General features: G+C 36.1%; 2 protein-coding genes across 2 annotated transcripts; both read left to right on the top strand.

The window, feature by feature from the left end:
• The first annotated feature begins 39,716 nt into the window (after positions 1–39,716).
• LOC141386698 (activity-regulated cytoskeleton associated protein 2-like) lies at positions 39,717–40,456 on the top strand. Its single transcript, XM_073955617.1, has 2 exons — positions 39,717–40,155; positions 40,224–40,456. Exons 1-2 carry the CDS (start codon positions 39,717–39,719, stop codon positions 40,454–40,456), a joined length of 672 nt encoding a protein of 223 aa, XP_073811718.1.
• A 2,687-nt stretch (positions 40,457–43,143) lies between these two features.
• Positions 43,144–44,112, top strand: LOC141386697 (uncharacterized). Its single transcript, XM_073955616.1, has one exon. It carries the CDS (start codon positions 43,144–43,146, stop codon positions 44,110–44,112), a length of 969 nt encoding a protein of 322 aa, XP_073811717.1.
• Positions 44,113–72,089: the final 27,977 nt, after the last annotated feature.

Below are 72,089 nucleotides of genomic sequence, written 5' to 3'. Positions count from 1 at the left end.
AGTTCAAAAATGTTCGGAAAAATTGTTCGTACGGTAACTCTTGAAGGAGTGGCCGAATTGGTCTATACTTTACACATGTTAATATATCTACCAGATATAGATCAGGTTCAAATATGGACTATATTTGTCCACTCCATCCGGTACCTCCCACAAAAATTTTCGGATAGGTTCACTTTAAGACCTGTTATCGAATCACTTTGATTTTTGCTGAAGCAACTTGCATTCGCTGCCTCAATTACGATGGTAAAAGATTTTTTAGTGGCTTCTTGAGCAAACAGCCCGGAGAGTGTAAAAACTCCCTATGGCACCATATGCTGTGGCTGGGGATCCACTTCCATAACGGTCAATGACGATCCATTCCTTTTAGTATCTCCTCCGCAAAACTTTTGATCTTTAATCCTAATTAACATTTTTGTCGGTTCAAACGCCCAACATTTTTAAAACGCCCTAAATACGTATATTGGGAAAAAATTGTTTCAATACACACAGGCTGAGGGTATATCTCTGTCGGCAAAGCCGACTGATACTTTTTTACTTGTTATCTTTTAGTGTTTCAGAGTGTTGTCAATTGAGTTCCGTTATTATTTTTGTCAAATTGATCACTTTAAAATTTGACTTTCGTGCGGCAAAAACCTGTCATTGGTCCCATAGTGCAACAGCTTAAAATGCAGAATGGAAACATTCAAAATGTCTTTTGTCAACTACGAAAACGCTATGGATTTTCAAAATTGGCATCTTGTTATAGTTTTTTTGTGCATAATATGGAAGGTATAATTTAATTTGTCAATCCGTTTGTAACACATCGAAATATTCGTCGGAGACCCTATAAAGTATATATATTTTTGATCAGGATAAAAGTTTCAGTCGATATAACCATGTCCGTCCGTCTGTTGAAATCATGATACAGCTCGCAATTTTTAAGATAGAGCTTTGTAATTTGGTATAGAAGTTTCTATTACTAGGATGTTTGGTAGTCAAAATGGTCTATATCGGTCTACGTTTTTATGTAGCCCCCATAGAACGGTACCTCCCGATTTTCGGTATTTTTAAGATTTTAGCCTCATTATCACACCGAAATGGCTGTAATTTGGCATTTAGTCTCCGTAAGGGGCATACAAGTTTCTACCCGAAATTTGTCGGTAAAGGTCCACGCCTTCATATAGCCCCCATAGAACGGTACCTACCGATTTTCGGTATTTTGAAGATTTTAGCCTCATTATCACAACGAAATAGCTAAAATTTGGTATTTAGTCTTCGTTATGGGTATACAATTTTCTACCTGAAATTTGTCGGTATAGGTCTACTCTTTCATATAGCCCCCATAGAACGGTACCTACCGATTTTCGGTATTTTGTAGATTTTAGCCTCATTATCACAACGAAATGCCTAAAATTTGGTATTTAGTCTTCGTTATGGGTATACAACTTTCCACCTGAAATTTGTCGGTATAGGTTTACGCTTTCATATAGCCCCATTAGAACAATACCTTCCGATTTTCGGTATTTTGAGAATTTCACCCCCACATCGAACTGGCTGAAAATTGGTATTTAGTCTTCGTTAGGTGTAAAAAACTTTCCACCTGAAATTTGCCGGTGGAAAGTACCTCCCGATTTTCGATATTTTGAAGGTTGTGACCTAAAAAACCCACCGAAATGGCTGAAATTTGGTGTTTAGTCTTCGTAGGGGGTATAAAACTTTCCACCTGAAATTTGTCGATATAGATCCACGTCCTCAGATAGCACCTATAGAACAGGACCCCCCGATTTTCGGTATTTTGAAGGATGTAGCCTCAATTTCCCCCCGAAATGGCTAAAATTTGGTATTTAGTGTTCGTTGGGGGTTGGAAACTTTCCGCCTGAAATTTGTCGGTATAGATCCAAGCCTTTATATAACCCCCATAGAGCCGTTACTCCCGATATTCGGTATTTTGAAGGTTTTCGCTAGAATACCGCACTGAAATAGCTGAAATTTGGTAGTTATTATTCATTGGATGTATACAGCTTTCCATCTGAAATTCGTCGTTATAGGTCCACGCCTTCACATAGCCCCCATAGAATGGTACCTCCCGATTTTCGACATTTTGAAGGTAGTGCCCTCAATATTCCACCGAAACGGCTGAAATTTAGTCTTCGTTGGTGGTATACAATTTTCCACCTTAAATTTTCCGTTATTGCACCATGTCTTCATATAGCCCTCTTCAAACAGTCCCTCCCAATTTTCTGCAATTTAAAGATTTTGGCTCCAACATCCCGACGAAATGGCTGAAATTTGGTATTTGGTCTTAGTTGGGGGTATACAATTTTCCACCAGAAATTTATGGTTATACTGTCGCTATAGAACGGTAACCCCGAAATACCCGAAATAACTGAAATTTGGTATTTAGTATTTGCTAGAGGTGCAACTCATTGTACAGGTACAAAACACCCCTTGTAAAAATCATACAGGGTTGTACCAAAACGTGTACCTAGTTTAGGTATAGCCCTCATTTAAGATTTTTGGAAGATCTTAAGCTAGGGTCACACTAGGCAAATATTTGCTCCAGCGACAGGGAGTGTGTGTTTACTGAGAGCTATTGGGCATAAATTTCAATGCATTATTTACGCTCATTTGCTCTCAGTAAGCGCACACTGCCGGTCGCTAGAGCAAATATTTGCCCAATGTAACCCTAGCTATAGTCACATTTTTCTGTCTATTTGGTTGTAGAATTTTTGAATTTTGTGTTCCGAAAAGATAGAAAACTTACTCTCAAAAAACAATTCAAATCTAAGAACGGAGATTGCTGCAATTTGATATTGTGTGTTGCCAGGCGTTCAAAAACTCAATTCGAAAATTGTAAATATTAGTCCATGTTTTGGAAATAACTACTATGACGCCCCATATGAGCTCTTTTGGAGGGAGAGTAGAAAGAGGAAGAACTTAGTACTTTTATAAACGAAAGGAAACAATACACTTCGTGGCGGAGTGTATAAAAAATTCGGCCCTTGTTATTATTCAGTCTTGTCACGGATATATGTATATTTAATTATTTTTCCCGCTGTAACGACATTTCTTCTTTTCTGCGTTCCAATGACCAATTGGGTAATTGGGTCATAACAAGATTCTAACTTTTCTGTTCATGCATTAGAAAATATGTATATTGTTTTTATTTTTGTAGATTTGTTTTCAATTTAATTTTATAGAATAGTATGTTGAAAATATTTGCCATTCTTAAAAGAAAATTTGTTTTTGTTTGTTTAATTTCTTTAAATACCGTTAATTTAATAATAGTATAATGACAATAAAAATTGCACTTTTTATTAATTGCAAAAAAAAAACAAACCAAATTGAAAGATGAAAATAACAAAAATAAATACAACAACAGATATGCGCTTGTTAATTTTTTTAAGGAAATAATTTTTATATTGATAGAACAAAAGTTAAAATTGATAATAAAAAAGTTGCAACATAGCTAAAAAAATTCAAATGTTAACAATTTTATATTCATTGTAGTGGTAATAAGATGTAAACATTTAACAGGCCATTTAAAAAAAAAAAAAAAACAAACACAATAATTGAAATACATACATACGTACATACCTAAAAAAAAGCTTCTGATAGAATTCTGTGCAAATAATTGAATCCATTTAAATGGAACATTCTTTGAAAAAGCAAATCGTGAAACATTTTCGGTCGGATTCTTTCTACTTATACATTTCTGGTGCCCAAGGTGTTGCTTTGTGTAGCGCTGACGGCTTAGTTCTCCTGGGTTTCTCGGTTCCGTGTTGTGTTAGATCGATTTTAATATGCTACACTGCTACTAGATACCAAGGGATAATAAATTCGATTTCTTTTAACTTGAGCTGGTGAGTATCACTGTATATGACATGTCGAAATTTGGTGCTGCAAACTGTTGGTATCCAATAGCAGCGAAGACGACGAAGATACCACAGTCCCAATCCCAGAAGATGGTATTGAATGTATACCGCCCAGCCAAGATGAGGTAAAGACAGCAATAAATCGGCTTACCAGCCGAGCTGTTCAAAACCGGAGGCGACACGCTGATAAGGTGTATTCATCAGCTAGTTAGCACCATCTGGCAGGAAGAACGAGTACCCGACGATTGGAACTTGAGTATTCTGTGCCCCGTCCACAAGAAGGGAGATAAGACTGTATGCTCTAACTATAGGGACATAAGTCCACTCCCTACTGCCTACAAGATCGTGTCAGGGATATTGTGCGAACGACTAAAACCTATGGTCAACGAGATAATTGGACCATACCAATGCGGCTTTAGACCTGGCAAAGTCCACCGTTGACCAGATATTTACCCTGCGGCAAATCCTGGAGAAGACCCAAGAGATGCAGATCGACACCTACCACCTTTTTGTCGATTATAAAGCAGCCTTCGACAGCCCGCTGCGTTCAAAGGTATTCCAAGCCATGTCTGGATTTGGTATCCCTACAAAGCTCATCCGGCTTTGTAAAATGACTTTAACTGACACGAGGTCCTCAGTTAAAATAGGAAAGAACCTCTCCGAAGAGTTTGATACCTAAAGAGGTTTCAGACAAGGAGACAGCCTTTCGTGTGATCTCTTCACCGTCCTGCTGGAAAAGGTTATACGAGAGGCAAACGTCAAAAGAAGTGGCACAATCTACACCAATAGTCACATGTTACTTGCTTATGCTGATGATATAGACATCATGGGCCGATCAGTAAAAGAAGTAACTGATACCTTTATGAAAGTCGAAGGAGTATCTGCTAAAGTGGGTCTGGCGGTAAACGGTGAGAAGACCAAGTTGATGGTGTCGACGCGCAATGCGTCCATTGACTTCGGACCAACTGTTGAAGCTGGTTCCTATAATTTTGAGTTAGTAAAAGATTTCGTATACCTCGGCACCGTCTTAAACACAACAAACGACATCAGTTGTGAAATAAAAAGAAGAATTGTATTGGCCAAGAATTTAAGAATTGTATTGTTCAAAAACAAAACCACAACTCGTCAAAGAAAAATAACGCTTTACAAAACAATGATACTACCCTTGCTGATGTATGGTTCCGAAGCCAATAGTCACATGTTACTTGCTTATGCTGATGATATAGACATCATGGGCCGATCAGTAAAAGAAGTAACTGATACCTTTATGAAAGTCGAAGGAGAATCTGCTAAAGTGGGTCTGGAGGTAAACGGTGAGAAGACCAAGTTGATGGTGTCGACGCGCAATGCGTCCATTGACTTCGGACCGACTGTGAAACTTGGTAGTAATAATATTCAGGTAGTAAAAGACTTCGTCTACCTCGGCACCTCCGTAAACACAACAAACGACATCAGTTGTGAAATAAAAAGAAGAAATGTATTGGCCAACAGATGCTACTTTGGTTTAAGTAAGCAGTTTAAAAACAATGCCACATCTCGCCAAACAAAAATAACGCTCTACAAAACACTGATACTACCCGTGCTGATGTATGGCTCCGAAGCCTGGGTACTTGCGCAAGCAGACATGGCAGTGCTTGGCGTGTTTGAGAGAAAAATTCTTCGAAAGATGTACGGACCAATCTGCGTTGACGGTGAATATCGACGTCGTATGAACCACGAGCTGTATCTGCTATACAACGACATCAATATTGTTAAACGTATCGAGATGCAGCGATTACGTTGGCTAGGCAATATCATAAGAATGAGCGATGATGAACCCGCTAAAAAGGCGTGTAAATACGGACCACTTGGCGGTGCACGCAGAATTGGCAGGCCAAGGAATAGATGGCGCAAACAAGTGGATGATGAGATGAAAAGGCGCGGTATTCCAGAGTGCGAAGCAACAAATAGAGAGAAATGGAGATCTTTTCTTAGTTCGGTCTATGGAACAAATGTTCTGTAATGGGCCAGCTAAGTAAGTAAACTACGAAGGGTGCCACCGTGGTGCAATGGTATACATACCCGTCTTGCACGCTAAAGGTCGTGGGTTCGATTCCCAGGCCAGACAACATCAAATGTTCAACGGTGGCAAAATACCCCTCAGTGATGTTGGCGACATTTCCTGAGTATTTCAGCCATGTAAAACTTCTCTACAAGTGGTGTCTTAGGACACGACGTTCGGACTCGGCAATAAAGAGTAGGTCCCATATCATTGAGCTAATATGAATCGGGGTGCACTCATTGATATGAGAGAAGTCTCCCTTGTCCCATCTGGGATGTTTGTGGAACAATTATATACCCAGCAAAATAAATTGGAAGTAGTGCAATGTGGACTAGTTCTGTCACGGCATGTTTTGATGCAGTTCAACTGGAGTCGTGAAAAAGGCACTCCAGTCCTCACATTTTAACCGCATTTGGATGCAATTCAAAGAATCACATCCACTTGTCACATTTTAACAACATCCGGATGCAGTTCAACGGAGTCGTGAAAAAGGCACTCCAATTCCTCACAATTTAACAGCATCCGGATGCAGTCCAAACGGAGTCGTGAAAAAGGCACTCCGTTCGCTACATTTTATTAGCAGTTGTTAGAGATCCCTATATGTACATAAATCAGATTGTACATCTCTACAGGCAGCGGCTTTCATTTTTCAAAAAGAGATAAGCGTGTTAACATGTCCAAATATTTGTTAATACAAACTAAATAATATTTAATATTTAATTTGTGAACATTTTTCCGGCAACTCACCAGAACAAAATTTCCGAATGGAGTGCTGTTGGAGTACGTGTCTAAATCTTAACTGGTGATGGGAAGACAACCCATTTAGCAAATGAAGCAAAAACAGTTCAGCTTGGAACAAATGCAAGCGGAGGAAACACGAATGTTTGCGATTGAATTCAATGGAGAATTTTCATAATTTGTGTTAATGTAATACAGTTGTTAATATTTTTGTTTTGCACAAATAATAAATGCATTTTATTTGTTCTGGCATATTTTGCAATGGCTTGCACAATTTCTGCAGAATGCCTGTACCAAACACGTGCTTTGGACTGCCTCCTATTCTACCCCAAAGAGTTAGTTAAAATGCAGTGCCAGAGGGTCAGTTAAAATGCAGTGCAAAAGGGTTAGTTAAAATGCAATGCCAAAGGGTCAGTTAAAATGCAGTGCCAAAGGGTTAGTTAAAATGCAGTGCTTTGGAGTGCATCTTTCAGTAGTCACGCTCTTGTAAAAATCATCAGTGAAAATGCATAATTTGATGCACATCCAGATCACTTGTACATATCAGTTAACTGCATCTTTGGAGGCAAACATTTTGCTGGGTATAAACTATGAAGGTTTTTTGAGTTCCACCAGCCTCGTTGTCCATGCTCTGACGATGCCTTTCTCCTCGGACCTACTGTAAAGCAGTAATAAATTCACGGGTTTTGGTATAGAATGTGACGAGAACTTTCATTTCCGATTTGCTTTTTCAAAATACAAAAACCAAAAAGCCTTCCACAAACATACATTCCATTGGTAAATCTTTCATATATCAGACAAGGCATACTTGGACGTAGCCAATGAGTCGTCGAAGACTCTGCCAATGTGAATCAAATGCAATATGTCTTGGAATAACCAAATACACCTATCATTCAGCACACATAAATTTCTATTTTTATACATTTTTTTTACATTAATTTATAATTTGCGGGCTTGAGTAAATATTTTCTATTTGGGAAAACAAAAAATAATATGAACAAAAGCAACAACTACGAAAACACACACACACAAAATATATTATGAAACGATTTTATCTCTACAACGGGTTTTTTAAAACGTACTATAAAATTAAAAAAAAAAAGACAAAAAAAAACACAAAATCAACAACAAGGGAATTTTAATCACATTTTTTACAAACTATGAACTTTTTTTAAATAACGACAACCACAACAACAACTACTATTACAAGTCTAACAAATCAATCCAAAACCATTTTTTTAAAAACAGTATAAATCCAAACAACAAAACATTTTTCTTAATAAAAATCTCTTAAAAAGCTTGAAAAGAATAATAAAAATATTGATTTTTCTTAAGAAAAAAAAAAAAAACTAAAACAACAAAAATATAACCATATGGCAATGAAATTAAAACCCTGAATAATGTTAAAATAGCATATATATTTAACGGAAAAACAAAAAAAGAATGAAAGAAAATACAAATAAATTAACGAAATCATATCACCAAACCAAAGTATCTGTTAAAAAATAAAACAAAACAAAAAAAGAAGAAATACTTATTAACAGTAACAATAATAAATATTATATATTTTTTAAAAGTACAAAACAAATTTCAAATCAATCAAGAAATAAAAGATAAACAGATCCAATAAAAAATGCCCCTTAGCCTCTTCGCCATTTAGTAATATAAACAAATACAAATTATTTTCCTTTCTTCCAATGAATCTATAGAAGATGAAACTAACAGCATGGGTTGAAAAGGACGGGAATATCATTTATCGGCATTTTTTCGACAATGATTCCAATAACGCGCCATTTTTTGGATGATTACGCTGCTAATGGCAACATTAATAAGGTACGAACTAATTGTACTGCACAGAGCTTTGAGTAAAAAAAAACTTTTTAGTATGGAATGGTAAATGGCATTTCATATTAGTCCCAATTTACATTAGAACATTTTCCTGGCGGCCGGCAATTGTCAGTTTGATGGAGAGAGAGAGGTGAGGCATATGGTAACCCTTTGCCTCTCAATACCCTCTCTCACCTACAAACTGACAATTGCCGCAAGGAAAATTGCCTAATGTAAATATGGACTTATTAAGGTAAATATTTTTTAAAGAGTTATTTCCTAGTCACTGGTAATGGGGGGTATTTAAGTTTGTCATTCCGTTTGTAACTACTCGAAATAATCATTGTAGACCCCACAAACTATATATATTCTTGATCAGCGTGCAATTCTACATCGATAAAGCCATGTCCGTCTGTCTGTGGAAATCACTCTAACTTCCGAACGGATTGAAGTAGGTGGATGACATTTTGGTAAAATCTATTATATGTTTGCAGGACTTTTGGTATTGAAAGCGGGCTATGTAGGTCCACGTTTTCGTATAGCCCCCATACAAAGTGACTCGTGACGAGTCGTCGTTTTAAGGAAATTTTAGGATATTTGTCCCATTTGACAACCGAATTGGTTGTAATTTGGTATTTGTGTCTCCAGAGGCTAAAAAATATTTCTACTAAATTTTGTTTACATAGGTCCACGTTTTGGTATAGCCCCCTTATAAGGCCCCATATATTGTACGCGTCATTTTAACATATTTTGAATGTATTAGTCCCATTTGACCACAGAATCAGTTGTAGGTTTGTATTTTGTGTGTTCCACAGGCTAAGAAATACGTCTACCATTAAATGATTACATAGGTCCACGTTTTGGTATTTAGTCTTCGTTGGTGTAAAAAAAAACTTTCCCCCGGAAATTTGTAGGTATAGGTCCACGCCTTCATATAGCCCCATAGAACGGTACCTCCCGATTATCGGTATTTTGAAGGTTGTGGCCTTAATATTCCTCCGAAATGGCTGAAAATTGGTGGTTAGTCTTCACTTGGGGTATAAAACATTCCATATGAAATTTGTCAGTATAGGTCACACGCCCTCATATAGTCCCCATATGACGATATCTCCCAATTTTCGGTATTTTTGAAGGTTTTAGCTATCCTATACTACCAAAATGCCTGAAATATGATGTTTCGTCCTCTTTTGGGATGCAAAACTTTCTCACAGAAATTTATCTGTATCGGTCCACGCATTAATGTACACCCCATGGAACGGTACATCTCAATTTTCGGTGTTTTGTAGGGTTTAGAGTCATTATAACACCGAAATGGCTAAAACTTGGTACATAGTCTTCGTTGTTGGTATAAAACATTCCACCTGAAATTAGTCGTCTTCATATAGCCTCCATAGAACGGTACCTCCCGATTTTCGGTATTTTAAGGTTTTAGCCTCATTATTCCACCGAAGTGGCGTAAATTTTTGTATTTAGTCTTTTTCCGGGCTATAAAAATTTCCCTCAGAAATTTGTAGGTATACGAGCATGTTTTGGGTGGTACTCCCATAGAACGGTATATCCCAATTTTCGGTATATTGAAGGTTTTAGCCTCATTATAACACGGAAATGACTGCAAGATGGTACTTAGTCTTCGTTGAGGGTATAAAACTTTCCACCTGAAATTGGTCTGCATAGGTCGATGTCTTTATATAGCCCCCATAGAACGGTACCTCCCGATTTTCTACATATAGCTTGTTCTCCACCAAAATAGCTGATATTTGGTATTAAGTTTTTGATAGAGGTATGAAACATTCCAGCCGAAATGTGCAGATATAGGTCGACGTCCTCAAATATTCCCATAGGACCGTACCTTCCGATTTACGGTATTTTAAAAGTTGTGGCCTCAATACCACCGATAGGACTGAAATTTAGTATTTAAATTGCCATGGGTGTAAAAAATATTGCAGAAGAGAGTTATCAGCATAAGCGCTTAGAAGTGTACTTTCCGATTTTCAGTATTTTAAGGTTGTGTCATCAATATCTCAGCGAAACGGATGAAATTTAATATTTAATCTCCGTTGGTGGTATAAAACTTCCCACCTGAAAATTTCCGGTATTGTTCCATGTTTTTATGTAAACCCCATAGAAAGATCCCTCCCAATTTTCGGTATTTTGAAAATTGTAGCCACAATATTCAATGGGAATAACTGAAATTTGGTATTTAGTCTTCGCTGGAGTTACGAAACTTTCCTCCAGAAATTTATCGGTACAGGTTAACGTTTTATACAGCCTTCATAGAACGGCGCTCCCGATGTTGTTAACTATCCAAATCCAGAATATCCAGGTTTAGGTCTAGTCGGTTTTGCTCAATTTTATGTATTTCGCTCAATTCGGAAAAGTGTAAATATTGGCCCATGTTTTGGAAAGAACAAGAAAATGTCGCCCCATATTAACTGTTTTGAAGGGAGTATTATCAGTTGAAATATATGTACTACTCCTGCAATAAGAGTTTGGTTTGGTTTGGTTCATAAGCGAAATAAAACAAATTGTTCCTATTCACTTCAATACAGTTCGTGGCTTTCCTTACTTGTTTTTGTTTGCATATCGCTCATTTACTCAAAGAGTGACATAACTCAAAAAATGCGTTTTCTGAGTTAGCAATTTCTATTTTTTCTACAACTTTTACTTTATCTTGTGTCAAATTTTCATGCTGATATCTCTAAAACTCGACGAGTTACAGCTCATTTAATACGAGTTTCGCATAATTCAACACAAAAGTTTTTTGAGTTTATGAAGCACTAAAACACTTCAAATAATGCTTGATCATGCACAGGCATTTATTACTGATATCTGACTATCTTGTTACAAAATATGGCCCAAGCAGTTATTTTAGTTTTAGTGTAATAGTCTTTTTAAATTGGGAAGTCAAATTTCAATCGCCAACTTAAAACACGTTTTTCTCGAAACTTGATTTTTCGAGATGTGTCACTCTTTGAGTAAATGAGCGATATGTCCTAACCCTTAAATCCCGACTGGAGACCGCCACACTGGGAATGCGTACCCGGTTTTTTGTACACGCAGAAAAATTTATGTTAGAAATATGTTTGGATCCAAACAAATATATGTTTGGGACCGGTTGCAAACAAATATATGTTTGGATCCAAACATAATATGTTTGGGTCCAAACAAATATATGTTTGCAACATTTTGTAACATATCTCAATTTGATATGTTTGGGTAAGACATACTTTTTATGTTAGAACATTTTTTTCATGGGTGGAGAGAGGATGTTTGTCAACGAGAGTAATAACAGTGCTCTCGCGGCTGTGGAATGCTGCTTTATAATAAAGAGTTGTGTGTATTGTATAATAGAATACGTAGAAGCGAAGAAGGGGGCTTTGGTGGCATGTATGCGTCAAACTCGTGTGTTTCTTGTTTTGTTGTTAACCAACGAAGAAGAAAAGAAGAAATGATATGAATTATATTTTTTTCTTTCTTCAGTGTTTTAGTTGCCTTTGTAGAGTCAAGACGGTAAAGTGAGTGAATAAATCAGTGTTTTGTGTTTTCTTAAAGAAATTGTGTTTTTAGTAAATTAAATATAATAGAATCGGAAAGTTGAATGGAATTATTTTATTGGACAAGGAAGAAATCGCATTTAATATTGGTAATTACATACATACTTATGTATATTTGAAATATGGCATATCCATATTTATTTATTACATTACATAATCATTTGATTCTAGATGCCGATTCCCCGCTGATGATTTCAACTATGAGGGCAATTTGTTTTATTTCACAACTAAGGAGAAGCGTTCAACTACGTTTCTATATATTTTTCCTTTTTAAAATTGTGACTATTTACAAATTATTTCAATCAGTTTTTCTTTTATTAAAGTGTGTTATGTATTTCTTTGGAATTTTGTATGTTAAAAAACCACAACATTTGTGTGTATACTATAGAGATAGCCAGCGAGCTCTTACTGAGAGCAAGTGAGCACACATTTTAAAGTGTTTTACATCAAATGTGTTCTTCTTTGACACAGCGGTGCCGAAGTTTTTCGGCAATTTACACACATACGACCCGAATGCATAGAAAGAGCGTACGAAAAAGAGACAATGTTTTCATTTGTTTTTGTTTTGTAGCGTGCGTGCATAAAAACACACTAACACACAGTCATAAGTTGCCAATAGTTTGAATACATTCACATTTTTGCCTGTTCTCTTTTTGGTCACGTCTGTTTTACATTGAATTTTACGCTCCCTTGCTCTCAGTAAGCGCCCACTGGTTCATGTGTTTGTTTTTTTTTTGTGCCTTTTGGGTTTGTATTTTTTTGTACCCAAACATATAAAATGTTTGCACCCAAACATAAAATTGTTTCCACCCAAACATATCTTTGTTTGCACCCAAACATATATATCTTTGCACCCAAACATAAATATCTTTGCACCCAAACATATATATGTTTGCACCCAAACATATATTTGTTTCCACCCAAACATATTTATGTTTGCAGACCCAAACATATATTATGTTTGGGACTGTTGCAAACATATATATGTTTGCTGCAAAATATGTTTGGGACATATGTTAGAGAGGCCGATTTTTTTTGCGTGTATCTGTCTAAGGGTTGAAATCTCAAATCACGGCCGTCTACATCAATGTTTAATTTTAAAATAAAATAATTTAAAAACGATCAATGGGAATTATGCCCACCTTACAAAATCAGACATTATATCCAACATCAAATGTCAATGTAATAGATATTGGAGTTATGTTCTGCAAATATGCAAATTTGTTTCGCTTGAAAATTTATTTAACAAACAAGCTAGCTACCACCTCAAAATACCGAAAATTGGGAGGTACCACTATATGGGAGCTATATCAAAACAAGGACCTATGTTGACAATTTTTAGTGAAGAAGTTTTCCCAAAAATTTCAGAGTCCTATCTCTTTTTTTGTGGATGCTAGAGTGATTACCACGGACAGACGGACGTGCATAGATCGACTCAGAATTTTACCCTGATCATGAAAATATATTCTTGATAGAGTCGCAAATGATTATTTCAATGCGTTACAAAAGGAAAAACAAACTTAATATACCATCCATACTATGGTGGAGGGTATAAAATGCTTGCATTTGTAAATTATAATTTTCCTACCGAAAACTACTTTTTTTGTACATTCAAGGTTTTCACCTACCTACTTTTATCGCGAGTCCGAACGCTGTGTCTTACGACACCATTTGTAGAGAAGGTTTTCATGGCTGAAATACTCAGGAGATGAAAGCCAGCATTACACTGAGGAGATTTGCCACCATCGAATATGATCACGATGTTTTTGTCAGGAATTGAACCGCAGACCTTCTGAGTGCAAGACGGACGCGCTCCAAGCTTTGGTATAGCTCTCATATAATTCTACCTTCCGATTTAGTTTAAGTTTATGGGCGGCTGTACAGCCTGCTTCACTCGAAGACCTGTGGCCCATTGTGTAATGAGAGAGGAAGGAAGGAAGGATTTTATATCGAACAAGTAGTCGGTGTCGTCTTGTATGCAACAAGGGTCACCTACAAAGTAGATAGTCGAATGTCTCTATCCCTTCTGTATCTTCACATAACCCACCGTAGTCAAGGTCACACCCATGCAGTGCCCCGTAATAAGTCCCACAGTAATTTTCATCCCTAACTCATAGAATGCGAGGAGGCAGAACATTCTACGATGGGAGGCCACAACCCATAGTGTTTTGGATGTCATGCATCCAGATTCCAAGAGGCATCTGGGATCTTACGAAGTTTGCCAATGTAGTAGCACATTGTTGGCCGGACTAATTTATAAACTGCCAAGCAAAAAGTTTGACTCCAAAGAGGCAGTTAAATAATATGTACAAGTGATTTGGAAGTGCATTAAATTATGCATTTTCACTCATGATTTTTACAAGAGCGTGACTACTGAATGATGCACTCCATTAGCACTGCATTTTAACTAATCCTTTGACACTGCATTTTACCTATCACTTTGGAATCGCATTTTAACTAACCCTTTAGGGTAAAATATGCTACAATCCAATTTGCATCCAAAGCACCTGTTTTGATGCAGCGCTTTGGATGGAGTTAAAAGGCAGTCTTCAGAATGTGTTTTTATGCAGTTCAAAGATGCAACAAAAATGCAAGCCAATGCACAATAAAAAAGAATTTATTATTTGTATAAAACAAAAATATTGCAAACTTTAATAAATTAACACAAATTATGGGATTTCTTCATTAAATTCAATTGCAACTGAGTCTGTTTCGTCCGCTCTCCTTTTAATCCAAGCTGAAATGTTTTTGCTGCATTTGCTAAAGGGGTTCTTATATTGTCTTCCCATCACCAGTTGAGATTTCGACACGTACTCCAACAACACTTCATTATGAAAATTTTCTTCTCGTGAGTTACCGTAAAAGTGTTCCCAACTTTTGGTTTTATTTTTTATTTTACGAGGGCGGTTCGGAAACTTCTTAGCCTATCAATGAAAGAGAATAGTTAGTTTTTCAAAAATATTTTTATTTTTCAATATAATCTCCTGAAACCTCAATACACTTAGTCCAACGCTTTTCTAGCAATTCTATCCCTTGATTAAAATAGTTTTCCCCAAGGTCTTCAAAATAGTGGTTTACAACTGTAATTGCATCTTCGTTTGAGGTAAAACGCTTGTCAGCAAGGAATTTTTTTAGATTTGGGAACTAGTAAAAGTCACTGGGAGCTAAATCAGGAGAATAAGGTGGGTGGTCAAGCAACTCGTACTTTAATTCGTTGATTTTAGCCATTGTTAAAACACTCTTGTGCGCTGGTGCGTTGTCTTGATGAAAAATTATTTTTTTGTGTTGTAAGCCAGTACGTTTTTATCGAATTTGTACATTTAATTGATCCAAAAGGTTGCAATAGTACTATGAATTTAATGTTTTACCCTTTTGCAGATAGTCAATCAATAAAATACCTTTGAAGTCCCAAAAACCGTTGCCATAACCTTACCAGCCGATTGAATTGTTTTTGCCTTCTTTGGGGCACTTCCTCCAACTTCAGTCTATTGTTTGGATTGTTCTTTTGTCTCTGGATCCATGTCTCATCAACAGTTATGAAACGACGCTTAAAATCCATTTTATTTCGCTTAAAACGATCCAAACAAGCTTGAGAAATGTTTATTCTAATGCGTTTTTGATCGACTGTTAACAAATGCGGCACCCATCTTGCAGAAAGCTTTTTCATCTGTAGTTCTTCATGCAAAATTAAATGGACTCGATCATTTGAGATGCCCATCATATTAGCAATTTCACGCACTTTTATTCGTCGTTCATTCAATACCATATCATGCACTTTGGCTACAATTTCTGTTGTTGTTGCTGTTTTTGGACGTCCACTACGTGGTTCATTTTCAATGCTTGTACGACCACCTTTAAATTCAGCAACCCATTTTTTTACTGTTGCATATGAAGGAGAACTTTCACCTAACACATTCACCATATCTTTATGAATTTCTTGTCCCGATAAACCTTTTTTATGTAAATATTTAATGACAGCACGCATTTCTAATTTTTCCATTGTAAAAAAATTGCGTATGCGTCTTTTTTGAACACCTGTTTCTATATGAAGGAGTTGCCAGATCGAAACAAAATTTAACATGTGTTCATAACAGAGATGGGAGTTTCCAAAACACTTAACATTTTTTTCTGTTTATACCGCGCTTTTTGTGCTAGGCTAAGTAGTTTCCGAACTGCTCTCGAATATACAAATTTTAGAAATTGATGCACTCTTTGGAAGAATTCTGTAGTTGTTTGTTGGTATCTACAAATTGCTTGTAAAATGTATCGAACGGGGTGCCTTTTTCATGACTCCCTTGAACTGCATCCGGATGCAATTTAAATGTCAGAAATGGATGTCAATCGTTGGATCGCATCCAAATGCCGTTAAATGTAAGGAATTGGAGTGCCTTTGTCACGACTCCGATTGAACTGCACCCAGATGCTGTTAAAATGTGAGGAAAGGATGTAATTCGTTGGATCGAATGCGGTTAAAATGTAGGGAATGGAGCGCTATTTTCACGAAAGAACTAGTCTACATTGCACTACTTCCAATGTATTTTGCTGGGTACTGCTTTTCTGATAAATAAAAAAGAAAAATCAATGTTTGTTTGATTAATGGGTTCTCGCTGTAAACACCGGCGCCAGTGCCTTCCATAATCTTACGAGAGTTACCTTCTGCTCAAATGTGTCTATTAATGAGACAAATCTGAAGGATGTGGGCATATAATCGTTCACGTGATTCCTGTTATATATTCATGCCAATTATCAATTAAGTTTAAAACCTTCCCAAGCCCGAAAAGTGAAGTCCACCACGATCCTGACTATCGAAGCCTAAAAGTCGTCCTTGTCCGGAAATTAATAGGCAATAATTTAGAATCGATTAAAAATTTATTTCCACCTGATGTGCTAAATGTGGCTGTAAAATAGTGGGACTGCTGTGTTCTAAAGCGTCACAGCAAAAATAACGGGTTTTTATAGAAGTTTTTGGTTGTCGGAACTCCAGACAAATTAACGTAAGTGCTAGTCACACTGAATAACTAGTTATACTATTGCCACCAGAAGTTGACAAATAATCTAAAAAAATATAGGTTCTGTCTCTAGAATAGTGAAGGTGAATTTATGATCAATTTCAATACTATCTACATTTGTATTTTGCTCTTTACTGGATCTGATCATGCGAACATATGATTTGTAGCCAAACACACTATACACTATGCCGGAGGACACACACGCTCTGTGCCACCGTACTCATTAAATATTAATGAGTAAAGTTAGTAGCCCTGTAAAATTTTTAAGAAATTTTATGGTATTTCTAAGAGATTAAGTATTCAGGTATTGTTTCAATATAGCATTTCCAAATTAAATGAAACCTTTTCCAAATTGAATGAAACTTTTTCCAAATTGAATGAAACCTTTTCCAAATTGAATGAAACCTTTTCCAAATTAAATGAACCATTTTCCAAATCGAATGAAACCTTTTCCAAATTGAATGAAACCTTTATTTTTATTGAAAGAAAAAGCCAGAATATTTTGAAAAGAGAAAGAAATAAAAAGTTATATGGGGTTTCAACAAATTTTTACTTAAATTCTAAGCATAAGTAATGACTTAAAAGTGCAACCCGCTGCATGTTTGCTTCCTTGAACTTAAATATTTTATAATTTTTGGGCATCAATTAAGGTTATAACGAAATAATGCTAAACAGAGAATTAAGGTTTAAAAATTTGCTAATAATACCTAATGAAGTGGTTCACGATTTGCTGGGACAAGGGACATACTCATTACATAATTGGAGCAGTCCTGTTTATTGAGCTGTTGGTTGCTATGCTCAATCACCTCAACGATATTACACAATTTTATTTTTGAAAATGTCTTTACTATTGGTTTCAACATTGCTGAATATAGCATTAAAATTTTAAAATTACACCGGTTTAATTCTATCATTATGTGTATTCGTTTACTTATTAAGTTATTGCATAAAAATTATTCCAAAAAAAAAATTCAAAAATAAAATTGTGTGCCAGAGTCGTACTGCGCGATCGGACAATAGATCGTAATACCGTTGACGTGATTGAGCATTGTATCGAACAGCTCAAACAACAGACCATGAAAACGCGACAAAATCGATTAGTTGTCAATCAGGGTCGTACCCTGAGCGACATTTTTGAAAAACATTTCGATGCTGAAAAACGTCATCATGTGGTACATTTATAGCGGTTCTTAAAATAAGGGACGAAAAGGACATTGAAGGAAGCGAGTTAGAAGGTCGAAATGCTCTACAAAAATAATCCTCATTCGATTTGACTGAAGACAAGTCATTTCATAAATAAGCTAAAGCAACTGTTAAAAAAGATATAACGTTAATTTCAGATGCCTTAAATGGTCTTCAGCAGAAACTTAATCACGCCATAACTCGGAACTTCAACTCAAGACGGATCTGTCCTTCGGGATTCTTAATATACTCACCTTGGAAATGAAACCAAAAGGAATTATCTCTGCCCCAGATTTTCACCTCCATTGTGTGTCACAGTGTTATTAGGAAATTTTTAAACCTAAATTCTCTCTTCAGGATTATTTCGCTATAACCTTAATTGATGCCCAAAAATTATGAAGGGTTTATGTTCAAGGAAGCAAAACATGCAGCGAGCTACACTTTTATGTCATTACTTAAGATTAGAATTTAAGTAATAAATCGTTGAAAACCCATATAATTTTGTATTCCTTTCTCTTTACAAAATATTCTGGCTTTTTTATTTCAATAAAAATAAAGGTTTCATTTGATTTGGAAAAGGTTTCATTTGATTTGGAAAAGGTTTCATTTGATTTGGAAAAGGTTTCATTCAATTTGGAAAAGGTTTCATTTAATTTATTTTCGTGATGTTTGTAGTTTTTACAAACGTTTTTCCTCACTTTCACCATGCAGTGTGATATCCGTCAGGCCTTTTCAGTCCATTACAAATAGTTGAAAACCTTGTAACAGATCATAAAACATCCCATGCATGTTGAATATTTTTAAAACCCAAAATTAAAAACATTTTCATATACATGTTTCTACTATAACAAGAGAATATTCTAAAATTGAATAAAAATAGTTTAATTTTATTAAATTAAGCAAATTGATTTTTTTATATTTTAACATAAACCGAAAACAAAAAATAGTGTAAGCTATTGTAACTGGAAAATTGTTAAACGAAATCATATAATCAGAATGTTAAAAAGTATAAATAATAAATTTAACAAAAAAAGAACAAAAGAACATACATAACAAAAATAACAAAAGAAAACTTATAAAGAAAATCTTAGTTTTTAAAAGAAATGATTAATAAAAAAAAAAACATAATAAAAATATCATGTTGTAATTAATTAAATAAAAATAATAATAAATTTTCATATTATCTGTAGCGAGCTATTAACAACAAAAAACCAATAGCAAAGTATATATACATATAAAAAATAATGAATTATACATAAATAATTATTATCTTTTGTCAACAAAAAATTACGAAAATAAAATAAAAAAAATTATAAAAAGAACAAAAAAGAAAACATATATACCTAAATATATATTGAATTTAAAATGAAAAATCTTCAAAACTTTGTGTGTTTTATTTTGCAAGGATTGAAGTAAGAAGTATATAAAGTATACTAGGCAACACCGCGTTGGAAAGTTTGACAGTTTTTAGCCTAAACGTACTCAAGACCATATGTTGTGTTGTTTACAAAGACTTGACTTGAAATAAAATCACTTTGCAAAAACATGGAATTTACTTGTGAAGATTTTCGTCCAATCATTTTTAACAACTTCCGACGTAGATAATCACGGCAAGAGAGCATCGTTCAAATTACATCTTTCTATTTCGTTAAAGATCCATCCTATAGCACTATAAAAAACTGGTTTCATGAATTCAAGCGTGGCCGACAATCATCAAAACCGAAGGTCGTAAGGGTCTCCAAAATCGGCCATTTTTCCACAAAAAAATTTAAACGTGCGTGAACGAATAAAACAAGATCGCCATGTTATATACCGTGAGATAGAGGCATCCTTGGGAATTTATTCCATCAACTAACATTTGATGTTGCATGAACACCTGGCCGCAAAAATGGATTTTTTGACAATCGCTCATAAAAAAGGCTCTTGCGGACTGGAGCATCGAAATTGTGAATAAACACGATCCCAGTGCTTCAAACGACGTTTAAAAAAATCGTCACAGGCGACGAATCTTGGATCTATGCTTAGGAGCCCGAAATAATGCAGGAATCGGCCGTTTAGGTCTTCGAAAGCACTTCGAAGCATATGGACACCTGTTTCTTAGACAAGTATACGGCTTGCCACCCGTGTGGCAAGTATACGGCTTGAGGAATGTAGGACGGTTAATTCTGAGTGGTACACTACAATTTGTTTGCCCAAAGTCTCCTGAGAAATTCGAAAAACGAACAAGAGAAGACGAATCATTCTGTATCATGACAGTGAGAGCTATCACACATCGATTCAAACCAGCGCCGGACAAAACGTGGAATTGATCCAATGACTTCATTTGATTCCAGCATATCAAGAGAAAAGGTGTGGTCAACGATTTTCGTAGCCAGAAGATGCTGTAAAACCGGTCAAAAACAATGTTTTGGAGGTGCATCAATCAGAGTGGAAAAAAGATCAACCGATTCGAGCCAAATTTTGCACTTTGTAATATTTTGTCCACGTTCAAAGTTGGTGTAAGTTCGAAGATGGGTCATATCGGTCCACTCTTTCGGGTACCTCCCCCATAAAAGTTGAACATTTTTCTGTAAGATGCTGTGAACGATACCTGTCGAAGGGAGCAATCGATTTGGTCTAAACTTTACAGGCCGTATTATTCCTTCCAGATATAGATCGGGTTCGAATATGAAAAACAATAAAACTACAGTGCTGCTCAAAACATTTGCAATTCGAATGAGTACTTTACGTTTTATATAGTTCTGTGGTATTTTATGGATTTGAAATGATTTAAACAATAATTTGCAATAATTGCACTTATTTTACAAAAATGTACAAAAAAAAGCACGGACTCATTTTGGTCCTCCTCAAAACATTTGCAACTGATAAAATTTGATTCAAAATCTCAGGAAATTATTTTTGTTTTGATAACACTGTGACACAAAATGGAACTTAAAGTCTGGGGGTGGAAAATTCCCATAGATCAAGTTTCTGAGATATCGCGTGATGAACTTTCCCCCTAAAATGGCTGAGAATATAGCTTTATATCTCTGCTTGTCGTTATTGTAGCGTTGTTTTGAGATTACATGTTCTCAGTCAAATCGAATGTCGAATCTTTTCGTAAAATATTTTATCCTTGTTAGGTTAGGTTTTAGGATGCGTAGCTGCTGTGATGGCAGCCACTCCAATCGGAGACCTTGAGGTCCATTGTGATCATCCTGAATGTTGGAACGGATTATAGATGTGGTTATGATATGAAGGAGATGTGGATGTGTGATGGTAGTTGTGGATAGATGAAGATTGTGAGTGATGTGGTTGGTGATGACGGGTGAGAGGTAGTGATGTCTGTAGATTAGATGTCATTTTTCTATGTAACTGTAAGAGTAGAAGGAGGTTGTAGATGAGACTGTAGATGTGGTAGTTATATAGATATAGATGTAGTGAAGATTGTGGTTAGTTGTAGCTGGGACGTGGTTGACGATGCTACTGTGTAGAGGTGGTGCTTGTCATGTTGTCAGCACGTTGGAGCCATTTCAGGCCTTTTTACCATGTGTAGTAGATCCGACGGCTCTGTTTGGATGGTGCGCACGCCCATGGTGCATTGTCTTCTAGAAAGGAGCATAGGACAGCGACATAATCATCCTTGCACAGCCTACAGTAGTTAGCCGTGTCGTCTTCTTCCCATTTGCTCGTCATGTACCCTATTCTGCAGTGACCCACTTCTAGTTTCTGGTCCGATTTCCTAATTGAGAGCAGTGAGGCGGTTCTTAACTCGGAACTGCGCCATGAAACTAGCTCCTTAAGACGAAGTGCACTCATTGCTGCCAGTTCCTGTACTACTAGGTCCAGCGAATGTAGATCTAGTAGCACACTTAGGGCTGCTTGTGGAGTGTTCCTCATGGCACCAGTGATTAGGAGTGCTGCCGCTTTTTGGACGCTGTTCAGTTTGTTTAGATATGTCGTTTTGTTGAGAGCATTCCATCATACCAGAGAGCCATATGTAAGAATTGGGCGTACAATGGTCGTATATATCCAGTGGATGACCGTTGGTCTCAAACCACAATACTTGCCAATGGAATTTTTGCAGGAGTATAGAGCTATTAGACCTCTCTTGGTGCGCTCCTCGACATTCCTTTTCCACGTGAGTTGGTGGTCCAGGATAATGCCGAGGTATTTGGCTTCAAAATCCTTGGGTATTTCATTTATCACTAGAAGCCACAGTAGTGGTGATATGACACCACCTTGGGGTGTACCTCTGGTGACATGCTTCCGGATGGAACTTCCACGGATACTTGAATTGATTATTCGACTGCTAAGCATGCCATCAATCCAATTGACCAGTGTGGACGACACAACTTGGTTTATCAGAGACGTGTGTATGGATTCGAGTCTAACGTTATTAAAGGCACCCTCTATGCCAAGGAATGCAGCTAGCGTATAGTCCGAGCCCTCCATATTCCTCTCAATACATACCTCGTTTAACGCTTTTTTTACCGATTTGGCTTTTAGGTAGGCATGTTGGGCGGAACTAAGTTCTGTAGCTGAAAGCTTGGCCCTAATGCCAAGATTCAGCAGCCTTTCTAAAGTTTTCAATAAAAAGGAGGAGAGACTAATTGTTCTGTAGTCTTTTGGAAGTGTGTGGCTTGAATTCTCCGCTTCAGGGATGTATACCACAGTTACTTCTCTCCATAGAGCCGGTATATATGATAAGCGCAGACAAACCCTGAAAGTATGTTCCAGGTGTGGAATCAGTGACACCAATGCGTTGTGTAGCATTGCAGGTATGATTCTGTCTGGTCCAGGTGATTTAAAGGGCTTGAATGTGTTTATGGCCCATTTTATTTTTGGTTGACTAATGATTTCCTCTACAACACTCACATCTACGGGTGTATGGTTATACATATATCCTTGTACATCAGGGTGTTCTGATATATCCATACAGTTGGGGAAGTGAGTGTTAGCCAGGAGATCTAGAGTCTCTAGGCCGGAGTTAGTCCATGTGCCGTCCGCCCTTTTGATACTACCAATGGTTTTCGGGTCCTTTGATAGTGCCCTACGGAATCTGGCCACGTCCTTTACTCCTTCTATCGTCTCACTAAAGCAAATCCAAGATTTGCGCTTAGCCTTCTTAATCTCACTGTTGTATTTATTGAAAGATACTCTGTAGTTCTCCCAATTGTTTGACAACTTTGTTTTGTTGGCTTTGTTGTACAACCTTCTGCTGATCATTCTTAGATTGGCGAGATCTTTTGACCACCAGACAGGTTGGCTTCTCGTGCCAGGGTGGGTTAGTGGGCAGGAGGCCTCATAGCTATCCACCGTAACCTCTGTTACATGTTTCACTGCATTATCAACCTCTTCGGTTGTTGTGGGATAGTAAGGTACCCCCACCATTGAAGTTGTTAATTCAGCAAACTTGCTCCAGTCAGTCTTCCGTGGATTCCTATGTGGTAGTTGCCGAATTCCTTCAACAGAGACATTGAAGAGTATCTTTCGGTGATCGGAAAAGGAGCACTCTTCTACCTTCCAGTCAATGATATGGGATTCGTCTTTATTAATGAGGGTTATGTCAATAACTTCCTCCCTGATACTGTTTTGGAAAGTACTTTCATTTCCCCTGTTACATATTCTCATATTATATTTTAGTATAAATTCGAAAACGGACTCACCCCGAACATTCGTGTCACAGCTTCCCCAGTGGAAGTGATGGGCGTTGGCATCGCACCCCAGGATGATGAGGCAGGTGCTGCCCATCTTTTTCTCGCTCTCGTTCATTTGGTAACGGGCAGAGAAGGTACATGGCTTTGAGTCCTGTCTCGGGATGGGTCTCTTGGCCTTAGGGTGTGGTTCCTCCGTGGATCTAACCCTCTTCACCGGGGTTTTCGATGAAGAAGGGTTGGAAGGTGCCACGCATCCAGGTGTAGGGACCATAGTAGGGACAGGCATCCCAGTCATTCCTTGTAACTCAATTCTTTTCATGTCCTTTTGGTCCTTTATTTCTTGAACCGTAGTAAAAGATGAGATTTTTCAGCATCAAATATTCTACAAAAATGTTCCTCAGCAGATTTTATGTACGCTTCTCATTGGCATCTAATCAATATTGTCCCGTTTTCAATGTCCTTTTCGACATTTAATCGGTTTTGGTTCAGAAATAAACTATGTTTTGTTTTTCTGTATATTCGTCATTGGTTATTTATTGGTATGTAGACATTCGGTTATCTCAATTTTAGAACCGGATATTCCGACGTTTGAGACCCTTTTTGGACATTTGGGCTCGCCGACAAAATGTGGATTAGGATTGAAGTTCAAAAGTGTAGACGAGAAGGTACTTAAAGGAATTTACCGACTTGGTTCATTATGGATGTGGATCTTATCAAGGGCGTAGCCAGTATCAAAGTTAGGGGGGGGGGAGGGAGAGCAACTTGTTTTTTTTTTTTGTTTTTGGTGATGTGTATAGTTTTTACATACAAAATTTTAAATCCTTTATTTAGGTACATACCTAATGAAAGACAAGTAAATAGCTTCCACATTAAAATATTCTGAATTTATGTGGAAAATTTAAATTTCTTTCCGTTATGACTTTTCTGTTGGCCACTTTTAGGTGAATTGCGTAAACCAATTACTTGAAATTTGTCGGTATCGTTGTTTAGGGGTATACCAAAATGTGGACCTATGTCTGCAACTATTGGCGGAGAAGTGTTTTGATCACTACGAACACTTAATGCTAAATTGCACCCAATTTAGAGAGAAAATGTAAATAAAAATAAAAATTTTGAATGGGAGGTAACCGAAGGACTGGATTTATATGGACTATATCCGACTTGATGAAATATTGTAATACGATTTGCAAATTTTGGACCAAATCCATTGCTCCCTTCGAGAGTTTTCGTTCACATGGCATTGGATGCACATCCTCTTGTGGTTCGAACATAGTAATTTCTTAACATATACATATAGCATACCAAAAATATGTTAATAACACTGTGAACCGAAAAGGTCAAAATGCTCCACGAAAATAATCCTCATTTTATTTGGCTGAAGTAATGTGATCTCAAAAATAAGATAAAACAACAGCGGACAAAGATATTACGCTAATATCTGATGACTTATAGGGTCTACAGCAAAATTTTCATCACCCCATATATCAAAAGTTCGACTCACGGCGGATCTGTCCTTCTGGGTTCTGTATATACTCACCAAGAGCTTTCATCCCCAAAAGGAATTTTCCACCCCCCAGACTTTGAGCTCCATTTTGTTGCACAGTGTAATATGTAATTTAACGTACACACGAAATCGCTTAAAATGACATTGTTTATAACGTAATGTCATGGTGAATTATCCAAAAGACGATTTGAATCGAAACACGCTAAGAATGCGTGATGTCTCTGTTTATCTGTTTAACCCATTTCGTCGTAATTGGCGTTCGATTTTTCGAACAGTAAAACAATTTTATGAATGAAAAAGGTAAATTTTAAACAACTTTTAGTATGTATATTAAGTCTTCTCTGTCAGCAAATAAAAAAATCTTCCCTTGAAAGCTTCCCCTCCACCTCGATGGTAGGGGTGCATTTTCGAAGCCTATATTTTTGGATACTTTTTTAAATTAATTTAAAAAAATTAAAAAAAAACTGAATTTGAAAAAGTAATCATGGTGAATTATTACCAATACATAAAACCGTTTCACAAAACATAAAGAAGTTGATTTAGATGCACAAGCAGGACTTTACATATGTGCAAAGTTGACTGTTCGAAATTGTCATAAATGTCAGTGGCTATCAGAGATCCGCAAAATGCATATAAAAGGCACACTCTATTGCCTTTTCCCAAAAGCGAATAGTGCAGTGCCTTGCATATAAAAAATATGAATGTGCAAAAAGCAGATTCACCCCAAAAAATGATTCACTGCTTTAGTGCATGCTTGCTTGCTTTTACATTTGTATTCACACGATTCGCAAATGCAGTATGCACAATACTGCATACCACCACACAGTATCGTACCATCTTCTGTTTGAATAAATGAATACATTTGCCAAATTTCGCTTTTTCTTTGAGTTTCTTTAATAATAGGATAAATTAAACTAGTAATTGTTTTTATTGTCTCAACATTAATTTTTTTATGTTTATTAACATGTAAATTTGACCAGAAATATCTACTGCTTTTTGTAATGCAACGTGCTTTTTCGAAGGCAGCGTGCAAAAAAAAAGGCAACGAGCTCTTGTAGTGTGTTGTGTGTGTGCAATTGGCACACACTCATGAAAGTAAAGGCAAAGCAAGCAATAGCATTAAACAGAGATGGCAATAGCAAGCAATGAAAAAAGCACGAAATCGCGAATATGCAATAAAAGCGAGTGGCATTTTGCGGACCTCTGGTGGCTATATCAAAACGTGGAAATGTATGGACAAATTAGGGGGAAGAGTTATTATAGCCCCATAGAAGACTAAATATTAAATTTCAGTCATTTCTGGGATAGCCGTACTATCCTACAATATCCTGAAAACCCCTAAAATCGGGAGATACCGTTCTAGTTTGGTTACATAAAACATGAAGCAGTGCTCACAAATTTCTGGATAGAAGTTTAGTAGGCCCGAAGAAGACCAAATATGTATTAAATTACTTCCGTTTCTATATGATAATGCAGCTAAACCCCTGAGAAATCGGGCGGTACCGTTCTATGAGGGGTAATCCAAAATGTGAACCAGCACAGACAGATTACCGGGGGAATGTTTTGTAGGCCCAAAGAAGACTCTATATATATATATATATATATATATATATATATATGTCCTTTATTTACATCGGTATATCTTACATAAAAAATTCCATTAATTACATAATAAAAACAGGTAGAACATAGGGCATCGACAAGCTCTCTCCATCTCCTTCTATCATTGGCCAGATGTTTTGCCTGGCCCCAGGATATATGGGATGATTGAAGCTCTCTTTTTGTACAACGGATCCATGTGTTTCTTGGGCGTCCTCTCTTACGTCATCCTTGCGGATTCGAGTCTAGAACCGTTCTGGCGATATCACTGCGTGGTCGCCGAAAGATGTGGCCTAACCAAGTCCATTTTCTCCTTCGGATTTCTACCTCGACAGGGCTACAATTGGTTCGGAGTAGTAGTTCCGAATTTGATATTTTATTAGGCCAGAAGATTCTCAGAAGTTTGCATAGGCACCGATTGATAAATACTTGGAGCTTTCTAGTGGTCGCTTGCGTAAAACTTCAAGTCGTACAACCATACAGTAGAATAAATTTGGCACTGCAGTTAAATATCCTAATTTTAGTTGTGATTGATATGACACTACACCTCCAGACTTTATTCAGTGATCGGAACGCATTTCTAGCTTTGTTAATACGATCGCTGATATCTGCTTCATAAGCTTTGTCTTTGCGGCGTTTATTTTTAGACCAACTTTTGAGGCATTTCGGGTAAGCGATTCCAATTTGGTTTTGATGTGGTCGAAGCTGTGGGCGAAAAAGCAAATGTCATCTGCAGGGACGTACGCAGGGGGGGCACAGGGGGCCCGCTATCAAATGCGAATCCTTAACGAATGTACTCCAAGTTTATGTCATATTCGAACTATATAGAGCTCTCGAGGCTTAAAACTCATCCTGTAACAACAAAAATAACGAGTTCAGTATTGTGGGAATGGAAGTATATAAAAAAATGTCTATTGGATATTGAATATTGGATAACAGTATGAGAAAATAATGAAGACAAATGAATTTTTGTGCGTGATTTGATTTTTTTCCTTATTATCACCGAAGTATAATTGTAGCCTCAGACTTTAAGGTTACGAGATTATATACACTAGGATACGATACAAATATGTAGGTCTCGTCAAAATAATTATTTTAGACTCCACATAAATATGTTTGGACAATATTCGTTTCAGACATGATGGAAGTACTTACCACCGTCCATCCGTCTGTATCTCTGTTTGTCTGGCAGGTTGGAACTCATGATAACTCTCGAACGGATCAACCGATTTGGTCCAAGTTATGGATCTCGTAATGCTTTGTACAAATTAAATTTAAGTCATATCGGTACCTCCGCCATAAAAGTTCACAATTTTCACTAAAATGGTCGAAGGGACTAACCGATTCGGTCCAAAATCGAACCTAATATGGACTTTCTTGGTCCACTCGCAAAATTACTTCCAAAAGTACATCAAGTTCCAAGAGAATATGTTTGGACAACATCTTCAGGTCACTCATACAAGTCTAACATAACCGCAGTTTAAAGACTGTTTGAGGATCCTTTGGACATTTTGTAGTCTTGTTTGCATCGATATCCTATTTTTCGTGGACAAGTTCATGCTTCCTGACAAAGCTCTAAATGCTACGGTAACCAACTAAAATAGCTTATGGGCGCGGTAACTATCGAGAGGAGCGTCTCTCAAAATAAGATCCATTTCTGAAATTATTTAGCTTATTATAACCGAATAATTAAGTGGGGTTCAATAAAGATCGATTGTTATTTGTCAAAACTATATAAGCCCATCAAAGTGTTTGTCCAAAGTCCATCAAAGTTTACAATTAAAACAAGTAAAAAAAGTCTATAGTCGGACGGAGCCGACCATCGGCTCTCCACGGAATTTCTTTTCAATGATTGTGAAAATTTAATTATCAACTATCAGAGGTGTAATATATAATACTTATGAACAAAACCAAAAAATTATCTAGCATGACAAAGACATTTTTGTAACGACCTTAAGCTTGTTTACAATTTTTAATGGACCGACACACATAGCTAAATTGCTTTATCTCGTCGAGATATGAATTTTGGCATACCAAATAAGGGCTCTAGGACGAATATTTCGTGGTGTTACATAAACTTTTGGAGAGACAATATGTGGCATGGGATAAAAATGTGGTTCTCTACACAGAACCCATTATATATTAGGCAGTAGGCCCGTTATCTAGCAAACACTTTATTGCAATTTACATCAGAGGAAAGTTCAGTAGTTTCTTCTCATACGTAGGCTACTTTGCGAAATATATATGTCCTCAAGGAATTAAAATATCGCCCAAAAATAAAATTTTTATATTTTTCATACAAAAGTAATGGTCCATTTCACCCGCTAAAGAATATCAGATCATCATTCAAAATTGTAGGCATCTTTTTCGACCTATACTCTTACCCGGTGCATAATTTCGTGACTATTGATGTATAATTGCGACTTCTAGCGAGTTTATTATTACACTACAAACACATAACGGAATATATTAGGCTTTAACTCTGTTATCTGATCATGCACACCAACATAATTGGCATCAATGGAAAGGTCAAGCGTTCCACTTTCAAGTACATCTCACTTGTCCGGAATGTCACTTCCAGGAATTAAGATATAAGCTTTATATTAAAAATTTTTACAATTTTCACACAAAAGTTTTGGTCCATTTAACCCTCTAAATAGCATCCGATTGCCATCTCAAATTGCAAGCTTCTCCTTTGTGATATACTCTTACCTTATTTAAAATTACGCGTTGATCGGACTATTATTGAGACCTGGAAAATTGGATAAATATTATGTTTTTGGTCCATTTCACCCGCTAAATATTTCACGATCATCACCAATAAGAATAGGGAGCTATTCTGATCTGAACCCGACCTCCATACAAAATTTCGTGAAGATCGGTCCATAATTGCGCCCTGGAGCGTGTTTACTATTTATAATGGACAGACGGACGGACGGACACACATCTCAAAATCGCTTTATCTCGTCGAGATATGAAGATTGGTATACCACATTGGGGGTCTCCGACGAATATTTCGCGGTGTTACATGAATTTTTACCAAAACAAACTTATAATACCCTTTCCATATTGTGGTATAGGGTATAAAAATATATAATGCTTCTTCTTAAACATTATAATAAAAGTAAAAAATAATCCTGAATCAGACTCTATCTCTTCCGGTAAATAACACTGTGCAGCATTTTTAAGGTATTCTTGTGCAAACAATTTGAAGTGAGGATTTTTGAAAGTACAGACCCAAAGTGCAAAAGCCCTAGTTGCGTTTTGTTGAGTCAGATGTGTTTCAACTTTTTGGTTTTTTTCATATTTTCCTTTATAAAACATTGATACCTTGTGCGTAATTGTTAAGCAGGATAATCACAATTAGAATCATACATGCTAAGATACCCATCGTTTATAAAGGAAAATATGAAAAAAACCAAAAAGTTGAAACACAAAAAATGCCATAACGCATTCATTTTTCAACGGATTTTTTTGGCTTTTCCCATTTTGGAAAGCCAATTAAATTTCCTGCTTGCTAACAGTAAATAATTGTACTGTTAGGTGTCGTTTACGCAGCCTAGAGCACAAGGAAAAACATTTTACTGTTTTTTAATGCGTTTTTGTCACACTTAAACCACTATTACTTAGCCATTTGTTAACCGATTTTAAAACTCTATGGCTTGTTCGAAAGGCATTACTATCCCCTTTATAATGAAAAACAGTGTGTGCAAATCGGTTGTGGAAAAAAGACGAAATGTCCGTTTACATTTGAAAATCCAAGAAAACCCATTTTTCACTACATTTACCGTTATAAAATCAAAACCCGAAGTGACCCAAAGAAACCAAAGGTATTTTCGTCTTCTATGGACTCCCACAAAACCGAATTTGTGCATCAGAAATCCTGCAAAAAAATTTTGTCCACTTTTGTATCACAGTGTTATCGACTTTTTAAAGCAACTCAGGGCTATATCTCTGAAACCAATGCAAATATTCTTCTGACCTCTGAAGCAAATTTGTAGATAAGGGTCAGAATAAAATATTTGCACAAATATTGAACTGGAAAAACTACATTTATTACCTCAAATTTTATAATACTCGTATATCTAAAAATTCCATAATTTTTATAGATTTCGCACTATATCTCCAAAACTGTTAAATTTTTCTTAATGTTTTCATTTGGAAACATATCAACGACAGCTGCAGCCGATATTCTTAAAAATTAGACTAAGATCATCGAAATAGTAAAAATCTTGCTATAGCAAAGACAACGGTAATTCTTTGTGGTTGTAAAATTCTGCGATAAACTATAACGTGAGCCCGTAAACTTCAATATACTGAAAACGGGACTTAAATTTTACATGGCGACTTTACCGAACGTGGCCCGATATTGTCTATTTTCAATTCTAAATATCCTACTCTATAAATTTGAATTCTTTCTATTGAATTTATATACTTTGTACCAATATTTCATATAAAATTCGAAAAATCGAAATTTTGTTGGCTCATTTTAAAGTACATGTAGAATAGAATATGTGCCAAAATTTTTAGTCCATCGGACAAAAATTTACCGAGATATTAGCTATCGAGGGAAACATTTATTGTGTTCTGTATGTAGCATAGAATCTAAAAACATCTTTTCCTCGAAATGGCACTTTTGAAAGCGGTGCCCACTGTAGCTCGAAAACGGATGCTCCGGTCTTTATATGTTTTTGTGGGACTATTATACACATAAATCATGTGTTTACCGAGAGAGTCTTTAAAAAACTGCTGACGGAGTCCAAAAAATATAAATTTTTTACAGTGTATTTTTTTTTTAAATCGAAATTTCGATTATAACTGTTCAAAATTTTTAAAATTTGATTTTTTAATTCCGTTTTGATAATGGACAAGATTATTAGGTTCGTAATAATCCCACAAAAATATATGCTGATCGGTTTATTATTTTTTAAACAACAGTGGGTACCGCAAACTGCTTTAGTAAAACAGTGCTTTATAGTCGGACATTTGTCAGAAAGATTATTCAAAAGAAAAAAAAAATAGATTTCTTATAAAAAATGCATGAAAATGGGTTTTCTGATACTTATAAGTGGCCATAACCCCTTACAATAGCTTTACGTAATGCCCCCCCCCCCCAAAATGAAATCCTGCGTACGTCCCTGGTCATCTTCATAATCGATGTCGCCAAGGAAATCATTTACATTCCAACGAATACCATGGGGGGCATCGAAGTTTGTTGTCTCTAGAACAGAATCTAGAAGGAAAAGTGTGGGGGATAAGAGACATCCTTGCTTTACACCCTTACTGGTTGCGAAGGGTAGACTTTCTTTGCCGTTGAAACGGACGGAGGTTTTGGCGTCTCTATAGAGTTCCCTGATTAGGGATACCATTTTAGGAGGGAGGCCTTTATTTATAAGGGCGTTCCACATAGCTTCTCGGTAAACGGTATCAAAAGCTCGCTCGAAGTCCACGAATAAAATATACAGAGGTGAGTTTAATTCAGCAGACTGTTCTATAAAGAAGACTCTATACTACCCTTTAATAATTTTTTCGTTCACTCTGGTCCATACTTTGCACATCGTAATATTTTTACGCGACATAGATCGTCCAAACATACTTTGCATTTTGACATCACAAACAATTACGAGAGTTCTAATCGAGCTACCGCCTGGAAATTTTAAACAAGGCAAGATTATAAAAAAAATTTGAGTGGGTGTAGGTCCACATTTAGGTATAGCCCCCTTGTAAAGGTTATTCCAGATTTTTGGTATTTTGAAGAATTTAGACACAGTTTCCAATTGATTTGGTTGAAATTTCGCATCCTCGCATGTTCAATATAGGTCCACGTTTAGGTATAGCCCCCATATAAAGGAGTCTCCTAAATACTCCCAACATTAGTAAAACTCAACATAAATTTATAGCACTGATTTCAAAAGTACTAGAAAATTTATTTACAAAGAATTTATTTTTAAGGAAGTTAGAAAACTGTGTATGCATATCTTTTTACCTAAAAATATTGTCAATGCTATCAACTATAAGTTTAAATCTGAAAATTGTACATTTATTTCACTTATAAGCTGCGAATGCTTTTCAAATTTTTCGACTTTTCTTGACATATTACCGCTGTAAATTGGCAAAAATTGTACTGCATATAAACAATTTGATGTGTTTAGGTAATATTTATTTCAATCATCAAATCAAATTTTGTTGCCATAAATGTTCGATTTTTGTCCACGGCCGCAACCACAGTGCGATATGGCCCTCTTCGAATATAAACTAATTTTGAACCGATATAATAAAAACTTCTTTAACAAATTTTTAATTTTGATAGACTATATCAGTCAATCTATCCTATATCGACTCAGAATTTTATCCTGATAACAAATACGTATACTTTATAGGGTTGCAAATAAGTATTTTAATGCATGACAAACGGAAAAATATCCCCTCAATTCTATGGTGGAGGGTATAAAAATTGCATAATAATAATAATTGTTCCAAAAACATGCCAGAAGGGACAAGGGAGACTTCTCTCACATCAATGAGTGCATCCCGATTCATATTAGATCAATGATATGGGACCTACTGTTTATCGCCGAGTCCGAACGGCGTGTCTAAGACACCACTTGTGGAGAAGTTTTAAATTAAAAATTGCATATCTCATGTATTTTTCAACAGAATTCAAAGTTTACTTAGAAATAATAAATTATGTTTGGTACCTTCTGAGCAGCCTAGAGCAGGAGGAAAAGCATTTTCCTATTTTTAATGCGTTTTTACACTTCTATGACTATAAACCAAACCGCTTTTAAAAAAATATAGCTTATTCGAAAAATATTAGTCGTCCATTTGTCGTTATTAAATTTAAAAAATAGTATATTAGAACAACTGCAGTTTTTTTATAATTTTTCAAACTTGATTCAAGAGCAGGTCTTAAAGTGAATTTATCCAAAATGTTGTTTGGGAGGTACCCGAAGGAGTGGACAAATAAAGTCCATATTCGACCAAATCGGTTGCTCCCATCAAGAGTTATCGTGCGCACAATTTTTCCGAACATTTTTGAACTTTTGTGGGGGAGGTACCTGAAGGAGTGGACCGAAATGGCTTATCTTCGAAGGTTAACTAAGTTTGCACAAAATATTACGAAGGCCACATTTTGGACCGAATCGGCAGATCCGTACGAGAGTGACCTTGCGCTCGAACCACTACACACAGTGTCATAGGAGTTTTTTGTACCTTTCAGGCTATTTTCTCAGGAAGTATGGACCTGCCCCTGATTAAACTTATACCGTCATATGGAGGGCAGTGAATACAAGCTGCTACAATAAAAATCAAAGAGATTCGATAGTAGGTCTTAAACTGAACGTTTCCGAAGGAGTGGACCGATTAAGTCCATATTGGAACCTAATCTAAGTCTGGTAGAAATTTCACGATGTACAAAGTATGGACCAAATCGCCTTCCTTCCTTCAAGAGTTATCGTGCGCACAAATTTTCCGAACATTTCCGAACTTTACCGGAAGGACTGGACCAATATAACCCATCTCCGAACTTATGCTAAGTTTGGACAAAATATTACGAAGGCCAAAGTTTGGACCGAATCGGCAGATCCGTTCGAGAGCCAAATACTACACACGGTGTCATAGGGGGTTTTTGCACCTTTCATGCCATTTTCTAAGGGCAACAGGGGCAACCCTGATGAAACTTGTAAAGCGATTCGAAAGCTGGTCCTAAACTGAACTTCTCCGAAATTTTTTGTGGGAGGTACCCGACGGAGTGGATCGATTGAGTCCATATTAAAACCTATGTCTGGTACAAATTTTACGATGTACAAAGTATGTACCAAATCGGTTACTCACTTCAAGATTTATCGTGCGCACAAATTTTCCGAATTTTTGTGGGGGAGGTAACGGAATTAATGGACCGATATAACCCATCTTCGATCTTAAACTTAAGTTGGAACAAAATATTACGAAAGCCAAATTTTGGGCCGAATCGGTTGATCCGTTCTAACTCGTGCGCTCCAGCCAGCTAGCCAGACAGACAGATGGAGGGACATGGCTAAATCAACTCCAAATTGTCTGAAGCAAATTTCTAACATCGTTATTTCGATGAGGCACATTTTGCCCGTATGAAAGTGTATATACCCTCGTTAGCATACATGCTGAGGGTATAAAAATTTGTTTGGGGCCTGGAGGTACATAGTTATATAGCAATAAATTTTCAAAAATTATTATTATTATTTCTGTGTTTTTTAGTATAATATACTTTTGTTAAATGGAGCGTAACGACAAAAGTTATCTAATGTCCAGTCCAATTATTTTTCGACAAATTAAATTGGACTTCCTAGATTCAGAATATACCAACTTTTGGCTGCAAATAGCCGCAAATATTGCTGATAAATGTATGGAAAATGTATCTTAAATCCTCAAAATACCAAAAATCGGGCGGTACAGTTCTATGGTAGCTATATCAAAACGTTGACATATGTTCACAATTTTTGGTAGAAACGATGTATAACCAACAAGAACCACCAATGCCAAAATTCAGCTTATTTGGTCTGAAAATGTGGACAAAATCCTTAAAATACCAAATATTAGTAAGTACCGTTATTTTGAGGAACTCCAAATACCAAATTACACCTAATTTGGGCGGAAAATGTAGCTTAAATTCCCCAAGATACTGAAAATCGGGAGGTACCTATAAGGGGCCTATACCCAAACGTGGACCTATGTCCACAATGTTTGGTGGGGAAAGTTTAGTGACAACTAGAAACCCTAAGTACCAAATTGCAACTTATTTGGAAGGAAAGAATTGCTTAAATCCTCAAAATACCGAATATCAGGAGGTACCGTTATATGGGGGCTATAACAAAATATTAACCGATGCTGTTCATATTTAGTCCATTATTTGCCACGGACGCATACTACGTTTGCGCAAAATTTCAAAAACATATCACTGTTCGTTTGCAAATTATTAATTTCGCGCCGCTAGATCTGTGATTTCGACCACTGTGCGTCGGCTCGGTTGGTCTTGAAAATTTCGTTGTGTGGCTTGGATGGTCTTGAATATTTCGCTGGATGGCTTGATTGACTCGAAAATTTCGTTGGGCGGCTTGATTGACTTGAACATTTCGTTGAGTCGGCATTGCTTAATTGGTCTTCAAAATATTTTTGAGTTGATTTACTTGATTTGTTGGGAACGTTGTTTTTTCTTCCAAGGCTTGAATGGAGAAACGAGTGGCTTCTGCAGATGTTTATTTTTTAATGTAATTAATATCTCGACCTGATCCAGTACCATCTCTTGCCATAAATATACCCCCAGATCAATATAAAACACCTTTTACGTTTTGGGTCAACTTTTTTGTATTAGAAGATAAATTCGATTATCATTCGACCTAGTGATCAAGTACATTTTTTCAAGTCATATAATATAACTCAAATATTGATTTAAGTCGACGAAAAGAAGATTTTACAACTACAAAAACAATTCCATACATTTTTAGCAAACTTTATATGAAAAAGTGAATTTTTCCTGGAATTTACTATTTTCCTAAAATATTGGTTCACCGGTATCTATGGTATGTATTGGAGGGTTTAGTATAAATTTATCGACAGATGTTAATTAAAGGCTTTACTTTAATTAACATCTGTTGATGACCTCTGAGAGATCTGCTTAATATTTTGCATCATTATTTGGTTATCCCCTGCAGTAGTTATTGTGGTCCATTCAGCTTCTGCCCATCTTATTGCGATGTTAGTACTTTTTACGATGTATCCAGCTCAATTTTAAATATTACACTGTTGTTATTTTATTTTTGGACTGCGTTGGATCCACAATTTTCAGAAATAAAGATTTCTACAAACGTTTGATACGAATTTCGGGCCATAACTTTTGTTTTTCTTAAACAATTAGACATGTACTATTTTCGGCATAATTTTCTGTCAAAATTAAACATAGACGGGATAAAATGTATTTCTCATGAAAGCTTTTTGCCCACTTCGCCTGATTAAAAGCAATCTTATGTCAATCAGTACAAAAAACTCATCAGAAATAAAGTAATAGATATTCGAACCACAGAGTTGCAAATGTTTTGAGCAGGCTGGAACAAGTTATTCCCTTGATATTTCATACATTTTTGTAACATAGGTGTTGAAAACTGAATAAAAATTTTTAAATCTTGTGAGGAGGGTCAATAATGAATCAATATACAAAAATAAATATATTTCAAAATACAAAATGTCCCTAAAAATAGTTTAAATGTGATATAGGCATCTGAGTTGCAAATGTTTTGAGCAGCACTGTATATTTGATGGTAAATATTCGCGTTTTCATTGTTAGGCCAGGTAGTTATCGTGCAGCCCTCGTAGCCACCTTAACTATTCCTCAAATATGTGTGGCTCAGGACACCTTCTAGATAAATTTTAAAGGTATGTTTACTCGCAATCTTTTTATGCCCTCATCATTTATGCTAACGAGGGTATATGGTAAAAACAAAAATGTTTTACAATCGATGAAACCAAGTTTCACCCACACAGAATTTGCAATATGTTAACATATTCTATAAATTATGTGTTTTAGGAGGGATCCCATAATGTCGACCATTAGAATTAATTTACGTGGAAACTGGCTTGGCATCAATGCACGATGGGGCCAATGACAGGTTTTCGAGGCAACAAATCACTGGGGCAAGCTAGACCTTCCAAATTTTGTACAGATGTTTATAATGGGCTTAGAAACTAATATGCCAAATTTGGTTCATATCGGTTCATATATACACATAGCTCCCGTATATATGTTCGTCCGATTTCAAGCAATTGATGGACCAAACACGCAAATTCTGCCCAATTTTTATGCGATTTGGGAAATACCACGGAATTAGGACTACAAATAAGTTTGCCAAGTTATATTGAAATCGGTTCAGATTTTGATATTGCTCCCATATATATTTTCGCCCGATTTTAGGTATTTGGTCACCAATCCCGCTATGTATGTCCAATCTTGATGAAATTGGAAATGTGTGACGGATTTTTGTATAGAAACATTTTTGGCAAATCATATTGAAATCGGTTCATAATTGGATATAGCTCCTATATATATGTTCGCCCGATTTTAGGCAAATGATTGACCAAGCATGCAAATTCCATCAAATTACAATAAAATTTGGAAAATGTTACGGAATTCGGACAACAAATAAGTTTTTCAAGTTATATTGAAATCGGTTCAGATATAGAAATAGCTCCCCTATATACATATGTTCAAATTTCATGGTTTTGTATGTGGTTTGTTATAAGTTAATAAAACAAGGTTCCAAATTTAGTAAAAATCGACTAAGATTCCGCCACAAAAGACAAAGTTTGTCTGCGATATGTTGGAAGTTATATATTATTATTATATACATCTATTAAATTTTTCCGAAATCCAATTGATAACATTAATGGGTTTCCGATTATTCTCCAACCAAAACATAAAAATGTCCATATTTTTAACTATTACGACATCTGAAATCAGATTTTTTTGAAAAGGCGCAGCTGGGCGCAGCTAATTTTTCCACAAAATGATAGTACACATTAATACCTTTCACCACATATATATAATATCCTAGATCTACCTAGATCTCAAAAGTTATACTCCAGAGAACACATGGATAACAAAGCAAAATACTCCAAAAAAGACATAACATCTTAACTCAAAAATACATTTACCACACATAACATTTTTATTATTTGTTAACACTATCTTATTTTACATACCCATTCAAGAGCTTTCCATGTTTAAAAAATATAAAAATGTTGAAATGTTCTTTTTGGCGCCTAAAATGCTTTCACTACTTAATGAATGTCCGAAAATTATGCATCAGAAAATATGTCACCATTGCCAGATCAGTATGTCGCTATGTGATGTTACCAGATTGATTTATTTTTTTATGTTTAGTGATTCAGAGTGTTGGCAATCGAAATCCGTTATGTAGCAAGACGTTATATTATTTTATTCAAATTATCATTATTTCTTAACTGTCATTTCGTTAATTATCATAAGCTCAATTATGATCATTATTGTTTCATTGTTAAACTATCGTTAATGCTTGTTACAACGTTTTGATTCACTGTGCATTGTTTTGTTTAGTTTTATGAACACCTGCATCAACGATATTTCTAATGCTTGTAAAGTAAATTCGAAACACATTGAGTGGTTAACCAAACGAAGAGTTACAATGTAACAGTTATTGAGTTTTGTTCGATCACTGATTGAGTGTTATGCTTGAGCTTTTGTTTGTTGTCTCTTTTTTTCTTTATTGTGTTAACGTAAAGAGCTTTCGTTTTGATTATTACAATATTGAGTATTTATGTAAAGTATTGAGAGATTATTATTTTAAAGCTTTGTTTGGATCGCTATAAAAGGACGATGCGTTCATACGAAGAACCTTGATTCTCTTATAGACAATCCATACGGTAAGAACTAAGTCTTCTTGGAAACACGATAGTGTGGCCGGTTGACTTTTTCTTCCAAAGCTAATAACATAGAATACTTGGCGAAAGCGATGGCAGTCACTTGTATTCATGTTTGAGGCATATGGAAATAATTGTCACACATGTAAGATGTTTTATCAATAAATAACTTTTATAACGTTTATGTAGAAAACTTTGGTGTTTTATTTGAAACTGGAAGTTGGAAACTATTTTAAATAATCTCACCAAAAACCTGCTACATAATTGGCGCCCAGCGTGTTTTACCTGTTTTGAAAATTGTATGGAAATTCCTGAAACTCCAAGAAGAAGCCCCCGATTACAAACAATGACAAGTACATCGTTAACAACCGAGCAGTTTGAGAAGTTGGTGAAGGCTGTTGCTGCGGCTAATGTTAAAGTTGGTACCTTTAGTCATTGTACGGCACGGTATAATGGAGAAAAGGATTCTACTAAGCTGGAGGAGTTTATTTCGGCGATAACCACGTTTAAAACGGTGGAGAATATTGGAGATGCCGATGCTATCAATAGCATGCCAATGTTGTTGTTGGGTGACGCTTCTGAATGGTGGAGTGGCGTGAAATCAAAAGCAAAGAAGTTTGATGATGTGGTAAAAATGCTTCGTGATTCCTTTTGTCCAGCGAAGCCTGCTTGGCGTATATATGCTGAGATTTTTGAGGGAAAGCAGCAGAAAAATGAAGCCGCGGATGTTTTTATTAGAAAGAAGAGGGCGTTATTTGCTAAACTTCCAAGAACAGTTTTGGAAAGTGACCAAATCGACATCCTGTATGGAATGCTTCATGTCCAGATTCGTGATCGAGTTCTTCGGCATAAGGGTCAAACTTCGACGAATTGCTCAAAGATGCACGAGAGGCAGAAGATTCCTTGAGTGAGCGTGGAAAAGCTGTGAACACCGAGAATATAGGTGCAGGTGGTCCAGTTCGATGCACGTATTGTCGCAAAAAGGATCACACGAGAGACAATTGTTTTAAGAAGGAGAAAATTGAATCTGAGGCTAGGCAACAAGCTAATTACATTGCTCAAACCAGTACGAAAAAGCCGAAATAAGCATGCTATGGTTGCAATGCCCCTGGATTTGTTCGCGCAAATTGTCCAAATTGCAGTGGACAGAAAAATAAAGGACATGCTGAAGGACATGTTGTTTTAATAATATGTCCATGCGGCTAGTTGGAAGAGAAATTCCTTTAGACAACATACAGATGTTCGGCGTACCAGGACAAGCATATATGGACACAGGAGCTCGTACCAGTATCGCTAGTGCTAACCTGAAAAAGGTTATGGATTTTCATGGCTGCATTTATAACAAGGTCAGAATGGAAATATCCTTAGCAGATGGAAGTAGATCGGTGCAGGAATGTTTGTCCACGATTTGCAAAGTATTTATTGGAGGCAGATCATTAAATATTCAGTTCGTCATTTTGCCAAACGCCCCAAATAATCGAACATTATTGGGAGCAGATTTTCTAGAACAAGCGGCTATTGTTATGAATATGGGTCAAGGATATTGGTGTTTTGAGGACGATCCAAATAGTCATTTTGAATTTCCGGATTGTTTGCCATTAGATCTGAATCTACTCGAAACTGTTAAAGTGGTTGGTCGGATTACAAAGTCAATCCCAAAAGTGGCGTCCGCAGCAGCATCAGAACCAGTCAAAAGAAAACGTGCAGACGAAGTACATGTGGAGAAAAAGTACCACCGTGAAGTCTACCTGTCTGAATTTGAGAGTTTTGGTCCAGAAGTGACGGGAAACGATTATTCCCCACACTCAATTCAAGCTATCTTTAAAGATTCTCTACCTCTGCATGAGCAGGATACTCCAGAGCGTAGTAAGAAATCGGAACTTTTTGGTGTTAAATCACAAGACGAAGAGTATCTAGACTCAGTTTTTACTCCCTTATTTATGGTGGACTATAAGATTTTGAAGCCTTCGGACGGAGTTTGTCTGACCATTGAGGAAAAGTCAGAATTGGATAAGCTTCTACAAAGTCATTGGGAGATTTTTGGAGAAATTGGTGAACCAACACCATTTATGGAACACACAATTAATACAGGGAATAAATCCCCAATATTTTCACCTGCTTATCGACTATCCTTCGTGAAGACTAAGGAATTGAGGGCAGAAGTTGATGAAATGCTAGAGCTTGGTATAGTCGAAGAATGTGAATCTGCTTGGGCATCACCTGTTGTAATGGTTCCGAAACGAGATGGAGGCATACGCGTGTGTGTGGACTACCGAAAGTTTAATAGTTTTACTGAGCCCGATCGTTATCCTTTGCCTAGGATGGATGACCTACTCCAAGCTGCTAAAAGTACAAAATTTATGACCACGCTTGACCTTCAGAGCGGTTACTACCAAGTGGCAGTAGCGGAAAAAGATCGCGATAAAACATGTTTCATTACGCCTTTTGGATTATTTCGATTTACCAGGATGCCATTCGGACTTCGAAATGCTCCTGCAACATTTCAACGCCTTATAGACCGTTTTAAATCTGGCTTGAATGACATGCTTTTATTTGCCTATTTGGATGATCTGATTATATGTTCAGGAAGTTTTAAAGACCATTTGCGAGATTTGAAGTTGGTGTTTTCCCGTCTAGGACATTATAAATTACGTGTCAACAATTCAAAATGTCGTTTTTGTTGCAGAGAAGTAAAATATCTGGGACATATTTTAACCCCAGATGGTATAGCTGTAGATCCTGCGAAAACAGAGGCAATTTCAGGAAAAAGGGAACCCAGAAATGTGAAAGAGCTGATATCTTTCATACAGACTTGCTCATGGTATCGAAAGTTCATCGATAATTATGCCCAAATAGCAAAACCCCTTACAGATTTGACTAAGAAAAGTGCAACTTGGATTTGGGGAGATCGCCAGAAAGTAGCTTTCAATGAATTGAAGCAAAAGCTAATATCCCCACCAATACTAAGACAAGCTCGAGATGGTTTGCCGTTTATTCTGAAAACGGATGCAAGTTCTTTTGCACTCGGAGCAGTTTTGATCCAGGGGGAGGAAGGTGATGAACACCCCATAGAGTATATAAGCAGATTGCTCTCCAATGCCGAAAGAAATTACTCTACTACGGAAAGAGAAGCTCTTGCTATTGTGTGGGCATGTTCCAAATTCAGAGGATATATTGAAGGAGCAGAGATAATCCTTATGACTGACCATCAACCCTTGAAATGGTTGTTAACTGTCAAGTGTCCTGTAGGTCGTATAGCAATATGGGCGTTGCAGATACAACAGTACAACTTTCGAGTGGAATACACCCCAGGAAAATCTAACTCTGTAGCTGACATGTTGTCTCGTCCAAGTGGTTTTGATGATGGATCAAATACTGCTCCTCTTCTATCGTTTCAAATTGATTTTCCCACTAGAACTCCTGAGGAAGTACGAACAGAACAGATGAAAGATGAATCCATAAAACGCATTATCATTTCCTTGGAATCCGAAGATGAAGATTTGAGTCATTGGACTAATCGCGGTTATATTATGAATGAAGGTGTTCTATATCGTTACAATGACGATGAAACCGATGAGGCACAGCTTGTGGTTCCAGAGCACTAGCGAGCCCAAATTTTAAAAACGTATCACGATGATAGTACTGCTGGACATTATGGTGTGGAGAGAACCATTCAAAGAATTTCCAAAAGATATTTCTGGCCTGGCATGAGAGCAGAAATAACCAAATATGTCAAGTCATGCATAGAATGTCAACGATTCAAAGCAACCAACATGAAGCCAGTTGGACTTATGAAGACAACAAGCTCTCATCAACGTTTTGAGGTATTAGCCGTAGATCTCTTTGGTCCACTGCCTGCAACTGCTGATGGTTGTCAATGGATACTTATCGCAGAAGATGTTGCTTCACGCTGGATTGAGCTGTTTGTCCTTAAAGAAGCTACTGCTGAAGTATGCGCGAAAGTTCTCATTGAAGAGGTGTTTCTTCGTTATGGAATTCCACGACGACTAAAAACTGACAATGGAGTTCAGTTTATTTCTGCCATAATGCAACAAGTTACCTTTTGTTTGAACATACAACAACAATTTACGCCTGTGTACCACCCACAAGCCAACCCAGTTGAGCGCAAGAATCGTGACATGAAAGCGCAACTGGCTATTCTTGTACAAGGTCATCACAACACTTGGTCCACCCACATCAGTGCCATTAGATTTGCCATGAATACAGCCAAATGTCAATCTACGGGTTATTCTGCCGCATTTCTGACTTTTGGGAGAGAATTGAGGACATTAGATGATGTCCAGAACGACTTGAGGTCAATAGTTGAGAGAGAAAACTTTGTTCCCCAAATCTCGACATATTTAAGAAATCTATCAAGCATTCTTAAGGATTCAAAGGAGTGTGAACAAGAAAGACAAGATGCAAACAAGAATTTATATGACTCCCACAGGAGGTCGCAGCCGAATTTTAATGTTGGAGCCACTGTGATGGTTACCACACACGTCCTAAGCCAAGCGTCAAAAGGTGTTACTTCCAAGTTTGTTCCAAAAAGAGATGGTCCCTATATTATAACGAAGAAGATTGGTTCGACGTCCTATGAAGTAGCTTCTCCTGAAAATATCAACACTCCACTGGGAACATACCATGCGTCCGCTTTAACGCTTTACACTGATGACAACAGCAACATTATTCCAAAACCTGTGCATCCGATCCGTAAGAGAGGAAGACCAAGGAAGTCCTAAACATGTTGTCGTGCTTTCGGGCCGAAGCCGCACTCCAAAGGGGGAGATTGTAGCAAGACGTTATATTATTTTATTCAAATTATCATTATTTCTTAACTGTCATTTCGTTAATTATCATAAGCTCAATTATGATCATTATTGTTTCATTGTTAAACTATCGTTAATGCTTGTTACAACGTTTTGATTCACTGTGCATTGTTTTGTTTAGTTTTATGAACACCTGCATCAACGATATTTCTAATGCTTGTAAAGTAAATTCGAAACACATTGAGTGGTTAACCAAACGAAGAGTTACAATGTAACAGTTATTGAGTTTTGTTCGATCACTGATTGAGTGTTATGCTTGAGCTTTTGTTTGTTGTCTCTTTTTTTCTTTATTGTGTTAACGTAAAGAGCTTTCGTTTTGATTATTACAATATTGAGTATTTATGTAAAGTATTGAGAGATTATTATTTTAAAGCTTTGTTTGGATCGCTATAAAAGGACGATGCGTTCATACGAAGAACCTTGATTCTCTTATAGACAATCCATACGGTAAGAACTAAGTCTTCTTGGAAACACGATAGTGTGGCCGGTTGACTTTTTCTTCCAAAGCTAATAACATAGAATACTTGGCGAAAGCGATGGCAGTCACTTGTATTCATGTTTGAGGCATATGGAAATAATTGTCACACATGTAAGATGTTTTATCAATAAATAACTTTTATAACGTTTATGTAGAAAACTTTGGTGTTTTATTTGAAACTGGAAGTTGGAAACTATTTTAAATAATCTCACCAAAAACCTGCTACAGTTATTATTTTTTTCAAATTGTTCACTTCAAAAATTGATTTTTTGCCTCGAAAACCTGCTATTGGCCCCATCGTGCAATGTAGAAAAATGGGTTGAGGCCAACAAGTTTTTTATGTTCCATTCCGATTTCTGGCTTAATCTTACATTTTGTAGACCTATGCCCAAAGAAAGAATCACAGAATACTCCATTAGCAACATGAAACTAATGCATGATTTTTCGATATATCCGCTGCATCCACCTAAAATTGATGCTGACATTTTGAAGCCGGAATTTCGGAATTTTTTAATTTTAATAATGCCACCGTGGTGCAATGGTATGCACGCCAGCCTTGCACGCTGAAGGTCGTGGGTTCTATTCCCCGGCCAGGCAACATCAAACATTTTTTCAGCGGTGGCAAAATACCCCTCAGTAATGTTGGCGACATTTCCTGAGTATTTCAGCCATGTAAAACTTCTCTACAAATTGGTGTATTAAGACACGCCGTTCGGACTCGGCGATAAACAGTAGGTCCCATATCATTGAGCTAATATGAATCGGGGTACACTTATTGATATGAGAGAAGTCTCCCTTGTCCCTTCAGGGATGTTTGTGGAACAATTATATTATAATCCGAACGCTCAACAAGATAATATTCCAAACTCATAATAGGATTATAGAACTCGTGATGAGTGTTCTCCTTACAGTATCCTAGTAATTGGATTCTAAAGCCCAACATTTGATGCGTGAATCCTTTTTGTGCGTTTAAAATTTACAAATGTCATTTAATTTCCTTCGAACCATGTGTGATTTTAGTTTTTTTACGCGACTGATCTAATGAGAAAAAATATAAACATTTATGAAGGTATTATTCACCGAAAAGGATGTTTTGGCAAATTTAACTTGTAGAATACACGATGAAGTCGGAAAAAATACAAAGATGGCCGCCAGATTGTAGAAAAACGAAAAAATTGTTTTCGAAGTCGAGTGGTTTCATTAGCCTCAGTTAGTAGCTGTGAGTCAAATGACTAGACCCAACATCACTTTGTGCGACATCTATTAGCAACAGAAAATGAAAGCTTTTGGTGTCTATAATTTTATTTGTCTATGACATAACATCATTTTAAACCCCCACGGACCTCTATTGACAAGTAAGAACAGTCCATGTCCCATCTTATTATTTATTATATATGTATTGTATGGCATATGTCTTTGACAAAATACTGTTCCAAAATTAGTTTGTATTTGTTGCATTGCGACATCTCGTGAGAATTTTGTATACTTAGCTATGTTCAAGTAAAGACGCTCACCATAAACTATGTGTCTTGATTATCAAAATTTGTAAATATACAATAAGGGGCATAATTGTAGAGTTGTGGAACATGTTTATTACATTTCTGTTCAAAAATATATATACATTTGTATATTAATAGAGAATAGAAATAAACAATACTTGAAAAAATATTATATTATGCTCCAATCCTTGTGTAAACTTCCACTAAATCCTCGGCAAAGAAAGAAAACAAGTGTTTTATTCAATAGCATGAATTGACAATTTAAGTGGCTAAACCCTGCTTGATGTAAACATTATTTGGATGTATTGGGTAAAGTTCGGGACGTACCAGGATGTAAGATATTTATTAAAAAAAACAACAATAACCACCTCTTCAAATATATAAATGGAATGGTTAAAGCATTTAATTGAAGTGGTTATTTACATGTGAGGCGCTCAGCGCCAAAACGGCCTAACCCACATTTTCAAAAAAATCAAACTGACTATGCTGATCGAATCGGAACCCTTTGAAATATATATTTATAAAATTCCCTATTGCGTAGGTTAACCCTATGTTAATCTAAATGCCGAAAACTGTTTTTCCTTTACTGAAAGTTTGAAAAAATGTGGACGCCAAAATGGCCTAAGCCACTTAGGCCAAATCGAATATTGGAAATATAAAATACATGTGTGTTAGGCCAAGAACGCATGTTACGGGAATAGGTTCACGTGACCCACAGGAAATATGGTCTTGTATTGTGCATTACGTAAAAGCCAATGTAAAATGTAAGAAGTTAATAATGTATAGCCATCAATATGGTGACCAAAACCGTAACATAAGAATAAGCACTATTTGCACATACATGGTCAATAATTCGACCTTCTCAGTGGAAGAGATAGACCACAAATTTTTAGTGTCTGGCCATTCATTCCTACCATGCGATCAAGATTTTGGTCTCATTGAAAAGGGAAAAAATATTATAAGGACATTTTTACGCCTGATGATAGGGATCGTGTAATCCACACGGCAAGAAAGGAAACCCTTTCACTTGGAGACGACAGATGATATAAAAAGAATATCCTCAATTGAGAATCTAGTATCAAACAGAAAAATCTCCGAAGACAAGACTTCAAAAGTGGATTCAGTGGCTTCGATTCCAAAATGCGAAGTCATTTATAATTCAATACAAATATTCAAATGACATACATGTTTTATTTCAAGAAGTTGATATTTAAAAAGGAACTGCAGCAAGTACATATATTTTGAATTGGAACCGCTTTATCCGGATTTAAAGAAGGATTTAAAGAAACTCAAAGAGTTCATACCACCTATAAATCATGCATATTATAATAATTTAAAAACAAATTCGAGAGCCGAAGATGAAGATATCCTGGAAGAAGACCAATAATTATTATTTATCAATTAAAACGCTCACAGTTATTTTTATTATTCATCTGAAGAACATTTGTTGTTTTAATAAATGGAGACAAAATGGCCTAACCCTCAGTTCCTATCAATATATTTTTTTAAATGGATGCCAAAACGGCCTAAGCCACATTAATTTTTTTATTAACTGCTTAAAACAGTCTTTATCTATGTAAACTAATACGTAATGATTAACCTAAAACAAATATCACAACTAATATGTATTTATGATTAACTAGCAGACCCCGGTCCGCGTTGCTGGCCAGTCGTAATGAGTTTTAATTCAAAAGTAGGTATTTTCTACCTCAATTCTTCGGTCCATTGTCAAACCGAGAAGGATTTTAAATTTATCAACAGATTTTGTTTGTAACCTTTGTCGGATTTTTCGCAATTTTGTGCCTTTTAGGATTTATTATCGTCCATGTCACTGTCTTTATCCTAAAGCGATCTAATAATCTTCTTCTTCTTTTATTTGCCCATCCGTTGTTCGGATATAAGCGATCATACATTAAATAGTTTTACAATAAAAGAATTACATTTCAATTTACATTTAATTTTTTTTTTTTATTTATATAGTCGGCAGTTCTCTGTTTTTGGCCGCCCTGAACAAGTTCCTTTCATCGTCGTAGCCAGTCCAGTCTTGAATATTCTTTAACCAGGAGAGTTTTCTTCTTCCTCTGCTGGGCCTTCCTTCAATTTTCCCTTTAAGAATCTTTTGGATGAGTTGGTATTTGTCATTTCTCATTATGTGTCCAAAATAAGAGATTTTTCGATTTTTTATTGTTTTAACCAATAGTCGATCCACGTTCATTCTTCTTAAGACTTCATTGTTCGTTATTCGAGCGGTCCAGGGTATTTTTAAAATTCTTCTATATATCCACAATTCAAATGTCTCTATCTTTTTTTCATCTTTGGCTTTAATTGTCCATGTCTCTGCTGCATATAGTAGTATGGACCATACGTAACATTTCACAAATCTGATTTTGGTTTGAATTCCGATATCATGGCTTGTTAGTAGCTTATTGTATTTATAAAACGCTCCTCTGGCCATCTCTATTCGACATCGAATTTCATGTGATACGTCCCATTTGTCATTTATCAAAACCCCCAAATATTTGAACGTAGTTACTCTTTCAATTTCTGTATTGTGAATTGTCAGCGATGTGTTATTATAGATGTTCTTTCTGCTGATAATCATGTATTTTGTTTTTGTGATGTTAATTTTAAGCCCATATAGTTCGCTTACGGTTGTAAGTTTGTCTAATGCTTTTTGTAGGCCATTTATACTGCTTGCTAGGATTGTCGTGTCGTCTGCATATCGTATGTTATTTATTAGAACCCCATTTGTTCGTATTCCCATTTTCTCATTTTGCAAGGCCTCTGTAAATATTTTTTGGGAGTAAATATTAAATAAAAGTGGCGATAATATACATCCCTGTCTGACGCCCTTCGATATGCTGATTTCGTCGGTGAGTTCGCCGTTAACATCAATACATGCAGTCTGGTTCCAATACAAATTTTTTATACATTGAATTTCTTTTCCATCTATACCGATTGATACAAGTATATCAATAAGTTTATGGTGCTGGACTGTATCAAAAGCTTTAGCATAATCTATGAAACAGATAAAAACATCTTTTTGCACATCACGGCAGTTTTGGATCAGCGAGTGTATGCTGAGTAGAGCTTCTCTGGTACCCATTCCTTCTTTGAAACCAAATTGTGACTGGCCCATATGGAGTTCGCATTTTGCATAAATTCTTCTATGAATAATTCTTAGGAAAATTTTCAAGACGTGGTTCATTATACTTATAAGTCTGTATTCATCGCATTTCTTTGCATTTTTCTTTTTCGGGATGGTTATGAAGATTGATTTTAGCCAGTCTTGTGGGTATTGGCCGGTGTCATATATATAATTAAAAAGAGTAACTAATATATCAACGTTTTCTCCATCTATTAATTTAAGAATTTCGGAGGGTATTTCATCAGGACCAGCAGCTTTTCTGTCCTTAAGAGAAGCAATTGCGTATTCGACTTCACATTTGTTTATTTGTGTTCCTGTCAGGGCGGGTTGATTAAAATCATAGGTTGACCTCTCGTCATCTGTAAAAATTCTAGTGACGTAATCTTTCCAAATTCGTTTTCTCTCTGATGTTTCAAATGCGGCATTATTATTTTCGTCTAATAATATTCCCGATGATGAATGCCTGTATATTCCTGCAGCTTCTTTTAACTTTTTGTGTAAGTTAAAAACATCATGTATGTTTTGCAGCATTTCAATTTCTTGGCACTTCTGTTGTAGCATTGCATTTTTAGCTGTTCTGGTAGCATTTCTAATTTCTTTGTTAATTTCCCAGTATCTTTCAAAGTTGGTGTTTCGATATTTACTTCTTTCTTGACGAAGCTCTCTTATTTCGTCAGTAATCCATTCTTCTTGTTTTTGTTGGGTTTGATTTCCTAAGTTGTTCTTTGTAATTGTGTTAATTTTGTGTTTTATATTGTTCCAAATATTTTCGAGGTCTTCTCTGTCGATGTTCTCCAGTGTGGAATTTACTCGCTCTTTTATGTCTCTTTTTATTGAGGGGTCTTTAAGTTTATCTACGTTAATCTTTGGCCTTAATTTTTAAATTGGCCAACAAGAGGTTGTGGTCAGACGGAACGTCTGCTCCTGGGAACGTCGAGCATTTTGTTACACTTGTACAATATCGGCTGTTTATTATTATATAATCGATTTGATTCCGTATAATGTTGTCCTTATTGTCTCTTGGAGATTTCCAAGTGTATAGCCTTCATGGGTGTATATGAAAAAGGGTATTTGTGACTGTCATTTTATGTGCTTGACAGAATTCTACTAGTCTGTCTCCTCTATCGTTTCTTGTTCCCAGTCCATATCTTCCTGTAATGCCACGTATTTCATCATTTCCGACTTTTGCATTGAAATCACCTTGTATTATGGTTATTTCGTGCGGCTTTGTCATTTTTAAGAGCTGTTCTAGTTCATGGTAGAATTGCTCAATTTCCTCCGAACTTGAATCACTTGTTGGGGCATAAACTTGTATAATATTTATATTAAGTGGGCTAGCATCAATTTTAACAAGCATAGTTCTGTCTGACATCGGAACATATCCAGCAACACATGCAGCTATACCGTCTTTCATAATAACTGCAACGCCTTTTCGGTGATGTCCATCTTTATTCCCTGAGTGGTATACTACATGAGTATTTTCTGACTTGAAATCTCCACAGTCTTCCCACCATGTTTCACTTATTCCAAGTATATCTATATTGAGTCTTTTCATCTCACTTATGGTGTTATTAAGCTTTCCGATTTCAAAAAGACTCCTTACATTCCATGTTCCGATTTTTAAAATATGTTTGGTTTTACCTCCGGGGATTCTTAGCACCCTCGTTTGGCCGGAGACTGAGGACCGTGCGTTATGTATTGTAGGCTTCATAATGTATGATTTTCAAGGAAGAGTACTTCAGTGGTTTCCCGTTGCCTTCTGAAGGGTTTATAGTTTTCCTTCTGTGTTCAGCCGCTCGATTCGGGTCAGACGCTGTTTACAGCCGCCCAATGTGGATACAGTCGCTGTTGTGTAAGTTTTTCGCTGTGCAGAAGCCGTAGTTGTGGATTCCACAGCGCCTTCTGTATTTCAAATGCAGCCATTCCAGCTGTCTCAGCCTCTGCCTTCCATTTGTACTAAGGGACCAGCTGCCGACCCTTAGGCTAGATTTTGGTCACCCCCGGGTATTTTATTTCCCCGATGTCCGCCATAGAAATTTATGATGAACGTTCCCCAATTCGCCAATGGGAGGGTCCCGATGGAGGATCTAGCAAACCCCACACGGGGATCTAATAATAAAAGTTAAAAAATTATTAAATCGAATTATCCCTCTTATTTAGACCTATATGTTTCATCATTCATCATTTCATTCAACGGTCCATCAGCCATGAACAGCTAGTTCATGGCTGATGGACCGTTGAACCTCACCATTTAATTAAATTTGTAAATATATAGTTTTTCTTGATCGGGGGACAACCACCGTTGTCTCGAAAACTAATTTGCAACCTGATGCACTCATAAGATTAACAAATACACCGATTATAAAATAATAGGCCCCGAAATTCGTCTACAAATATATAGCATTTTGGACCACGGGATATTCCTGAATATTTTCTGAAAATTAAGTTCAGTAGTTTTGGAAAAATAATGTTTTGAAAAGAGTGGGCGTGGTCATCAGTTTTCAAGATATAACATATTAAAAAAAGTGGGCCTGGTCCAGTCCTAGGGTGCACACAACTTTATTGCCTACCAAAATGTATGCTGAAACCGATATAATCATAAGTTTGGCTTATACATATAGCGTTTAAAAGAAAGGCATGGGGAAGGTACCCCACATAACAACGGCAAACATTGAGCTTTTGCTGCAAATTTTATGGAAATCCCTTCAGTAGTATTGGAGTTATGACATACTAAAAAAACAGGCTTGGCCGGGCCTATAGGCCCCAAAGAAGTACCTAGATTGTAGATTAATCCGTAAATTTTTATTCCGATACATACATAATTTTTGCAAATATAACGTTTATTTTAAAAAATATCGCATAGGGGAGGTACCCCGCCCCCTCTGGAATTCAATAAAATATGTAATCTGTTTTCGGGGGCGTGGTAAATTTTTCCTTCCAAAAAAACTAAGTTGGGTTATGACAGCATTATGACAGCGTTTTTTTAAATATGCCCTCTTCAAAATTCAAGAATATATGCCTGTACATTCCCTGACATTTTCACGAATATCGGTTCAGTAGTTTTGTAGATGTAACATATTTTAAAAAGTGGGTATGGTCAAGTCTTTGGTTCCTAAAAAAGTAGGTAAGGTCGGAGACACAACCACAATTGTCTCGCAAATTAACTTCCAAATAGATACATTCGTAATTATTGTAAATATAACATTTTTAAAAAAGTAGGGTATAGGGGAAGTTCCCCGCCCTTTCCGAAATTCAACTGAATTTGTAGCCTATTTTAAGCGGGGACCATCTCTGTACATTCCTTGGCAATTTCAGGAAAATCGGTTCAGTAGTTTTTGTAGAAATGATATAAATAGAAAATTGGAAAAAGTGTGCATGGTCAAATTTTCTTTGCATAAAAACCCAATTTGAAAATCGGCCCAGTCGTTCTCAACTGATGCCATTACCAACGAACGATATTTGATTTTTATTTATAATGATTTAAAAGTTTAGACAAATCTCGATTTTCTTGAAAATCCCCTGTAGATATAACCTAATTAGAAAGTGAGCGTGGTCGGATCTTAAGTCACAAAATAAATACGTAAGGTTGGAGGCACAATCGCCATTGACTCGAAAATTAATTTTCAAAGCGATACATTTGTAATTGTTGCAAATATTGCATTTTTACAAAAATAGGGCATAGGGGAGGTACCCCGCCCGATCCGAAATTGAACCAAATATGTAGCCTATTTCAACCGGGGGCCATCACTGTACGTTCCCTGCAAATTTCAGGAAAATCTATTGAGTACTTCCGTAGATATAACATATTTATAAAAGTGGGCGGAAAAGTGGGCGTGGCCAATTTTTCTTTGCATAAAAACCTAAACTGGACTATGACAAACATTTCCACAAAAAATTATCCAAATCGCTCTAGCCGTTTTCAACTGATTCAATTACCAACAAACGACAATTGAGTTTTATATATAAAGATTAAATGTCAAATGAATTGAATAATTTTTCAAAAATCTTACTGAGATGTTGATCTAATAAAAGAAAAGGGTTAGGTTCGGCCGGGCCGAACTTTTTATACCCTCCACCATGAACTGTATTGAAGTGAATAGGAACAATTAGTTTAATTTTGTTTTATTACAGCAGTAATACATATATCTCAACTGATAATACTCCTTTTAAAACAGCTCATATGGGGCGACATTTTTGTTCTTTCCAAAACATGGACCAATATTTACAATTTTCCGAATTGAGACAATACCGACTAGACCTAAACCTGGATTTTCTGGATTTGGATAGTTAACAACAGCGTTGTATGGAGGATGCATAAAACGTTGACCTGTACCCATAAATTTTTGGAGGAAAGTTTCGTAACTCCAGCGAAGACTAAATACCAAATTTCTGTTATTCCCGTTGAATAATGTGGCTAAAACTTTCAAAATACCGAAAATTGGGAGGAACCTTTCTATGGGGGCTATATAAAAACATGGAACAATACCGGAACATTTCAGGTGGAAAGTTTTATACTATTAAATATCATCCGTTTCGATGGGATATTGATGTCACAACCTTCAAAATACCGAAAATCGGGAAGTACGCTTCTATGGGGGTTATTTGATAATTATGTAATTATACTGATAATTTAAATACTAAATTTCAGTCATATTGGTGGTATATTGAGGCCACAACTATCAAAATACCTTCAATCGGGAGGTACGGTCCTATGGGGGCTATTTGAGGACGTCGACCTATACCGGCACATATTGGGTGGAATGTTTCATACCCCTATCAAAACTTAATACAAATATCTGCTTTATTTCGGTGGGGAACAAAGACCAACTACCAATTGTCAGTCATTTCGATGGGATATGAGCAGCAACCTTCAAAATACCGAAAATCAGGAGGTATCGTTCTATGAGGGCTATATGAAGACATGGACCTACACCGACAAATTTCAGGTGGGAAGTTTTATATCCCCAACGAAGACTAAGTATTAACTTGCAGCCATTTCTGTGTTATAATAAGACCAAAACCTTCAATATAACGAAAATTCGGATATACCGTTCTATGGGGGGTACATCAAAACGTGGACGTATACCGACAAATTTCTGAGGGAAATGTTTGCATCCCAAAGGAGTACGAATTATCAAATTTCAGCCATTTTGGTAGGATAATATAGCTAAAACCTTCAAAAATACCGAAAAGTTTTATACCAGTTCTGAGGAATATTGAGGCCACAAACTTCAAAACACCGAAAATCTCTGGGGGCTATATTAAGGCGTGAACCTATACTAACAAATTTCATATGGAACGTTAAGTACCCCATATGAAGACCAAATGCCAAATTTCAGCCATTTCGGTGGACTAATGTGGCCACAGCCTTCAAAACACCGAAAATCGGGAGGAACCGTTCTATGGGGGTATATGAAGGAGTAGACCTATACCTAAAAATTTCTGGGGGAATGTTTTATACCCCCAACGAAGACTAAATACCAAATTTGAGCCATTTCGGTGTGGTAATATAGCTAAAACCTGCAAAATACCGAAAATCGGGAGATATCGTTCTATGGGGGCTATATCAAAACGTGGACATATATAAACATGTTATGGTAGAAATGTTTCTAAGTCTCTGGAAACACAAAATACAAAGTTACAACCGATTCTGTGGTCAAATGGGACTAATACATTCAAAATATCTAAAGTGACGCGTACTATATATGGGGCGTTATATGGGGGCTATACCAAAACGTGGACCTATATAAACAAACTTTGGTAGAAATGTTTTTTAGCCTCTGGAGACACAAAATACCAAATAACAACCAATTCGGGGGTAAAATGGGACAAATATCTTAAAAATTCCTTAAAACGACGACGCGTCACTTTGTATGGGGGCTATACGAAAACGTGGACTTATATAGCCCGCTTTCAATACCAAGGTCCTACGTACATATAATCGATTTTACCAAAATTGCATCCACCTACTTCAATCCGTTCGGACGCTAGAGTGATATATACAGACGGACAGACGGACGGATATTGCTATATCGATGTAGAATTGCACGCTAATCAAGAATATATATAGTTTGTGGGGTCTACAATGATTATTTCGTGTAGTTACAAACGGATCATACAATTTACAGATCCAATCAGTCAGTGGTCGACATTCGTTTAAGCGCAAGACACATTTTTGTGTATATTGGAACAAGTGAGCAAAGGCTATAGTCGGGACGGGGCCGACTTTGTGTTACTGTACACCTCACCCCTGTGCATAAGCCTTTCACTCGTAAACATTTCTTTTAGGAAGATACTCGTGATAAAGTTTTCGCCTATCTGGCATTTATAACAAACTAGCTGAACCCGGTGCGCTTTGCTGCCCCGACTACGATAAAATATAATGGAATGCCAGAATTACTTTAACGTTTTTAATATTTTAATGAATAAATATAGGAGATATGAAGGCGTTATATACCTCTTCAGGGTTGTTATGGAGCTACTATGGTATTTTTGTATGTTTCAGGAGGTAACACTCCTCCGAAAGCCTTTCCGCCTATAGGTATTCCTTATATACATATATAAGAATAAAACATAAATCTTAAGAAGTCTTTCAAAGTCATGATACTTAATAGCTGTAGCCTTGGTCAATACCTTCCCGACTATAAGTACTTCTGTAAATAATGATGACTTTTACTGACTGCTAAGTCTTCAAAATTTCATTGAAATTGAACATACGTAACAAAAACATAAAATCGACCGAAAATATATATTAAACCTATATTCCTATATGAACCGATCTCGATATAATTTGTCAAATTTATTTTTAGCCAAATCCCGTCTCACATTCCAAATTTCATTAAAATTAAACATACACAGAAAATCAGCCGAAAATATATATGGGAGCTATATTCATATATATATTTTTGGAACAAATTCCGTCAGACATCACAAATTCAGCGACATTGGACACATATAGCATGTTTGGAGCACCAAATATAGAAAATCGGCCGAAAATACATATAGGAGCAATATCCAAATCTGAACCGATTTCGATATGATTTGGCACATTTATGTCTAGACCAAATCCCGTTACGCATTCCAAATTTCACCGAAATTGGACATATATAGCGAGTTTGGTGCATAAAATACAGGAAATCGGCCGAAAATATATAAGGAGCTATATCCAATTTTGAACCGATATAATTTGGCACATTTATTTCCAGACCAAGATCTGTAACACATTCCAAATTTCAGCAAAAGTGGACATATATAGCGTGCTTGGTGCTTAAAATACAGGAAATCGGCCGAAAATATATATGGGATCTATATTCAAATCTGAACCGATCTCTATATACTTTAGCACGTTTATTTCTAGAACAAATTCCGTCAGACCCTCCAAATTTCAGCGAAATTGAACATATATAGCATGTTTGGTGCATCAAATGTGGAAAATCGGTCGAAAATATACAATATTGGAGCTATATCCAAATCTGAACCGATTTCGATATAATTCGGCACAGTTATGCCTAGACCAATTTCCGTTACACATTTCAAATTTCAGCGAAATTTGACATATATAGCGTGTTTGGTGCATCAAATGCGGAAAATCGGCCGAAAATATATACTCGTATGGGAGCTATATCCAAATCTGAACCGATTTCGATATAATATAGCACATTTATGTCTAGACCAAATCCCGTTACGCATTCCAAATTTCACCGAAATTGGACATATATAGCGAGTTTGTGCATAAAATACAGGAAATCGGCCAAAAATATATACAGGAGCTATATCCAAATCTGAACCGATTTCGATATAATTTGGCACATTTATTTCTAGACCAAGTTCTGTAACACATTCCAAATCTCAGCGAAATTGGACATATATAGCGTGCTTGGTGTATAAAATACAGGAAATCGGCCGAAAATATATATGGGAGCTATATTCAAATCTGAACCGATCACTATATAATTTAGCACATTTATTTCTAGAACAAATTCCGTCAGACCCTCCAAATTTCAGCGAAATTGGACATATATAGCGTGTTTGGTGCATGAAATGTGGAAAATCGGCCGAAAATATATATTGGAGATACATCCAAATCTGAACCGATTTCGATATAATTCGGCACATTTATGTCTAGACCAAATTCCGTTACACATTCCAAATTTCAGCGAAAGTGGAAATATATATGGTAACATGGGGCGCCTTCGCCACTGGGGCGGGTACGCCATCGCCGATTTTCTCGCAATATACAAGTGCTAGAAAAAATCCGTTAAAGACAAAATTCTTAGTTTAATTAAGATCTATCATCTTCCAAAAGTTGGCAGTTGTGTCATAAGTATGATAGCGGACGCACGCGGTTTTGTGTTTTGAGGGTATTGCGAAAAATAATTATGGTAGATGTTTTTTGTGATATCTTCATTACCTTTTGTGATATCAAAAACATATTTTATACCGCTAGAAGACAACTACTGAAGAATAGAAATCCCAATAATTTGCACGAAAATAACAATAACAAATGTCAATATATTCATATTATGAGATATGTTGGTGGTGGGGCGCCTACGCCATGATAGGGGTGTGGTGGGTTAATGTCAGAAATTTCTCATGTTTAACTTCAATTCTTTATGCCATAGATATACCACACTATAATGTGAAGTTAAAATCAAATAGTATCATAAACGTATCTTGCTTTGGTTATATTGTGATTTTTGTACCTAAATTCAAGGAACCTATTTCAATTAACCGCTAGAATCGGTTACTATTTGTGAATTTTAGAATCTTTTTTGATTATTCAATAGAAAACGTGTTCCTTTTTTGCATAATGTTGATATTTAAGGAAAAAGTATTGTAAATTACAGTTTTAGAGTGCGTTGGAAAATTTTCAATTTCGATGGCGAAGCTGCCCCATGGGTGGGGAGGCTTCGCCACTTTTTATACATTTTGTAAATTCTCAAAAATAATATTTTAAAAACAAAATTATAACCACTTATATATCAAAACTTATAGTCAAGATACGCTAATATTTGTACCTAAAATAATATTTGAAAAAACTTTAACGGTGTCGGTATGAGAACATTTTGAACAAAAACGTGGCGAAGGCGCCCCATGTTACCATACAGTGTTTGGTGCATCAAATGCGGAAAATCGACCGAAAATATATATGGGAGCTATATCAAATCTGAACCGATCTCGATATAATTCAGCACATTAATTTCTAGAACAAATTCCGTCAGACTCTTCAAATTTCAGCGAAATTGGACATATATAGCGTGTTTGGTGCATAAAATAAAGAAATCGGCCGAAAATATATGTATACACGTAGAGAAAAAATATTTTTCGCTTTTGTTGGAACAAAAATATATGTTTTGGTTCCAAAAATGTATTTGTTTTGTTCAAACATTGTAATCCAAATCCAAAAATACCATCTTTTGTTCCAAACATAGAAAACAAAAACAACTTTCGAATTTCCGCAATATTGTTAAAATCGTTAACAATACCGATTGTAGGAACTATCATAATCTAATTTTGTTTACAAAAAGTATTGTCAATACAGAAAACCAGCCCAGAAATTTTTGATTTGAGTGCATATACTTCTCATATACACTTTTCGCATAACTTGGATATAAATGTCGCTTATAATATTGCAATCATTGATGAACACAATACATGGTTTGCTACATTGGCTGACAACAAAGACAAACAAAAAGTCACAAGAACCAACCACAACATAAGGAATAATTAAACACCATAACAAACATGAAAAGGAAAGAAGAATGAAACAAAACAGAAACAAATAAAAACAAGAGTCTCACAAGTACATACACACAAAAACAAAGGTAAAGGCAGCATGTCATACAAACACACCACAACTCACCAAAATAGTTTTTTCAACACGGCATCGAATAGCGAGAGAAGAGAAACAAATTTTCGAAGAAAAGAGAGAAATATTGTTCAGTTGACACAAACTATTTTTGGATTTACAATACTACATGAGGAATCCAACAATATGTTAACAATACATATTTTGCTCTTGGAATATTGTTGGATCAAACATATTTTTTTCTCTGCGTGTATGGGAGCTATATCCAAATCTGAACCAATCTCAATATTATTTGGCACATTTATTTCTAGAACAAATACCGCTAGAAATTCAAAATTTCAGCAAAATTGAATGTATATAGCGTGTTTGGTGCATAAAATAAGGAAGTCGGCCGAAAATATATGTGTATGGGAGCTATATCCAAATCTGAACCGATTTTGATATAATTCAGCACATTAATTTCTAGGACATATATAGCGTGTTTGGTGCATAAAATAAAGAAATCGGCCGAAAATACAGGGTGTTTTTTTAAGCTAGATAGAACTTTAAATTGTAAAAAGTAACACAAAAAATTAAATTTTGATGAAACTTTTTTTTTTTATTTGTTTCAGTATACGCTGACAAATCATCACGAATAGACTCACGCTTGAACAACGCTAAGAAATTATCCAAATTTACTTTGAAAATCAGTCGTCGATTCGCGCAACTTGTAGACGACTTCGTCATTTGTATGGCGTACATAATCGTTTGGCTTAACGGGTAAATTTTTGGCTTAACGGGTTTGTTAATAAGCAAAATTGCCGCATATGGAGTGAGACCAATCCACAAGAGACCCTACAGACTCCATTACATCCAGAAAAATGCACCGTATGGTGCGGACATATATAGCGTGTTTGGTACATAATTAAGGAAATCGGCCGAAAATATATGAACGTGGGAGCTATATCCAAATCTGAACCGATTTGAATATTATTTGGTAAATATATTTCTGCATCAAATTCCGTCACACAAACCACAAACAAAATTTGGAGATTGTATCTGTTACAGTTCTAAAGATATTTGCATACAAAATCAAAATTTTTTGGAGGTACCTCCGGTTTTGATGCTATATCTCCAGATCAACGCGTAATTTCGAAAAATGATATAGCCTATTTTTATTCCAGGCCATGTAGCAATGTACCCTAAAAACTTCAGTAAGATCTGTTTAGCGGTTTTTGAGTCTATAAGGCACAAACAAACAAACGTACAAACAAATTTCAATTTTATAGATATAGATGACTTAAGGCGAAGTGAACAAAAATAATTATGTAATATTTAATTGTATATTTGACTACTGTCGACATCTACTTCGTACTGATTGAAAGCTTTCCTGGTCTTCTTGATTAACATTTTACATGTCTTTAATACACCAAATAGAAGCAGAGGTATTTTTCATTAATGCACATTTTGAATTAATTTAAAGCTCAGATGGTTTAGATTCATTATCAAGCTCTATCCTTGGAATATGTTAACAGAAGCAGAAATATCTGACATGGGGACATAGGAATAAAATTCCATAAATTGGAAATTGGGGTATCCCAGTGTCTTTTTCAACATCACAAGCATTTCACCGATTTGGGTAACGCAATTGGGAACATTTTAAAGCTCAGAATGTCTTCATTGCTGAAACGCATCCAACCTACGCCAACCTACTTTGCAAACAATGTAAAGGAAATCTTATCTTCTTCCATCGACGGACTTTCCTTTTAGAATATCCGCAAATGAATAAAACGTTGAATGTTCTCCACATAAGTTTCTTGTCCATTTCGACCCCTGAATATTACCAAACCGTCACCAAAATCAATATGCTTTTTCCTCTATGCGACCTTCATTAACCCTCAAAATTTCGTAACGATCCGATACAAACTGCACCTATGCCAACCTACATGGCATCATTGTAAAGATGCGATTTTCTACTTTGTGGTTGGAAGGTCCCCAACCAAAGATGTGATATTCGTCATTCCCCAACCAAAGCTGTGATATATTCGTTATTTGACCATCTACGACAACACTTTCATTCTCAGGCTTTTCCTTTGGTATACCCCTTGTAGACGCTGAGATATTTGCTTTTGGAATAAAACGTTGACCTTTTCTTCAAATAAATTTTTTGCCCATTCCAACCCCTGAATATTATCCGGCCATCACCATCTTCCCCTCCGGGACCCCCATTAATCACCAACATTTCGTGACGATCCGATCAAAATTGCGATCTGTAGCGTGATTTAAAACAAAATGGAAAAATTGGAAAAATACCGATTAATGCGATATCTCCGTTATTTGGCAACTTACGTCAACCTACTTTGCATCATTGTAAAGATGCGATTTTCTACTTTCATAGTCAGGCAAAGCTGTGATATTGGTGATTATAATTAAAATCGCAAAAATGAAATGTTGGGTTTTATTTGCGAAATCGGCCTGCACGATTCACCTTGGCAGACATCTTTGCGTGGCTTCAGGAACTACTCCGGTATCGATGTAGGTGGCCAGCAACAGGGTAAAAACGTTTGTGCGATACTCGAAACCCGTCTCATTCAGCTGTTTCAGCATTACCATGGAGATTCCATCAGTGCTCAACGTTTTGAATAATTTAGCGTTCCCAGGGTTTAAAATGCTAACGCCACATTAGCAAAAGCACCGAATATTTGCAGCTTGGCCTGCTAAAATTTCTTCGAAATATGTTTAGCAGCAATGAACAACGGCAACATGTAGCAAAAAATTTCACAAAAATATTGCTAGCGATCCTATTTGATATTGTCGCTATAATAAAATGGCAACGGACACGCATACTTATATTTTGCAGCACACATGATCAACACATATCAGAAAAGAGAATAAGCAACAAAGTTTCAACGGCTTAGCTAAGTTTTCAGCAAACAATTGTTTTTGAGATCAGGGTTACCAGTGTAATGCATTAAAAATCACGATACATTTAATTCCACTTTTTCGTTCAATAGACATGTGAATTTTTGTTAAAGCCGTTAAATATTTTTTTTTGTTATTTTTAAACAATAATAATTAGTATTTTTTAGGTTCTACCATATGATGAAGGCATTTTGACATTAAATGACACCTTTTTTATTACTGCGTTGGCAACCCTAATCACTAAAAACACCCTCGGTTGCTAATTCGTTGCGACGAATGGTCAGCCGACTGCTAAATATGTAGCGTGGTTGTCGATTATGCCTAACGAAAAAAAAGATACGTAAAAAACGAAATAAGCAAAAATGTACAAAAATAAATACGCGTTCGGTTGCTTATTTAGCCGTGTGTGTCAATATTGTGTTGCAGTTGAAGTGTACAGCTAATGCTAATGTTTTTAGATGCTGGCTTTTAAACCCTGAGCGTTCCTGATGACATTCGCAACATCAGCCTTTGTAAATTGTTGCGGTTCCTCATCGGCAGGAAAAGATTTAATGCGACGTAGTAATACTCTTCCCTCTGTCACTCCTTGGTTGCACGACAAACTGCCAATTAAAATAACTTGCTTACCCGGCTATATCTGACGAACTGCGACACTCTCCGCTATTTCTGGTAGGGGCGTTCTCATTGACCGTCCAGAATGTAGAGCTATCAATCTGCTCTGGTCATTGCCGAGAACCGAATGCCACAACTCATGACTGCTACCAGCTTACATTCCATGTACGGTTCATTAGAGCCAGGCTTAAGCGCCATAGGTCTGTATTAAACAGATTGGTGATTCTTCCTCAGTACGTTGTAACAATCAGAATGCTGTAAGCTGTAGTAGTTGTAGAGCTTGGTTTCTTGCACCGCCACGATCATAATATCCTTCCGAAATTCAATATTTCCACGATCTTACATTGGGGTCCATTGCAAAAATAACCATTTTCAGGGGAAAAAAATAGAAAAGTGGGATGTACGCCAATCATCTATATGCTTCTTTCTCTGTGACTGGTCAAAATTCCGACTGGTAGTGTGATTGCACAAAAATGGAGAATGGATGCATTACCGACTATCGCAATATCTCTGTTGTTTGACCACCTATGACAACCTACTTCACATCGTTGTAAAGCTGATATTTTTACTTTCCCTGCCAGGTTTTGCTTTCTATATACCTCTTTCAGAAGAGAGATATTCGCTTTGAAATAAAACTTTGGCCTTTTCTCCAAATAAGTTTTTTTCACATTCCGACCCCTGAATATTATCCCACCATCACCAAATTCAATAGGCTTCTTCTTCTTCTGTAGGACCCCTATTAACCCCCAAAATTTCGTGACGATCCGTTCAAAATTACGACCTGTAGCGTGATTACAAAAAATGGAAAAATGGGATGTATTACCGACTATTGCGATATTTCCGTTATTTGGCCATCTACGGCAACCTGCTTTACATCATTGTAAAGATGGGATTTTCTACTTGCATAGTCAGACATTGCTTTTGGAAGGTCCCCAACCAAAGCTGTGATATTCGTCATTATCATGTTCTATTAGCGGATATTGCCATATATTCGTTGTTTGACCACCTACGACAACATCCGTTACATCGTTGCAAAGGAAGCGGAGATATTCGTTTTGAAATAAAATGTTGACTTTTTCTCCAAATATTTTTTTTGCCCATTCCGACTCCTGAATATTATCCGACCATCACGAAAATCAATAGGTTTCTTCCCCTCCGGGATCTTCATCAACACCGAAAATTTGGTGACGAACGCTGACATCACATTACAACACACAATTTGACGCCGACCAACTGACTTACACAGTCGCTGAGTTAGAACCCAGCAAAATTTATTTGAAGTTGTTCCTTGTGAAGTAGTGATTTAACAGCTTTTTTTGAAGCAGTCCACGCAGAGTCATGAAAAATGCAGTCCGTTCTTCACATTTTGACAATGTCCGATTTGAATCCATTTCATAAATTTTTTACATTTTAGAAATTTCAAAATTTTGCAAAAAAACTTAAAAAGACAAAGAACATAATTTGTTTCTTGTTAATTATAATAACAGCAATATGTTTGCATCCATAAAATCTTTCACGTAAAAAGATGTAGTCCGAAATCACTTGCACTCATGATTTAACTACTTCTTTGGCTACAAACATTTTGCTGGGAAGTAGAGAAAGCACACAGAAGAAGTTTGTCATTAGAAGAGTGAAGAAGTTTAATTGTGCTTAGACGTTTAGAAGTGAACATCCATAGAAGTGAATATAAAAAGTGACGAGTTTAAATAATTAGAAGAACAAACATTTAACATGATTTTGTGATGGATCAATGTATGTATATTTACTTTAATTTAAGATTAATAAACTAAGAACATAAAATAATATTAATAAACAAAGAAATTGAATTATATTAAAAAACATTAAACAAAGTGTTTTAATTCGGACTCTAAAAGGTAACCAGACCTATAACATGGGGGCTCGTCCGTCCGAAATTTATTAAAGTAAATGCAAATGATATGTGTGAATAAAAATTAAATGGAAGTGATTCTTAAAAAACTGATGCAAAGAGACGAAATTACAAAAGAAATTTAAGTGCATGTGAACTAAACTTTTGCCGAGAAGACAAAAACTATTGCATAGAGTCTATTGCATAGAGTCTATTGCAATAGAGTCTATTGCATAGCCGACCAAGAAGAGCGAGCGCTTAAATTGTTTATGTGTGGGTAAAATTACACTGACAGAACAGGGTGATGATTTTCATATTGAGTGTGAAATGAAAAATATATTGTTGGCGCGTTCGCTTTGTATGACTTAAATTAAAAATAATATAAATAACTTCATAATTTGAAAAGTATTTTTCTTCATATGTTAATTTTTTTGAGAGAAAAAACAAATTGTATATAAAAATGATTTTTTAAGACTTTCTAAGCATACATACATTTTTTATTGTTGCATTGCAGACGAGGCATTCTGCGTCATTAAAAATATTAATACAAAACAAAAATCATTTTCAAATTCTTCCCTCCACATATTTGCTGTCAAACTGCAAAATCTTTTCTGTGTACCCAAAAATAAACAAATAAAGCGGCATCAACCTGCTTGCATGAAATTCAGTACAAGACTGAAGTAAAAAAATCAAAACATTTGCTCTCTTACTTTGCGTTCGGGTTGCGTGTGTGTGATTTGCCGAAAAACTTCGTAACCAAATCAATACCCACGAACGGGTTTGGTCTATTGTTGTTGTTATTTTCTTTTGCCATCTACCAGCGACACCGTCTTTGTAAATTTTATGCACACGAACAATTGTTGTTGTTACAGTACCCAAGCTATTTTGTTGTTGTGAAGTCTTTGCTTTCATTTAATGATCATTAAAGTATTTCATCAGAAACTCTTTTCTAATTATGTTCCACTTTGATCATAATTGTCTTCTCGGCAAAAGTTTAGTTCACATGCACTTAAATTTCTTTTGTAATTTCGTCTCTTTGCATCAGTTTTTTAAGAATCACTTCCATTTAATTTTTATTCACACATATCATTTGCATTTACTTTAATAAATTTCGGACGGACGAGCCCCCATGTTATAGGTCTGGTTACCTTTTAGAGTCCGAATTAAAACACTTTGTTTAATGTTTTTTAATATAATTCAATTTCTTTGTTTATTAATATTATTTTATGTTCTTAGTTTATTAATCTTAAATTAAAGTAAATATACATACATTGATCCATCACAAAATCATGTTAAATGTTTGTTCTTCTAATTATTTAAACTCGTCACTTTTTATATTCACTTCTATGGATGTTCACTTCTAAACGTCTAAGCACAATTAAACTTCTTCACTCTTCTAATGACAAACTTCTTCTGTGTGCTTTCTCTACTTCCCAGCAAAATGTTTGTAGCCAAAGAAGTAGTTAAATCATGAGTGCAAGTGATTTCGGACTACATCTTTTTACGTGAAAGAAGTCATGATTTTTACAAGGGCATGGTGCAGTGAGGATACTGTCTTATTTACTTCTTAAGCACACATTTTGCATTAGTTCTTTGTAGTGAATAAATCACAACAACATATGATTCAACTACTTCTTTGGCTACAGACAAAGATGTAGTTCGAAATCACTTTTATTATTTTTTGTATACAAATTACTTTTTATGGATGCAAACATATTGCTGTTATTATAATTAACAAGAAACAAATTATGTTCTTTGTCTTTTTAAGTTTTTTTGCAAAATTTTGAAATTTCTAAAATGTAAAAAATTTATGAAATGGATTCAAATCGGACATTGTCAAAATGTGAAGAACGGACTGCATTTTTCATGACTCTGCGTGGACTGCTTCAAAAAAAGCTGTTAAATCACTACTTCACAAGGAACAACTTCAAATAAATTTTGCTGGGTTCTAACTCAGCGACTGTGTAAGTCAGTTGGTCGGCGTCAAATTGTGTGTTGTAATGTGATGTCAGCGTTCGTCACCAAATTTTCGGTGTTGATGAAGATCCCGGAGGGGAAGAAACCTATTGATTTTCGTGATGGTCGGATAATATTCAGGAGTCGGAATGGGCAAAAAAAAATATTTGGAGAAAAAGTCAACATTTTATTTCAAAACGAATATCTCCGCTTCCTTTGCAACGATTGTAACGGATGTTGTCGTAGGTGGTCAAACAACGAATATATGGCAATATCCGCTAATAGAACATGATAATGACGAATATCACAGCTTTGGTTGGGGACCTTCCAAAAGCAATGTCTGACTATGCAAGTAGAAAATCCCATCTTTACAATGATGTAAAGCAGGTTGCCGTAGATGGCCAAATAACGGAAATATCGCAATAGTCGGTAATACATCCCATTTTTCCATTTTTTGTAATCACGCTACAGGTCGTAATTTTGAACGGATCGTCACGAAATTTTGGGGGTTAATAGGGGTCCTACAGAAGAAGAAGAAGCCTATTGAATTTGGTGATGGTGGGATAATATTCAGGGGTCGGAATGTGAAAAAAACTTATTTGGAGAAAAGGCCAAAGTTTTATTTCAAAGCGAATATCTCTCTTCTGAAAGAGGTATATAGAAAGCAAAACCTGGCAGGGAAAGTAAAAATATCAGCTTTACAACGATGTGAAGTAGGTTGTCATAGGTGGTCAAACAACAGAGATATTGCGATAGTCGGTAATGCATCCATTCTCCATTTTTGTGCAATCACACTACCAGTCGGAATTTTGACCAGTCACAGAGAAAGAAGCATATAGATGATTGGCGTACATCCCACTTTTCTATTTTTTTCCCCTGAAAATGGTTATTTTTGCAATGGACCCCAATGTAAGATCGTGGAAATATTGAATTTCGGAAGGATATTATGATCGTGGCGGTGCAAGAAACCAAGCTCTACAACTACTACAGCTTACAGCATTCTGATTGTTACAACGTACTGAGGAAGAATCACCAATCTGTTTAATACAGACCTATGGCGCTTAAGCCTGGCTCTAATGAACCGTACATGGAATGTAAGCTGGTAGCAGTCATGAGTTGTGGCATTCGGTTCTCGGCAATGACCAGAGCAGATTGATAGCTCTACATTCTGGACGGTCAATGAGAACGCCCCTACCAGAAATAGCGGAGAGTGTCGCAGTTCGTCAGATATAGCCGGGTAAGCAAGTTATTTTAATTGGCAGTTTGTCGTGCAACCAAGGAGTGACAGAGGGAAGAGTATTACTACGTCGCATTAAATCTTTTCCTGCCGATGAGGAACCGCAACAATTTACAAAGGCTGATGTTGCGAATGTCATCAGGAACGCTCAGGGTTTAAAAGCCAGCATCTAAAAACATTAGCATTAGCTGTACACTTCAACTGCAACACAATATTGACACACACGGCTAAATAAGCAACCGAACGCGTATTTATTTTTGTACATTTTTGCTTATTTCGTTTTTTACGTATCTTTTTTTTCGTTAGGCATAATCGACAACCACGCTACATATTTAGCAGTCGGCTGACCATTCGTCGCAACGAATTAGCAACCGAGGGTGTTTTTAGTGATTAGGGTTGCCAACGCAGTAATAAAAAAGGTGTCATTTAATGTCAAAATGCCTTCATCATATGGTAGAACCTAAAAAATACTAATTATTATTGTTTAAAAATAACAAAAAATATATATTAAACGGCTTTAACAAAAATTCACATGTCCTTTGAACGAAAAAGTGGAATTAAATGTATCGTGATTTTTAATGCATTACACTGGTAACCCTGATCTCAAAAACAATTGTTTGCTGAAAACTTAGCTAAGCCGTTGAAACTTTGTTGCTTATTCTCTTTTCTGATATGTGTTGATCATGTGTGCTGCAAAATATAAGTATGCGTGTCCGTTGCCATTTTATTATAGCGACAATATCAAATAGCATCAGCATCGCTAGCAATATTTTTGTGAAATTTTTTGCTACATGTTGTCGTTGTTCATTGCTGTTAAACATATCTCGAAGAAATTTTAGCAGGCAAAGCTGCAAATATTCGGTGCTTTTGCTAATGTGGCGTTAGCATTTTAAACCCTGGGAACGCTAAATTATTCAAAACGTTGAGCACCGATAGAATCTCCATGGTAATGCTGAAACAGCTGAATGAGACGGGTTTCGAGTATCTCACAAACGTTTTTACCCTGTTGCTGGCCACCTACATCGATACCGGAGTCGTTCCTGAAGCCAGGCAAAGATGTCTGCCAAGGTGAATCGTGCAGGCCGATTTCGCAAATAAAACCCAACATTTCATTTTTGCGATTTTAATTATAATCACCAATATCACAGCTTTGCCTGACTATGAAAGTAGAAAATCGCATCTTTACAATGATGCAAAGTAGGTTGACGTAAGTTGCCAAATAACGGAGATATCGCATTAATCGGTAATACATACATCCAATTTTTCCATTTTGTTGTAAATCGCGCTACAGATCGCAATTTTGATCGGATCGTCACGAAATTTTGGTGATTAATGGGGGTCCCGGAGGGGAAGAAGATTACTGATTATGGTGATGGCCGGATAATATTTAGGGGTTGGAATGGGCAAAAAATTTATTTGAAGAAAAGGTCAACGTTTTATTCCAAAAGCAAATATCTCAGCGTCTACAAGGGGTATACCAAAGGAAAAGCCTGACAATGAAAGTGTTGTCGTAGATGGTCAAATAACGAATATATCACAGCTTTGGTTGGGGAATGACGAATATCACATCTTTGGTTGGGGACCTTCCAACCACAAAGTAGAAAATCGCATCTTTACAATGATGCCATGTAGGTTGGCGTAGGTGCAGTTTGTATCGGATCGTTACGAAATTTTGAGGGTTAATGAAGGTCGCATAGAGGAAAAAGCATATTGATTTTGGTGACGGTTTGGTAATATTCAGGGGTCGAAATGGACAAGAAACTTATGTGGAGAACATTCAACGTTTTATTCATTTGCGGATATTCTAAAAGGAAAGTCCGTCGATGGAAGAAGATAAGATTTCCTTTACATTGTTTGCAAAGTAGGTTGGCGTAGGTTGGATGCGTTTCAGCAATGAAGACATTCTGAGCTTTAAAATGTTCCCAATTGCGTTACCCAAATCGGTGAAATGCTTGTGATGTTGAAAAAGACGCTGGGATATTCCAATTTATGGAATTTTATTCCTGATTTTTTATGACTTTCTAAGCATACATACATTTTTTATTGTTGCATTGCAGACGAGGCATTCTGCGTCATTAAAAATATTAATACAAAACAAAAATCATTTTCAAATTCTTCCCTCCACATATTTGCTGTCAAACTGCAAAATCTTTTCTGTGTACCCAAAAATAAACAAATAAAGCGGCATCAACCTGCTTGCATGAAATTCAGTACAAGACTGAAGTAAAAAAATCAAAACATTTGCTCTCTTACTTTGCGTTCGGGTTGCGTGTGTGTGATTTGCCGAAAAACTTCGTAACCAAATCAATACCCACGAACGGGTTTTCAATAGACTTGTGTGGCCGTTTGTTAATAGAAGTCGGCAACAACAACAACAAAAAATGACTGTGCGTTCACAGAAGCAAGCAACAACAACAATAATAAACTAGAGTGACCGTTACATGATACCGCAAGAAGTAAGGCAACCACAAAAAGCAGGCAGATTGTGTGCATGTCATCAAGAATTTGCAACCCTTCAATTTGGTGATCGAGAAAAATCAAAGCAAGCAACAATTGATGGAGAAGAAGAATTTGGGTACATCTGAACTTGTATGCATGACGCAATTATGACTGTGCGTATTGTTTTTGCAGACTAATGCCAAGTTTACATTTGCGCTCTAAAATCCACTGGATTTCACGAAATCCTGAAATACACCCCGGTGTTTACACTTATTTTTTTGTTGATTTCAAACATATCACAATGATCAAGGTAGATGCATATGCGCAGCTGATCGAACATGAATTTTCAAAACAAGTTGTTGTTAATTGAATTAGTCATCAAAAATATACGACAATATAGAACTTTACAACTTTATTTCGAAATTTATCGTAAAACTATCTATATATCGTATTAATTGTGTATAGCACTAACAAATGAAAATATATAAAAATGATTTTATCGTTGAGACATCATAATAATAAATTTTGATAGATAAAAGTTGTGTTCAGAACTTGCAAAATATTACTACTTGCAGCAGTTTAGTGCTAAAAATGCGTTACCGTACTAAGAAATCTAGCAAGACTTGTACTTCTCTTTAAACCAAAATAGCGCCGAATAGCACCCTATTCTCCTGTTTTCTGCCATACAAGTTTGGCATAGAAGAAACTAGCAACATGTTTATTATCATCTAAATACGATAGCTGATTTTGACATTTTTACTGGAGTTTTTCCGTTCTCGTATTTTTTTAGAAATTTTTATGGGGAAGCAATTTTTGACAATTCGCTCTTTTTTTTCTAACATTACCATTAAAAAGGTACGGGGACACAATGAAAAATAGCATTGTAACAAAGTAATTTAATATTTTTCACATTGTTTACAAATTTTGATACTAAAGCTTTTTGATGCAGCAATTGACCATCTACCTTGTTTATTGTGATACATGAAAAGTGTTGCAACTTTTGGTACCTTTTTAGGCAAAACCAGGGTTGTGTATCATGTGTACCGTGATTTCGATGTTGATTTCGCTGAAATCACGAAATGGGATGATTTCATTTTTGTATGCGAAATCATGATAAATTTTGCTTGATTTTGCGCGAAATCACGAAACGCCTTCGAAATCACGAAAAGAGGCCGAATGTAAACCAAACATAAGAGCATACATTTGAAGCAAACGACGAAATAACGTAGGCTAGATTTTTTGCTTGCTTTTATAATATTTTTGTTGTTGTAAACGTTTTAAACTGATATCATACAATAAGTAACTTTCTTTGGAATATTTTTAAGTTTATTTTGAATATTAAATTTTAACTTGAAATTTAGATTTTTCCCTTATATTGTAAAGCGGCTGGTGACATACAGAACATCAACATGGACAAAAAAGAAATACAGTAATTTCTGGTTACCTGCATCATTCATACCTGCATTTTGGCGATTGCTGACCAAAAATAATTTTTTACGCAACTATTCTCTAGATTCCTTTCAATATATTATGTTTTACTGCACATTCAATAGCTGCATTTTGGGCATAGCTGCATCGACATTTTGGTGATTTTATTTTAATTTGGTTGTAGAATTTGTATATAGCTGCACAAGAAAAAAATTGAAAATTTTTTTGCGAACTCAAAACAAGCACAAAACTCATCCACTCTGATTTTGTGTTGACAAGAAGTGTGCAAAACAAAGACAGCACAAGAAAGAGAATTCAAAGTAAAAATATAAAATGTTTCTCTCCCGAGCATGAAATGACTCTCACTTTATTACTTCAACATTGCCTATAGATGCACATCATACGCACGTAAGCAATATTAAAGATATCTGCCTTGTTGGGCACGTAAACGAATTTAAGCTTCCTGCGTTTTGGGGATTGCTGCACAAGAAGTCGTGCAATTTTTGATTGTGCAGGT

Source organism: Musca autumnalis, unplaced genomic scaffold, assembly GCF_047663935.1.
Source record: "Musca autumnalis isolate F117 unplaced genomic scaffold, ASM4766393v1 scaffold_5, whole genome shotgun sequence".
In the NCBI taxonomy this organism is placed as follows: domain Eukaryota; kingdom Metazoa; phylum Arthropoda; class Insecta; order Diptera; family Muscidae; genus Musca; species Musca autumnalis.
This window is presented reverse-complemented; position numbering and strand designations above follow the sequence as displayed.

Excerpts from the sequence above, each read along its gene's own strand:
- LOC141386698 (XM_073955617.1), top strand. The coding sequence starts at position 39,717 with ATGACAAGTACATCGTTAACAACCGAGCAGTTTGAGAAGTTGGTGAAG. Across the intron at positions 40,156-40,223 it reads TCCAAGAACAGTTTTGGAAA|GGTCAAACTTCGACGAATTG; the intron begins GTGACCAAATCG and ends CTTCGGCATAAG.
- LOC141386697 (XM_073955616.1), top strand. The coding sequence starts at position 43,144 with ATGAAGCCAGTTGGACTTATGAAGACAACAAGCTCTCATCAACGTTTT.